At 54.6% G+C, this 58,465-nt stretch overlaps 2 protein-coding genes, 1 long non-coding RNA gene and 5 other non-coding genes across 10 annotated transcripts; 2 read left to right on the top strand and 6 right to left on the bottom strand.

Annotated features, from left to right (window-relative positions):
- Positions 1 to 11,284: 11,284 nt before the first annotated feature.
- Positions 11,285 to 14,983, bottom strand: UBC (ubiquitin C). 3 transcript variants are annotated; one of them, XM_042961535.1, is made up of 2 exons: positions 14,871 to 14,983; positions 11,285 to 13,868 (listed from the first exon to the last, which is right to left on the bottom strand). In XM_042961535.1, the coding sequence occupies exon 2, from the start codon at positions 13,863 to 13,865 to the stop codon at positions 11,352 to 11,354; it is 2,514 nt and encodes an 837-aa protein (XP_042817469.1). In that variant the 5' UTR covers positions 13,866 to 13,868; positions 14,871 to 14,983; the 3' UTR covers positions 11,285 to 11,351. The 3 variants fall into 3 exon arrangements, with proteins under 3 accessions (XP_042817469.1, XP_042817468.1, XP_042817470.1); XM_042961534.1 differs by lacking the exon at positions 14,871 to 14,983 and adding an exon at positions 14,372 to 14,473; XM_042961536.1 differs by lacking the exon at positions 14,871 to 14,983 and adding an exon at positions 14,296 to 14,314.
- Positions 14,984 to 21,303: 6,320 nt separating this feature from the next.
- TRNAA-UGC lies at positions 21,304 to 21,375 on the bottom strand. Its single transcript has one exon. It is a non-coding gene; the product is annotated as a tRNA-Ala (tRNA).
- A 1,951-nt stretch (positions 21,376 to 23,326) lies between these two features.
- LOC107181036 lies at positions 23,327 to 25,436 on the top strand. The gene is made up of 3 exons (XR_001511828.2): positions 23,327 to 23,898; positions 24,588 to 24,661; positions 24,896 to 25,436. It is a non-coding gene; the product is annotated as an uncharacterized LOC107181036 (long non-coding RNA).
- Positions 23,804 to 23,875, bottom strand: TRNAD-GUC. The gene has a single exon. It is a non-coding gene; the product is annotated as a tRNA-Asp (tRNA).
- TRNAF-GAA lies at positions 24,365 to 24,437 on the bottom strand. The gene has a single exon. It is a non-coding gene; the product is annotated as a tRNA-Phe (tRNA).
- Positions 25,437 to 26,184: 748 nt separating the features above from the next.
- TRNAD-GUC lies at positions 26,185 to 26,256 on the bottom strand. Its single transcript has one exon. It is a non-coding gene; the product is annotated as a tRNA-Asp (tRNA).
- Positions 26,257 to 26,509: 253 nt separating this feature from the next.
- Positions 26,510 to 26,581, top strand: TRNAA-UGC. The gene has a single exon. It is a non-coding gene; the product is annotated as a tRNA-Ala (tRNA).
- Positions 26,582 to 27,808: 1,227 nt separating this feature from the next.
- DHX37 (DEAH-box helicase 37) lies at positions 27,809 to 56,713 on the bottom strand. Its single transcript, XM_042962440.1, has 27 exons — positions 56,525 to 56,713; positions 52,900 to 53,069; positions 49,471 to 49,583; positions 47,689 to 48,019; positions 45,443 to 45,591; positions 44,286 to 44,378; positions 42,567 to 42,663; positions 41,582 to 41,695; positions 41,300 to 41,401; positions 40,940 to 41,054; positions 39,639 to 39,734; positions 39,373 to 39,455; positions 38,518 to 38,668; positions 37,838 to 37,914; positions 37,270 to 37,502; positions 35,917 to 36,028; positions 34,607 to 34,713; positions 34,324 to 34,512; positions 33,216 to 33,340; positions 32,677 to 32,793; positions 31,282 to 31,454; positions 30,491 to 30,605; positions 30,205 to 30,342; positions 29,917 to 30,011; positions 29,755 to 29,828; positions 28,430 to 28,527; positions 27,809 to 28,273 (listed from the first exon to the last, which is right to left on the bottom strand). Exons 1-27 carry the CDS (start codon positions 56,628 to 56,630, stop codon positions 28,188 to 28,190), a joined length of 3,459 nt encoding a protein of 1,152 aa, XP_042818374.1. The 5' UTR covers positions 56,631 to 56,713; the 3' UTR covers positions 27,809 to 28,187.
- Positions 56,714 to 58,465: the final 1,752 nt, after the last annotated feature.

Below are 58,465 nucleotides of genomic sequence, written 5' to 3'. Positions count from 1 at the left end.
AAAAAAAAAAAAGAAAGAAAGAAAGCCCAGGCTGGTGCTGCCAGGAGCCGGGGGAGAGACAGCAGAGGTGACCCCTTGGCGGGTACGAAGTTTCCTTTCCGAGTGACGAAATGTTCCGGAGCCAGAGAGAGGCGATGGTTGCACAATGTCGTGAACGGATGAAACCCCGCTGGGTTGTGCGCTCCACCGCGGTTGAAACGGCGCTTTGTGTGTTCCGTGAATGTCACCCCAAGGTTAAGAAGGGGGGGATACCACTCTGCTGGGGGACGCGAATAGCGGCGAGGCTGTCGGGGGCAGCGTGTATGGAAACGCCCTGTACCTCCCGTCAAACTTTGCTGTGAGCCTGAGACCGCTCTAAAAAATAAGGGCTATTAACCAAAAACAAAAACAAAAAGCAGGAGGAAATGGAATGAGGAAGGGAGGAAGGGAGACGGGCCTTGCTCACCCCCTTTCTGGGGTGTTCGGCCGCCTCCTTGCGCCCCCTTGTGGCTCAGGTCGCGATCTTGCGGTTGGTGAGTTCGAGCCCCGCTTAGGGCTCTCAGCGCACAGCCTGCTTCAGACCCTGTGTCCCCTTCTCTCTCTGCCCCTCCCCAGCTTGCGCCCTTTCAAACATAAATAAAACATTAAAATAATAGTAACAATAAATAAATAAAAATCTGGGGCGCCTGGGTGGCTCAGTGAGTTAGGCGTCCAACTTGGGCTCAGGTCACGAACTCACGGCTGGTGAGTTTGAGCCACAGGTCGGGGTCCCTGCTGTCAGCGTGGAGCCCGCTTCGGCTCCTCTATCCCCCCTCTCTCTCTGCCTCTCCCCTGTTTGATCGCTCTCTCCCTCTCTCTCTCAAAAAGAAATAAACGCCTTAAAAGGTAAAATACAAATAAAAATCTTCCCACATGAAAGGCTCTGTGACCGCTCTCAGGTTCTCCATCTATCACCTAAACTCTGTTCCACGTCCTGCCTCCGCACGTATATTTTTCCCCCCACTTGGAGCATTTTTAAGCGTACGGTTCACGGCACGAAGTACATGCCCGCTGTTGTGCGGCCGTCACCTCCGTGCGTCTCCAGAGTTCTTTCATCTTCCCGAACTCAGACTCTGTCCCCATGAAACACTGACTCCCCAGTCCCCCCCACCCCGCCCCCCGCCAGCCCCTAGTGCCCACCATCCTGCTTTCCGTCCCTGTGAATGTGAATCCTCTGGGGACCTCATGTACGTGGAATCAGCCAGTAGCTGCCCTTTGTCACTGGCATATTTCACCTAGCGTGATGCCCTCCGGATTCGTCCATGCTGTAGCAGGTGCTGGAGTCCCCTTCCCCTTGGTGGCTGTTTCCTATTCCGTCGCATGGGTAGATGAGGCTTTGCTGCTCTGTTCATCCCTTGATAGAAGTCTGGGCTGTTGCCACCTTTTGGCTGCTGGAACAGTGCTGGTGTAAACACGGGCGTACCATAATTATCTTTAAGTGTTACACAGTTTAGCTGAAGTCAAGGGTCCTGCGTAGCCACGGCTGCAGAAATCTTGGGTCCCCAGAGCAGATCAGTCGAGCAGTCGCTGAGGATGAGGGCCAGGTGACAGCCCTCGACTGCGTCAGGCAAATGAACAGGCTGTACCTGAAAACTAAGTCTCACTGAGAAACATCACACGTTTTCTTTGAAAGTGACACCCGGGTACCCTTATAGTTGGTCAATAGCTTCGAGCACTCCATATCCGATCTTGCCTCTGCTTCTCCATCCACCGTAGCTAATAATTAGCACACAGTTCAACACCTAATGACAGGTGAGGCAATCAACATAAACATCCAACGCCCTCCTGAAGGCCAAAGTCCCCAACTGATCCACAAAGGGCTTCGAGAAACGTTTTTCGCCTCGAGAGTGGATTTTGTCGCGGGAAATCGTGAATGAGGTCCTTCTTACGTTGGGGGAAACTTAAAATAGTGTCTGAATTAAAGCTGTTCTAAGATCCCATCATTCACCAAGCCAAGATCAAAGTTCGAGAAGCCCCGTGCTGGCTCACATGTGGGGAACCAGGCGCTCTTGGCAATCGGTGACAGGAGTGCACATTTCTGTCACCTCTTTGCAGGGGGATTCGGCAAAGCCTGTGTAAATTTAAAACGTATATGCCCTTTGACCCAGCAAGTTGCCTTGAGAAGTTGGTTTTTCAGATATACATGCACAGGTGGGCAGAGATCTGTACTAACAACAGTCTTTGTCGCAGTGTGGATAGAACCAAAGAATCGGAAACAACATGAACGTCCAACAATAGGGGATTGCTTAACTAAATTACGGCTCGTCTACACTGGCACCCATCCAGCAGAACTTTCTGTGATCATGGACTCGTCTCTGTCTGCGCTGTCCAGTAGATTAGCCCAAATCCAACCTTTCTACTGGACACTTGAAATGTGGCTGGTGCAACTGAGGAACTCATTTTGTTAAATTTTAACTAATCTAAAGGTAAACAGGGGCGCCCGGGTGGCTCCGTCGGTTGAGCGGCCGACTTCGGCTCAGGTCATGATCTCGTGGCCCGTGGGTTCGAGCCCTGCGTCGGGCTCTGTGCTGACAGCTCGGTCTGGAGCCTGCTTCGGATTCTGTGTCTCCCTCTCTGTCTTCCCCTCCCCTGCTTGTGCTCTCTCTCTCAAAAATAAATAAATAAACATTAAAAAAAATCAGAAAGAAAGAAAGAAAGCAAGCAAGCAAGCAAAAGGAGCACCTGGGTGGCTCAGTCAGTTAAGCATCCATCTTTGACTTGGGCCATGATCTCATGGTTTGTGGGTTTGAGCCCCATGTCGGGCTCTGCGCTGACAGCATGGAACCTGCTTCGGATCCTCTGTCTCCCTCTCTCTCTGCCCCTCCCCTGCGCTCGCGCTCTTTCTCTCTCTCTCAAAAATAAATAAACATTTTTTAAATTTTTTAAAAATATTTTTTATTTTGTATTTTTAAAAGCATCCTTATTACTCATCAAAGGCCTTTGATCATAAAACCCCATCACTTTACTAATTGTTCAGATCCATGCAGACTTGTCTCAAGGCAGAAAATAATATTTGGCTCTCTCTGCTGGTTCTACACCTAACACAAGAACCCGGTCCTTAATCTTGTTTTCTTTTCAAGCGAATAAGAAGACCCAGTTGGGGTCATTTAAGCATTTCTAGAGCTGTCATATTTAGGGGAAGTACAAAATGAGGAGTGCATGAGAAACTACATCTCACACCTAATAAATACGGCAGCGTCCTGGGCAGACGCACGAAGTGATCTCCCCAGAACTTTTCTTCCCTTCAGCCTCGACTTGGCATGTGGGTGCCGTAAATCATTTATTCCCAAACTTTCAGGATTCTCTTGTGGCCAGGAAATCCTTGGGGCAAAAATGTCTAATCTGTTGTCAAGTATTGTTTTTTAATGAAAGAAAAACAAGACGGGGCGGGGGGGGGGGGGTGGGGGCTAGCCATTTTTACTTCGGATGCCACAACCAAATACTAAATATTCCATATTGGATCTTACATTAAAATGTACCCACCTTTGGGGTGCGGGGCTGGCTTAGTGTGTAGAGCATAGAGATTACTTAAAAATAAAATCTTAAAATAAATAAATAAACATTTTAGCAGCTACACAAGGTGACACAAAGTGATGCTCACCTCAAGTCTGAAGTAGGGAATTGTATCTAATGTGGGTAACTTTTACTGTTTTGCTTTGTTTAATTTTTATTTATTTATTTATTTGTTTATTTATTTATTTATTTATTTACTTATTTATTTATTTTAGGATTTTATTTTTAAGTAATCTGTACACCCACCATGGGGTTCGAACCCACAACCCTGAGATCAAGAGTCACACACACATTCCACTGACTGAGCCAGTGAGGAGGCCCCCCCTCCTCAATCCTAAAATTCTCAAAGTCAAGTTTTCATATATTGGATACAGTGTACTTTTTTAGACTCTCAAGCAATGTAGCAGGCCTTAAAAACCCCAGCCACTGGGTCTATCGAATCTCATTGACAATATGACCCTGGAAAGAAAGAAAAATGAATTCCGATGACGTCCTACGTGAAATACATAACGTAAAAATCATTAGGTATCAAACCAGGTTTTCTTTATTTTATTTTATTTTTTTAATTTTTTTTTCAACGTTTTTTATTTATTTTTGGGACGAGAGAGACAGAGCATGAACGGGGGAGGGGCAGAGAGAGAGGGAGACACAGAATCGGAAACAGGCTCCAGGCTCCGAGCCATCAGCCCAGAGCCTGACGCGGGGCTCGAACTCACGGACTGCGAGATCGTGACCTGGCTGAAGTCGGACGCTTAACCGACTGCGCCACCCAGGCGCCCCATAAACCAGGTTTTCTTTAAACAGAAGCAATGATCGTTGGGAATTTGTAACATCTCTTCGAAAGAAAATACTGAAGACCAAGGCAATATGAAATCGATTTCATTGATTTTGAACAAGGCCAGATAATAATCGATCAGGGACTCAATACGGGGATGGCGTCTACCTCCAAGATGATTCCAGTGGCCCCCAGCTCCTGGTATTTATACCCTGTGCTGTCCCCTTCCACAGTGGGCAGGGCTGACCTGTGTAACCAATAGGATATTGTAGAAATGTAGGTGTGTGACTTCCAAGGCTAGATCATAAAAGACAGCGCCTCCTCCACTATTTGCTTGAATGACTCACTCTGGGGGAGGCCAGCAGCCACGTTGGCTTACCAAGCCTTCATGCAAGACCTGCAACATCATCAGAGACCCAAACCAGATCCACTGGTCTGACTCTCGAATTCGGCTCAGGTCATGATCTCACGGTTCGTGGGATCACGTCCCGAGTCGGGTTCCATGCTGGCAGCGCAGAGCCTGCTTGGAATTCCCTCTCTCCCTCTCTCTCTCCTCTCCCCCACTCATGGCTTTCTCTAAACAAACAAACAAACAAACAAACAAAGAAACAAACAAACATTTTTTTAAAAAGCAACTTAGGAAGGTCTTCCTCAAGGCAGTCATACACAATGCAGCACAGACTATTGTCATATGGGCTTAAAGGAAATACTGACCCTTCCACATTGGTTCACCCAGACTCTGGGGTCCACCTCCCTGCTCCCTCCTGCCTACATCTGAATTGGCCACTCCCCTGCCATAGTCCATCTGGATAGGTTCCACTCTTCATTCCATAGAGCTGGGTTTTCAACACATTTTAAGATTCATTTGATGGTTTGTAAAGATGTCCTGTTTATTTTTTTTAAGATTTTAATTTTTTTAATGTTTATTTATTTGGGGGAGGGTGGAGAGAATGAGCAGGAGAGGGGCGGAGAGAGAGGGAGAGAGAGAATCCCAAGCAGGCTCCACATTGTCAGCGTGGAGTCCCACACGGGACTCGATCTCACAAATAGTGACATCATCACCTGAGCCAAAATCAAGAGTCAGACGCTGAAACAACTAAGCCACCCAAGCACCCCAAGATTTTATTTTTAAAGTAATCTCTGCACCCAACATGGGGCTCGAACTTCCAACCCTGAGATCAAGAGCATCACGCTCCACCAACTGAGCCAGCCAGGTGCCCCAATATGTCCTGTTTACTATAACCATCTCTGAGAGATAAATGTGTCCTAATCATTGTTTATATTCCAACCACAAGAAGAAGAAACACAATAAGAACAACTAAAAATCTTAAAAATAGATTCTACAGTTTCAACAACAATAAAATGAATGAACAGATAGTCCTATTCTGGGCAATGAAGGCACGTCTGCCATGGGGACATCCAGGAAAGATTTGTTTTGTTTTGTTTCTAATAAGAGTCACAGGAACGAGATGTGTCACTTTTTCTTCCTGTGGACATTGTCTGATCTGTATGTGATGTCCGGAACCGCTCAGCCATCTTGCTGACCACCCGAGAAAAAAAGGCAACACAGAGGAGGCCAGAGTCCTGGCTCTGAGTGTCTTGTTATAAAGATAATGTATTTCCCTAAGGTTTAGACCAGCCGGTTGAGTTTTCTATTATAGGAAACATTCTGATACAGTAGGGGCTCAAAAAAGTTTTAATTGAGTAGATACCAACAGTTGCTAAAAATAGGATTCCCAATAGTAACTGGTAGAGGGGGAACCTTGAGTGGCTCAGTGGGTTGAGCCTCCAACTCTTGGTTTTGGACCAGGTCATGATCTCAGGGTTCATGGGTTCAAGCCCCACATCAGGCTCTGTGCTGACAGTGCAGAACCTGCTTGGTATTTTCTCTCCCCCCCCCCATGCCCCTCCCCCACTCACTCTTTCTCTCTCAAAGTAAATAAACTTAAGAAAATAAAATAATAGGGGTGCCTGGGTGGCTCAGTCGGTTAAGCACCAGACTTCAGCTCAGGTCATGATCTCGCATTTCGTGGGTTCAAGCCCCACATCGGACTCTGTGCTGACAGCTCAGAGCCTGCAGCCTGCTTCAGATTCTGTGTCTCCCTCTCTTTCTCTGCCCCTCTCCCGCTTGCACTCTGTCTCTCTCTCTCAAAAATAAATAAACCTTAAACAATTTTTTTCATAAAATAATTTAAAAAATGTTTTAAATACATTTGAACTTCCTTAATACAATTCTTTGGTACCAGTTTGATTAAAAGGTATTCCACCCATTAAATGATAGCAACAGTTTACAACAGTGGTTCCCAACCCTGGTTTCACTTTTAGATCCACTAGGAGAGGGTTGTTTGTTTTGTTTTGTTTTGTTTTGTTTTTTTAAAGCTGATGCCTGGTACCCCTTCCAGACCAAGAATTTAGTGTATCTGTTGAAAGCCCTCCGGCCCCATCTCTCCACTCGCTTATTGCACTCCAGCCATGCTGGTCTCTCTGTTCCTCAGATATGCCAAACCCTGCCAATACCGGGGCTCCTGAACTACCTTGTGCTGCCCCGCCTTCTGCAAAGCTGCCTCCACTCATCTTTCAGGTCTCACTTAAGGAGTCTCCTCCCGGAAAGCCTCTCCTAACCATCAGATCATAAGTAGGATCCCAAACTTCTCCCATTCAATCCGATCATCTCTGCTGCTGTGTGTAATTATTTATTCTCAAATAAAGGAACAATTTATCTTATTTAAATTTAAATTTATCTTATTTAAAGATAAATAAAGTGCTTTATCTCGTTTGAATAAAGAACTTCAATACAAAACTAGAAAGAGCTACATTTCAGGGACTTCAGATGATGTCCAGTCAGGACAGTCAAGGAAGGCTTTGTGCAACCAACCTTTGAAGCAGGCCTGGACGGATACGATTTGATTTGTTGAGGTCGGGGTTGGTGGTATTTTAGAAACAAGGAGCAGCTTGAGTGGAGAAAGGCGGAAAATGACAGGAAGCATATGGAGAAAAGAAAGTGGCCAGCAGATAAGGGAAGCAGGAAAGAGAGCACTTTGAGGGATTATATCTGATGAGATCGAGTCAGAAATAGAGGGCCCGCATTGAATAATGGCTACATTAGATGTTGCGGAGTAATTCCAACTGGGATGGAAAAGGAAGCGGCTGTAGGACTGGAAGAAAAAGGAGAACGTATAAGGCATTGGGGCGGGGGTGGGTGGGTGAAGGGGGTGGGGGGACGGAAAGGGTGAGACAGTTAAAAGCCTCACCAGGGAGAAAGGCAAAAACATAAATTGCTTGGTCAACCACAACCGCTTGGAGGCGCTGCGGACCTCACGACTAAACCGAAGCCTGTCCTAGGGTTCCCTCTTCCGGCAGAAATAAGCACTGCACACCAAGATGGGGGATCATTGAAAGGCACTTGCCAGTCTCTAAACAGCATACCTCTGTCAGGGTCATATTTATAACTTGGCGAGGATTTTGTTGTGCTCTCAGACAAAACATGAAAAGGAACACTACCTTAAAATAAATGGGAGCCAGGGCGCCTGGGTGGCTCAGTGGGTGGAGCGTCCGACTTCAGCTCAGGTCATGATCTCACAGTCTGAGTTTGAGCCCCGCCTCTGCCTCTGTGCTGACAGCTCGGAGCCTGGGGCCTGCCTCGGATTCCGTCTCCCTCTCTCTCTGCCCGTCCCCCGCTCATGCTGTTTCTGTCTCAAAAATCAAAACATTAAAAAAAAAAAATAAATGAGATCCATGTGCTTCTCTTCTAGTTTATTCAAGACTTGCAACTGTATCTATGTAGGTGAATCCTTCCATAGCATTAATTCATGTGTGAAAGCAAAATTCGGGGTGCTTTGACCTATTACATCACTCGGTGAAACTGAACAAGTCTATTATCCCTGTTCTTTAACTCGACTCAGGACGCCTAAATGGCAGAAACACATCTTATTCATCACTGTGTCACTGCAGTTCTGGATTGGTTGGGAAGGGCCTGTAAATGTTCCACTAGGGATTGTGCTGGCTAGGTGGTTTTATTCCTGAGAAAATGAAATAAAAGGCATTTTTCCTTCATACAAAATGAAAAGATATTAGAACTCTGTCAAAACTATAAAAGATGTAAAGTGTAAACGCAAGGTGCAGGAGACTGCAAACCAGTATGCTAGTTTTTGTGGCAGGGGATATTAAAAATTGGTGGTTGCCTGTATGTGTATAGAGAAACTCTAAAAGTTCGTGGGGGGCGGGGGGAAGATGGGGGGTGGAGAACTGGGTGGAGACTTGTTATACACAGTTTTAAACGTTTTATGTATCTGGAACACATGAAAGGTATTACCTACTCAAAAAATTAAAATAGAAAAGTATCATGGGACAACAAATAGTTATAAAAGTTAAGCTCTAAGGCCAATTTTTAATTACCCTGGAGAAACTTATTACATAGAAATCTCATTATTTATGCTATACTTTCAAAATATTAGTATAAAAAAGAGATGTGTATAAGATGACTTTGCTACAGCACTGTAACAGCAAAAACTGGAAACAAATGTTGGTGGAAAGGTTAAAGAAATTATAGGGCATCCATATAAATGGAATAGCAAGAGTGTTAAAAAGAACAACGTAGGTCTAGATACGGTGGCATGAAAAAATGTCCCTAACTACACTTTAAAAAAAGCTGAGAAACACTGCATTGCAAATGGTCCTATTTGTATGTGTACATACATGTGTATACATATGTATGTATATAAGTAACTATGGTGTATTTATTTTACAGTCCCCAAAAAGGACCAAACCTTAGAAGTAGCTATCACCGGGAAATAATCAGGAACTCAGGTGGACTATCTTGGACTTTATGATACACACAATGTATGTATACCTTGTAATTAAAATGAGCAGCAAACCTATTCTAAACTCCTTTCTAAGAGTAGGCTTATATGGAACTCTCACTTTACACATCATTGATTTTAATGTGCTTCACCTTTTTAAATTTAATGTTTATTTTGAGAGAGAGAGCACGAGTGGGGAGGGACAGAGAAAAAGGGAGACAATTCCAAGCAGAGCCTGACCTGGGGCTCAAACCACAAACCGTAAGATCATGATCTGAGTGGAAACCAAGAGCCACCTAGGCACCCCTGTGCTTGTAATTGTTCTTCAAAACTTTTCTAGTACTTACTCTTGTTAATTAGCAATTCCTTTCATTAAACTTGGCAGGCAGCACTTTAGTTCAAGGAACCAGGTATTACTGAGCATCCCCACCAGGGGCTAGTTTTATTAGGTTGGTGCTCTGATGCTCTTACGCTCCAATGCCAAGACCCCTCTAGCTCTGCACAAGGCACTAAGGGTCTCTGTCTTAAGGGACATTGGGCTGTAACAATATGATCCAGCCCCATGTTCTCAAGAACTATTGTTAGCCCCTGAACCTCTTAGTTACAAGACCTTAAATATTGAAGTAATCCCTACACAATTTGGAAGCTCAAACTCACGACCCTGAGATCAAGAGTTGCACATTCCAATGAGCCATACAGATGCCCCTGGAAAATTTTTTAAAGCCACTCATGGGGTGCCTAGGCAGCTCAGTCCATTAAGCGTCCAAGTTCAGCTCAGGTCCCCATCTCATGGTGAGTGGAGTGCTGCATCGGCTATATGTCAGCGCAGGGCCCGTTTCAGATCCTCTGCCCTCTTATTCTCTACCCCTCCCCCCCCCACCCCACCATTTGTGGGCGCTCAAAAATATTAAAAAAAAAAAAAACTCATCAGGGGTGCTTGAGTGGCTGCCGGGTAAGCACCTCTTGATCTCAGTTCAGGTCTCAATATCAGGGTCTTGAGTTCAAGCCCTGCACTAGGCCAAGAGCCTATTTCAAAATTAACTCTCACGGTTATTTATGAACCATGTGCTGCCTGTCCTGCAGACTGGTGATTTTCAAGACGCTTTTGGGGTTTTCCTATAACGTTTGGAATGAGCACCTAATTTACACCACAGTGGTGCTAGTGGAGTTCCTGGGTCTTTCTTGTTTCTTGATATACGTCAACTTATATGAATGAGTCACGGGACACTTAACTACATTTTGTGTACTTGTATCAACAAAGTGAAAAACTGCAACTAATGTAATTACCTAAGACTTAATAGGTTTCTCAAAAGGCATTTTCCAATGCCTAAAGCGAAGACTGGTGACTTTTGGTAGACAACACAAAAGTCTCCTGTACACCCAAGATTATATACGGATACTCTAAAACACCAGGGAAGTGGAAGGCAGTAGTGCTTTGGAGAATAGGCCCTTCTTTAAAGTTCTAATAGTTCTGGTTTCTGGGGCACCTACCACCCGATGTCAATTCCGTTCATTAAACAAGCTTCCCTGGACTTCCACCTTTGTTTGCAGTTGACACAAAGATCTGATTGGGTAAAAACTGACACAAACTTTCCTAAGTGAAGACCAAGAGAATGTGGCCTCTTCTAACACTCTTCTAGAAAAGCTTCTATAGTCACATGAATTTGAGGATCACTTTCACAACTCACCTCAGCAACTGTTAACATTTCAATCAGTAATTTTCATGATCTAAAGAACCACGAATTCCTCAACTTTTGAGCATGATGCCATACTTTTTATTACACATTACTTGCCATTCTTTAAAAATATCTAGTCAAACGACTTTGTGTGTAACTCAATGTGAAACAGAGCTATGTATTAAAGCTGGCTCTTCTATAGATTCCACCTACAGGCTCTGCCATGACCACCTTCTTTTTAATATCACCTGATTGCTGGTAGCCCAGAACTTTCCCATTCTCAGATATCTCACAAACCAAGCCCAAATTCTGTATTTTTAAAACAAGTAGTTTATAAATATAGCTATAGACGTTCCACATGGAGAATTCTAAGTGCAACCTTCCATTTTTACTGACCTTTCTTACCTCCTGGTTACCAGAATCATTTGATAGATTAAATTTCTTGATCCCTCAAACCCCATTCAAAATAAAAAGAACCCCTCACTGGCCAAAAACTCACACCATTTGGGAATGCAACAACTTTATTGAAAGAAAAGTGCAATGCATTTTGTCAAAGCTTACAGCAGGAACTTAGACACCCCCCCTCAAGCGCAGGACCAGGTGGAGAGTGGACTCCTTCTGGATGTTGTAGTCAGACAGGGTGCGCCCATCTTCCAGCTGTTTCCCGGCAAAGATCAACCTCTGCTGGTCAGGGGGGATGCCCTCCTTGTCCTGGATCTTCGCCTTGACATTCTCGATGGTGTCACTGGGCTCCACCTCCAGGGTGATGGTCTTGCCCGTCAAGGTCTTCACGAAGATCTGCATGCCTCCTCTGAGGCGGAGGACCAGGTGCAGAGTGGACTCCTTCTGGATGTTGTAGTCAGACAGGGTGCGCCCATCTTCCAGCTGTTTCCCGGCAAAGATCAACCTCTGCTGGTCAGGGGGGATGCCCTCCTTGTCCTGGATCTTCGCCTTGACGTTCTCGATGGTGTCACTGGGCTCCACCTCCAGGGTGATGGTCTTGCCCGTCAGGGTCTTCACGAAGATCTGCATGCCCCCCCTGAGGCGGAGGACCAGGTGCAGAGTGGACTCCTTCTGGATGTTGTAGTCAGACAGGGTGCGCCCATCTTCCAGCTGTTTGCCGGCAAAGATCAACCTCTGCTGGTCAGGGGGGATGCCCTCCTTGTCCTGGATCTTCGCCTTGACGTTCTCGATGGTGTCACTGGGCTCCACCTCCAGGGTGATGGTCTTGCCCGTCAGGGTCTTCACGAAGATCTGCATGCCCCCCCTGAGGCGGAGGACCAGGTGCAGAGTGGACTCCTTCTGGATGTTGTAGTCAGACAGGGTGCGCCCATCTTCCAGCTGTTTGCCGGCAAAGATCAACCTCTGCTGGTCAGGGGGGATGCCCTCCTTGTCCTGGATCTTCGCCTTGACATTCTCGATGGTGTCACTGGGCTCCACCTCCAGGGTGATGGTCTTGCCCGTCAGGGTCTTCACGAAGATCTGCATGCCTCCTCTGAGGCGGAGGACCAGGTGCAGAGTGGACTCCTTCTGGATGTTGTAGTCAGACAGGGTGCGCCCATCTTCCAGCTGTTTCCCGGCAAAGATCAACCTCTGCTGGTCAGGGGGGATGCCCTCCTTGTCCTGGATCTTCGCCTTGACATTCTCGATGGTGTCACTGGGCTCCACCTCCAGGGTGATGGTCTTGCCCGTCAGGGTCTTCACGAAGATCTGCATGCCCCCCCTGAGGCGGAGGACCAGGTGCAGAGTGGACTCCTTCTGGATGTTGTAGTCAGACAGGGTGCGCCCATCTTCCAGCTGTTTCCCGGCAAAGATCAACCTCTGCTGGTCAGGGGGGATGCCCTCCTTGTCCTGGATCTTCGCCTTGACGTTCTCGATGGTGTCACTGGGCTCCACCTCCAGGGTGATGGTCTTGCCCGTCAGGGTCTTCACGAAGATCTGCATGCCCCCCCTGAGGCGGAGGACCAGGTGCAGAGTGGACTCCTTCTGGATGTTGTAGTCAGACAGGGTGCGCCCATCTTCCAGCTGTTTGCCGGCAAAGATCAACCTCTGCTGGTCAGGGGGGATGCCCTCCTTGTCCTGGATCTTCGCCTTGACGTTCTCGATGGTGTCACTGGGCTCCACCTCCAGGGTGATGGTCTTGCCCGTCAGGGTCTTCACGAAGATCTGCATGCCCCCCCTGAGGCGGAGGACCAGGTGCAGAGTGGACTCCTTCTGGATGTTGTAGTCAGACAGGGTGCGCCCATCTTCCAGCTGTTTGCCGGCAAAGATCAACCTCTGCTGGTCAGGGGGGATGCCCTCCTTGTCCTGGATCTTCGCCTTGACGTTCTCGATGGTGTCACTGGGCTCCACCTCCAGGGTGATGGTCTTGCCCGTCAGGGTCTTCACGAAGATCTGCATGCCCCCCCTGAGGCGGAGGACCAGGTGCAGAGTGGACTCCTTCTGGATGTTGTAGTCAGACAGGGTGCGCCCATCTTCCAGCTGTTTGCCGGCAAAGATCAACCTCTGCTGGTCAGGGGGGATGCCCTCCTTGTCCTGGATCTTCGCCTTGACATTCTCGATGGTGTCACTGGGCTCCACCTCCAGGGTGATGGTCTTGCCCGTCAGGGTCTTCACGAAGATCTGCATGCCTCCTCTGAGGCGGAGGACCAGGTGCAGAGTGGACTCCTTCTGGATGTTGTAGTCAGACAGGGTGCGCCCATCTTCCAGCTGTTTCCCGGCAAAGATCAACCTCTGCTGGTCAGGGGGGATGCCCTCCTTGTCCTGGATCTTCGCCTTGACATTCTCGATGGTGTCACTGGGCTCCACCTCCAGGGTGATGGTCTTGCCCGTCAGGGTCTTCACGAAGATCTGCATGCCCCCCCTGAGGCGGAGGACCAGGTGCAGAGTGGACTCCTTCTGGATGTTGTAGTCAGACAGGGTGCGCCCATCTTCCAGCTGTTTGCCGGCAAAGATCAACCTCTGCTGGTCAGGGGGGATGCCCTCTTTTTCCTGGATCTTCCCTTTGACATTCTCAATGGTGTCACTGGGCTCCACCTCCAGGGTGATGGTCTTGCCCGTCAAGGTCTTCACGAAGATCTGCATGGTCTGTCACCAAAAACAAAACAAAACAAAACAAAACGAATACAAAAAACCCAAGATTGTAATAAACAACTCACATGTGAACACATCTCTAGCGTTAAAAGTTATAGGTCATCTTATGAGGGCCCAGTGACTAAAATAAACCTTGCCGGAGAAAAGAAACCCAACCAGGGGGATGTGGGTGACTCAAACCCTTAAGCACCGCCTCTTGGTTTCAGCTCAAGTCATGAACTCAGGGTTTCATGAGATTGAGCCCCAGCACTGAGCCAGCTTGGGATGCTCTCGCTCTCCCTCTCTCGGTCCCTCCCCACATGCTCTGGCTCCAGATAGACAAATAACCACAAAAACAAACGAAACGGAACGAAAAAAGCTCAACAGCCCCGTTTCAGGCCCTGAGAGAGAGGATCCCAGCCAAGTGAAGGTGCTGTCTCACTTCTCTTCCTCTCCCCCTTCCCCCCGACCGATGTCTGTCCCCTGACGATTCTGCAGGGTCTCCCCCAGGCCCAAACCTTGTGTCCCGTGAGTGACAAAAGCGAGCCACACAAACGGCAGTGGGCGGCCCCACCCTGGATTGTGAGCCCACGCGGGGGTGACATCACGTGACCGACGGAGCGGGCGCGGGGCCGCGCAGGGTGGCCCCGTCCCCGTAGCTTCCCCTCACTGCGACCAGAAACCCAGTCTCGTGCCAGCGCGGCCGCCAGACATTAGACGCCCCCCCCCCCAACCGCCCCCCGCCGCGCACGGAGCCCCAGCAAAGAGCCGTTAAAGCCTCACGGGCCCGTCGCGCTCTCTTCCGCTCCCAACCCCCTCCCCGCGTCTTCTCCCTCCAACCTCACAGCCCCGCTTATCCCACCCAGGCAGCGGGCACGGCCGCCATTTTGCTTCGTCCCTGCCCCTCAGAACCGCCCTGCTCGCCGGCCGCGTCGACTAAGACGCGGCTGCCGCTCCGCCGCCGGCGCGCCGCACGACTACAAGCCCCCCGGGCCGGCGTAGCGGCCCGCTCCTCACCAAGGGGCTGTGGCGGCGACTCACACCGAAGAGCAGCAACGGAACGCCCGGCCTCCACGGAACTGCCTACGCCACACCCGGCACCTCCTTATATAGCACTCGGTGGCACAGCTCCGCTGGATCCCTCCGCAGAAACGCCGAGAACGGACTACTTTTCTCCGCTCTTCCTACCCCGCCCCGGACAGAAAAAGCAGTACCCCAGAGCATCGAAGGGCCCCCTCCTGTAGTGGTTTCCCGTGGAGACCGGGCGGCAGGGGAGGATCTGAGAAGGAGGGGGCCGCTGTGCTCGGCGCCCTCGCGGAGGGATCAGCGCGACTGTTGAGTGCGGCGTCCGCGGACGTGGCCGGCGCTCGACCTACGGGGCGGGGCGGGGCCGCGGGAGGTGTGAAAACCCGGCGCGGATTCTCCCGGGCGCCCGGAGCGGGCTCGGCCCCGACGCCCCCGTCCCCGTCCCCTCAGCCCCAACGGCCCCCGCCGCTGCCGAGACCCGCCCTGACGCAGGGGGCTCAGGCCTCACGCGCCCCTCCCCCTCCGCGGACAGAGGGGTTTTCGTGAGGGGCCACGTTGAGGATCGCGGCGTGTTCGCGTGTCACCAGAACCCCCGTGCCCCTCCCCCACCCACCCCACCCCCGCCGGGGCAGCCGCCCATCCCCCGCGCGGGCGCGTTGACAGGACGGATGACTCGACAGATCGGGCGCGGGGGGCACCTACGCGGGCGGAGGCGGGGCCGCCCTTGCTTCCCCTCCCCCCCCCCTCCCCGCCTGGGGTCGTCGGGGAAGCGCCGCTGGCCCCTCACGCTTTGTGAACCTACGTGAGGTGCCTCCGGACACCAAAAGAACTTTCTAGATTGTTCTTGAGCCGTCCTGTTGAATGGGCACGGCCTTGGATTTGAGAAGATTGTACTTAGATACCGACAGGAAGGCCTCAGGTTTTCATGCTTGTTGATGATACTCAGTGGAGCAGGAAGTGGAACCTACTGAAGCCTGAAGTTTCAAAAACACCGACCGAGTTTCTGTATGGGGGGGGGGGGGCAATTTGATATCCCAAACATGAAATTTCATTGTACGCTAAATTCCATTTGGATAAAAGAGAACAAGATTACCAGCCAGATATTTTTATTTTTACTATCCTCCATTTTGTGATTTCTGTGAGTCCTTTCTTAGCATATTATTTTATTTTATTTTATTTTATTTTATTTTATTTTATTTTATTTTATTTTGAGAGTGCTCGCTCACTTGAGGGGGAGAAGGGCAGAGAGGCTGCCGGCTCAGCACAGAGCCAGACACGGGGCTCAATCCCAGGACTCTGGGACCATGACCTGCGCCAAAGTCAAGAGTCCTCAACGCTTAACAGACTGAGCCCACCCAGGTGCCCCCAACATATTTTTTAAAGCGTTTGTAAAATGCGCGAACATGTTGAAAAAAGAGATTTTCAGAAGTTTACGGTGAAAAGTCTCCCTCAGAAACACTCAGTTCCCCAGTCACTGTCCCTTCTGGACTCTTCCAGAAGTATTTCCACCATGTGGAGGGGGAGAGGGTGTTTTAATGTCTAACCTCAAAGCCTTAAAAAAAAAAAAAAAAAAAAAAAAAAAAAAGGAAAAGATTCCTAAAAAACGTTCTGCCATTAAGAAAAGACTCACTCTTGTTTTAAATTATGATCATTGTATTGTTTTAAGCCACTTAGAATGAGAAAACGAAACTGCTCTGTATTTTCTTTGATAACCCGTGTAGGTAGGTGTTTATGAAAAAGGTCTGATGAGAGTTCAGAATTGACTTTGTAATTTTCAACATTTTTCAGAGAGAATGAATTTATGACTGGGAAGTTAAAATGAGTATTAAGAGCAAAATGTCATGTCTCCGGTTAGGAGACGCCAGTAACTTCCTAATCCGGATGTTTGTGAAGGTTATTCGTGCAAAGAGGTTTCACAGGAACAAAACACGGAGGCCCTTTGTAGGGTTGTTTCTCCCCAATTTTCGGGGAACCAAAAAGCTGAGGTTCTTTCCGAGGGGATCAGGCTTAGCTTCAAACCACACCCGGTTCACCGTTGGCCGTGGCTTTTGCTGGAAGCCTCGTGATTCGTGTTGTTTAAGGGCTGAGTCACGAGCTTTGTGACATAGCTTTTTCCAGAGTCCAAAAGGTACAGAGAAAAACAGGCCTGGTTTCAGGGGCAGGGAAGGGAGAGGAGGACGAAGAGGAGGACAGGAGGAAGAGGAGAAGCTGGGAGGGGGGGAATGGGCTCCAGGGTTATCTCCAAAGAGAAAACAACATTCTTGGGAGCTGACAACACTGATGTCTCGAGCAGAAAAACAATTCTCTGCAACACCCCTGCTGCATTCCTTCAGTCCAGCAGAGGGTATAGAAGTAAACGTCCAAGGGCACGGAGGTGACAGGGAGAGGGAGAGAAAAGGAGAGGGGATGGCTGGTGTTTCCCCAGAGCGGGGATTCTCAAGCACCAGTGATCTGACCCCTCCGAGGACACGTGGCAACGTCTGGAGGCAATTTTTGGCTGTCACAACTGTGGTGTGAGCGGGGAGGAAGAGTTCCTGCTACTGGCGTGTGGTCATCGAGGTCGGGGACGCTGCGGCACATCCCCCCCACTCCCCCCCCCCCCACGCGATTACCCAGCCCCGAAGGTCAGCGACACCAAGGAGGTTGAGAAACCCTGCCCTACGGAGGACTGTTGTCCTCTTTACAACTGGCTGTTCTATTTGCTGAGACAGCCTCCCCAAACCTAAATGTCCCACTTGGACTCAGGCTTCGGGTATCAAGTCACGTTCCTGAAACCCCAAATCCCCTGACCTAGAATGTAATGTGCTGGAAGGTGCGAGATGCAGGGTGAGTCACCGGATCCATTTTCAGTTCCTTCCGCCCACAGATCCGTCCTTTGCAAACGCCCCAGAAGAGATGGCTTCGGAGGTGGAACCAATGGAAGAGTGACAGAGGCCCAGCAACACGGCGGGATTGGCGCGCGGACGCGAGCACGTGACGGGCTCAGCTCACAAAGGGCCTGGGGTGTGGGGCTGCTGGGGGCGGGGTGGGCGGTGCTGGTGGGACTGGTGCCCGTCTGTCTGCCTGCCTTTCCTCCTTTCCCCAAAGGATTTGGTTCCCCTGAAGGTCATAACCGTGTTTGGGACTTGATTCAGCATCATGAGAAAATCCAAGAGCACAGCGATCAGCAAACATTTCCCCCAAGAGAGAGGATGAGATCAAGGGCTGGCTGGGAACCGTTTCCCTTGCTTTGTCATTGTCATGTCATAGGTAACCATAAAAGGTAATAATCAAAGGCGTCTGCAGTTGGGGGGGGCGGGGGGAGAAGCCCAAGGGACTCTTCATTTTCCTGTTTACTTGCGTGCATTTGCCTCGTGTGGCCTCGTGTGGCAGAACTCAGACCGCCCCGGTTTAAAAATAACCAGTTTCATGCCCTACCTCTGGGACAATCAGACTTTAAAAAGTTCCAGTCCTCAAATATGCCTGCTTTAGGAAGGTTAAGAAGTTAGTTAGCCTGTTGAAGATTTGGTTTGTTTTTAATTCGTGGCAGTTGTGGCGACATACACACGTAACGAAATGTACCAGCTTAAACCATTTTATTTTATTTTTTAACGTTTATTTATTTTTGAGACAGAGAGAGATGTAGCATGAACAGGGGAGGGGCAGAGAGAGAGGGGGACACAGAATCTGAAACAGGCTCCAGGCTCTGAGCAGTCAGCACAGAGCCCGACGCGGGGCTTGAACTCACGGGCCGTGAGATCATGACCTGAGCCGAAGTTGGATGCCTAACCGACCTAGCCACCCAGGCGCCCCGTATCTTAAACCATTTTAAAGTGTACCCTTCAGTAGCGTTCACGGATGCGGGAAACAAAGGCAAAGGAAAAAATTAAATTTCCTGACAACTTACCAGCCTATTGAAAAGCCCTTGAAACAGCGGGACCTTCCTCTAGGAGCTCAGCTCCCTTCTTTGCTAAGGGCAAAAGGCAATCTTAATCCTGAAAATCTAGTTTAACATATAAAAATGCCTTTGGGGGCGCCTGGGTGGCTCCGTGGGTTAAGTGTCTGACTCTCGGTTTTGGCTCAGGTCGTGATCTCACCGTTCCAGGAGTTTCGAGCCCTGCGTTGGGCTCTTCACTGGCAGCACAGAGCTTGCTTGGGATTCTCTCTCTCTCTCCTTCTCTCTCTGCCCCTCCTTTACTCACACTGTCTCTCTCCCTCTCATAAATAAATTTTAAAACTTAATAACATAAAACTGTTTACAAATTCCTTCGGAAACTTCCTTTGTGTCTATCCCACCCCCAAAGATCTATGTTAGCAATGACTCCAAACTCACAGCCCACAGATGTACATCTGAAGGGGCTCATGACTGAGGTTTTACTAGACGGTAGTAAGGTAGTACATGACCTTTTCCTAACCGTGGGAAATCTTGTTTCCAAAATACCTTGGAGGCTTGTGCTGTCCCTAACCCCCTCCCGACTTGAAAGTATATCATCGGCCCCCCTTTAAGACCCTAACACGTCCTGTCCCTGTGCTTTAATAAAACCACCTTTTTGCACCAAAGACGTCTCAAGAATTCTTTCTTGGCCGTTGGCTCCAAAGGCCAACATTTTCTACATCGTGAGGTACACGGGGCGGGGGGGGGGGGGGGGGGAATATAATTTTCCCTTTACCCTCCTGAGGTCTTAGCTGAGACCTCTGTGATGAAAGACATTAACCAGAGAGAAAAGTCCCCAGCAGTTTATTAACATGTAGGTCACACATATGCACGGGAGATCCCCCAGGACAACATGAATTACGAAGTCAGAGGTGGTTTTAGAATTTAGGCCTAAACACCATCTGAAGAGGGAAAGAGGAGGGGGGTATAGGCCCCTCGGGGGGCCATTCAATGGTTTTTAGGAAGGACCATAGAGTAGATGGGAGGTAGGACAGTGTGTGACCGTGTGCCAGTCTGCCCCGGTTGGTGAACCTCCGGAGGGGGGATCTTGGACCAGTGGGCCCCTTGGGAAGGTCTGATTTAGGCACATAAGGGGGGGTTCAGAGACAGCCTCTCCCGGCCTATGCTGATCTTCAAGTGCCTTCAGCTCAAAATAATCTCAGATGGCATGTTCTGGTGCTCGTCAACGTTCACACTGCCATGCAGCCGTCCCCACCAGAATTCTTCCATCTCGCAAAACGGGTCCTCTGCCCCCATTTACAGAACTCCCATATCCGCCTTCCGCCGGCGCCTGGTACCCACCATTCCGCTTTCTGCCTCTCTGAACTTGACTGCTCCAGCCATGTCCTACGATGGGCTTTGTCGTTTTAAGTGCACGGTAAAATGCACAACCGCTTTTCTAGGAAGCTACATTCCCCAGCAAGCCTGATGGTATGTTTCGCCTTGTCAGTGTGCTATCGGAAATGGTTAATGATAAGATAGAAAGTACACCAGAAGCATATAATTAGCTTCGTGTTAGGCCTGATGCCTTTAGAAATCACCTCGACATTCTGTTCCCTTAACGCCTGGTTGACATTTGAGGAGAAATCACCTTCACAGCGGCTCATTTAGACACAGGAGCTGTCACCAAAACTCCACCGCCCAACCGGTGAGTCACTTCACAGATTTCAATGTCATCTCAAAAGTGAAGGCTTTGCAAAGAGTCACGTCCCTCCAGATCTGAGATGAGATGCTTTTATGATTTAATAGATGAGGTCAAGTCACGCGAGAGACAGGATTTGCCGGGTGAGGAATTCATTATTACTGCAGAGAAAGAATTGAAAGCACAGAAGGCAATAAATACAATCCCTTCTTTCTATAAAATGCATCTTTGATCTTTAATGATAAAATACAGATCGTGTATAAATATAAACATGAACCGTATGTGCATCAGTGTCATTCATTCATTCATTCATTCATTCGTTTGTTCGTTTGTTCGTGACCTGTTGCTGATGAAGCAGGAGGCAAAATCCTGCCTGCCAGGAATGCTCGTTTCCCTTCGGGTCACTCCCAAACTGGTTGGTTACTGACAGCACAAATAAAGGGCAAGGGCCAGCAGTCAGACCTTTGAATGGCTTCCACACTTGCCCTCTGATGGCGGGGCATCAGTCGCCAGTCCTTGGGGACTTCTGCTGCAGTCACGGTGCCACGAAAAGGACCGTGGCCTCCCCCGTTGCTCCTTCTTGGGCTGTTTCAGTCATCGGGTGATGTTTTTGCCTTTACGTTTTTCTGCCAGCAGCTGCCCTCAGCCTCTTGCAACAAAAGCGCATCGGGAGTGTTACAGGTTTCGGGGGGGGGGGGGTCCTGCCTCTTGTGAAAATCCCACCTGCAAGTAGTGACCAGAGGAGTCGTAATCACATACATGGCACTTTAATGATGAAGAAGGGGGAGACTGGGAAGAAAAACAGTGGAGATGCCAGGGATCGAACCCGGGGCCTCGTGGAGATGCCGGGGATCGAACCCGGGGCCTCGTGGAGATGCCGGGGATCGAACCCGGGGCCTCGTACATGCAAAGCACGCGCTCTACCACTGAGCTACATCCCCCTCCCTCTTCACCTGGCTTCCCGAAATTCTCTGCTGTATGCTATTCTTGAGGTTGCTATTTTTCTAATTTACAGTTTTGTCTCATTAAATGTGTGTTGGGGGTTGGCATAAACAAACCAAAAATAAATCTCCCCAAACAGGCCCGTTCTACGTAGCCTTGCGATTGAAGTGCTCGCTGATATCGGAACCCAGGAACCAAGGGAAAGAGATCTAGTTTTGAATGTTGCTCATCACAGGGGGAAAAAAAAAAAAAGGAAGGAAAATGAGTTTATTTCCAATAAATAAGGGCATTGCCTTGATTGAACCTCTACCCAGCAATGTCTGGTTCTCTGTCCTTTAAAACCATTCCAGGGTAAAAAAATAAATAAATAAATAAAATAAATAAATAAAAAAAAAATAAAACCATTCCAGGGTAAAACAGGCGATGGGAATTAAGAGTACACTTATCATAACGAGCACTGAGTAACGCAAAGAATTGTTGAATCACTATATTGTACACCTGAAACTAAGATAACACTGTATGTTAGCTCTACTGGCATTAAAATTAAAGACGTAATACAAAAATATTCCAACCTTCAGGAACTGAGGTTTGCAGACCTTCCCCGCCCCCCCCACACCCCCACATTCCCAGAGCACTCTTCTGAATATAAAAAGAAGCAAATTAAAAAGAAATAGGTCCAGCTCCAGAATCAGGGCTCTGAGGGAGGAATCACTTTGCAAAAGCCCACCGAAAAGAACCATTTCTCACCGTCGGCACCCGTCTCTTCCAGAGTGCAGAGTGCTTATGAAGCTGCCCCAGGGAGGCAATACGAGATGTCTTCCAGCCATCAAGGGGTCGCTCTGCGGTGGAGGAATGGTTGAGGGCAGGGAGAGGGCAGAAAGTTGACTCTTTACCTCTTTCCACCAGCGCTTGAGATTTCCTGGCAGGAAACAGGCACTTACTCTGATGGGGAGAACACACCCCCAGTTGTCCTGCCTTCCAGTCAGCTCCCTTCCAACCCTCCTGAAACCTTCACAGGTAAAGGGCTACCTGAGCTGGTGCCCAGGACACCTGCCGGGCAGTTGTGATTCATATCCCCACCTGTCTGGAGCTCATTCATAAAATGGAGATCTGAGTACTACCTCCTCCCCAGGGCGGGTGTGGCCATTGAGCGATTAGAACAGCGCCTGGTACAAGGGCCGGCCGAGCCTGGGTTCTCAGGATGGCAAATGCAGTTATTATTATATGAGCTCTGGCAAAGACAGACAGACCTTGGCCCAGCATGGACGGATGGCACTGTTCGCGGTGTTATTTTGCACGACGTTTGGGAATGAGCTGGGTTCGGTTTAGCAGGCGCCCCTGCTTGCCCTCTTGCCAGACTGCTCTGCTCGAAACAAGCCCGATTATGTTGCCTCTCTGCACAAAACCCTAGAATGGAATCCAACCTCCTTAGGTTCGCCTGTGACCTTATCCCTTCCTCCTCTCCCCCTCCTACATGCACACTTGCCTCCTTGCTGTTCTGCAGGCACGCTGCTCTCCTTTGCACCTCAGGGCCTTTGCACCTGCCCTTCCCTCTGCCTGCAAGGGTGCTCCCCAGATCTTCTGGTGAGTGGCTCCTTCTCCTTGTCCAGGTCCTCGGAGGGGCCTTCCTGGCTGCCTCACTACTGGGGCCTGTGAATCCCACACACTCCCTGGCGTGCCCTCCACCCCCCCCCCCCCCCCCACACACACACACTTTTTTTTCCGCTTCTTTCACAGCATTTACTCTCTGGGAGACTTTTTTTTTTTTTTTTTTAATACTATTTGTTTATCACCGGTGTCATAAGCTCAGTAGGGCAGGGGCCAGGGCCTCGTGGTTCCTGCTATAGCCCCAGTGCCTAGAACAGTGCCTGGCCCCTAATACGTACTCAGTGTATATTTGCAGAATGAATGTGACAAAAAAAACGAATGGAAGAAGAGGAGCCTGGGAAGGCTGATAGCCACCCAGGAAGGAGTCTGCAAGTTAAGACAAGAAAGCGTTTCACGGTAGCGTCCCCACACTTCCTGTCTCAAATCCATAAACATTTTCCCCAGGGCCAGCCTGGTCCGGAGCAAGCCACAGAGATTGGAATATTTGCAGCAGAAGGAGCATTTCCTGGCCTTGGAGGTTGACCCTCTCGTCCCGCGACAGCATGGCGCAAACCCAGCACTTTTGTGCAGCGCTGTGAGCATGATTGGGGAAATGAAGCCTGGGTGGGAGACCTTGGGCTTTTTCTTTCCTGTAACTGTGGAACACTGGGGACCCGGGGCATGATTTTGACCAGGCAGTCGATAGAATCTACAACGAATCTCGCACGCCGGTCAGGTTTAGTCGTTCGTAGAAAAGAGTTTCCGTGAAAGTGGGAGAATCTGATTTATTTGGAAGAGAAATGAAAACAGTAACAGAGGATTACGCAAAAACCTGCGCGCCTCCCCGTCGGGGAATCGAACCCCGGTCTCCCGCGTGACAGGCGGGGATACTCACCACTATACTAACGAGGACCAGCTCTGATCAGGGCTTTCAGGTACTCCTTTTAAGCATTTTCAAGTTCCCCTGTGTATCACTATATATCAAAGGGTTCAATCTTTTCTTTTATTCTTTCCGTTCAAAACCTAAGAACAAAAGTCCTACTTGACTTAACTCCATCTTAGGGAAGCTGTCCCCTGCTCGGTCCTTGATTTAGTTGCGCGGGTTTCGGGGAACAGAAATTCATACGCAGAAAGCCCAAATTAACGAGCAGACATCAACAAACACGTGACAGACATTAATAAACGTTTCCGAGAGGCGAGAAATGGAGGCAGGGGAAACAGCCGTGTTAGAATTCTCCACATTGCGCGGAAGTTTCCCTCCGCTCCCATTTCCCGTGGATACCGCTCGGAGCCGGGTTTAAAGAAAGCGAAACTCTTTATTAATCGCGGAGAATTAGCCTCCCTGTTCCGGTTTTTTCCAACCGCCTTTCGCGGCGGGGGGGAAAAAAAAAAAAAAGCGACTGCCGAAACCCGGGATCGAACCAGGGACCTTTAGATCTTCAGTCTAACGCTCTCCCAACTGAGCTATTTCGGCTGCTGGTAAGGCGCCGCTTCGCTCAGATCCTCCTGGTCGTGGTGCCGGCCCTGGGTCCTCCGCCCTGGACATCCGATGCGGAAAGTCCAGAACCAGCTGGAACCCACGTCGACCAGGCTCGCCGGCATCTACTCCTTCTTGTCCTTCAAGGTCACCGCCTCCGAGAAGCCCTCCCGGATCACGCCTCCCAACCTGACCCCAGCCCCTTACCGTTTACTGTTAGGGTAGGTATTGTTTTTCCTTGTCCATTCTCTGTCTCCCCAGCGCTAATGACAGACCCCTGAGGGCAGGGAAGTCACGTGCCTTGGTCACCTCCGTATCCTTCAAGGTCTAGAACAGTGCCTGGCACCTAATAGGTGCTTGATAAATATCTGTAGAATTAATGAACAAGTGAATGGATGAATGAATCGTACCTGGCTCAGAACTCCACTTTCTCAAGCCCCCTTCTTTGTACATAGGAACAAGGTCATGTCTCGGGTGCAACTCCCCAAGCAGCCTAAGGTGTGGCAGAGATGCTGACCACGTCAAGGCGTGTGGAGGACGCAACAGGCAGATTGTGACTTTCCTTCGGGCAGCGAGTGACTCAGATCCGGCCTCCACGCATGGCCACCGTTCCGGTGGCACCTGCTCAGCTTCAAGGCGTGAAGAGGTCAACAGGTTGGCGTCCAAGTTCGGCTCTACTTCCCTCCTTTTGGGAAATGGGTGGGAGTGGGGAGGTCCTTCATGACGTGAGGTCATCTCACAAGTGTTTGCTAAGCACCTAATGACCGTCTGGTCCAGTCACAAACGCACTAACCAGGTATTCAGCATAATAGCAATGCTCCTAAGCAAAAAAGACCAAAGTTATTTGTATTTTGCATTTAAAGTTTGTCTCCCTAATGGCAAAATTCCATGCATGGGATTATCAAGTTAGATGGTGGAATACACGGGTTTCCAGGCGCTTTCTGAATAGGCTGAAGCTATTTACACTCCCATCCGCCCATCCCATTCCTTCCTTCCCCAAACAAGTCTTGATCTGTTGTTACAATTAATTTTTTTTTGTTACAATCAATTTTTTAAAAATTCAGGTGAGATTCGCGTAACATAAAAGTAACCATTTCAAAGCGAACCGTTTAGTGGCATTTAGTATATTCACAAGATGGTGCAACAATCACCTATAGTCCTTTAAACACCATTCTTTGGAAATCATTGAAGTGTATCATTTTGATAAAAATTGAATAAGGAAGGAAAGAAGGGAAGAAAGGGAGGGAGGGAGGGAGGGAGGGAGGGAGAAAAATAAAATTCAAACGGTGCAGACGGGTGCAGAATGGAAGGTGAGAGTCACTCCCACCCTACTGCAGTCCTTCCCCCCAGAGGTAACCGGTGTCTCCAGCAGACTGTGATTGACGTCACCTTGGGCAGGTTACAGAGCTGCTTCCCCACCCGCCTGGGTGACCAGATAGCCCCAGGCAGCCTCGGAAGGAGCGCACACCCGTAAATATTGCCCCCGACGTGGTGAGAGCTATAAAATCATTGGCTCTTGTTACTGTGATGCCCATGAGAAGTAGAAATAATAACACACTGACAGTCTGTGTATATTTCATGTAGGTAACAGGGCACACATGGGGTAGCGTGCTTCTCCCGCGCAGTTGACTCCAAGGACTTGGCTCCTCTTTGCGAGGACCCTAAGGGGCGCGTTACTAGGCCCAGTGCGCAGGGTGTCTTCGTCCAAGGAAAGCCTCTGCTGCTTTTAAAACGGTTTGCCAGCCTCCCCGTCGGGGAATCGAACCCCGGTCTCCCGCGTGACAGGCGGGGATACTCACCACTATACTAACGAGGACACGCTATGGCAACCTCTTTCTGGGTCGGTCCATATAGATACAGCGCCGACCTGCTACCGCGCGCATCCATCCCCAGCCGGGATTGTCACAGACGCAGCGCCGGGCGCGCCTGGCCAGTGGGCCTCCCGAGGCGCGGAGGGACCTCTCGGAAACGATGGGATACTAAGCATCCGTGAAGGAGAAAAACGTGGGCACGAGACGAAGATGTGGCTTCCGATATCCCTATTCCTCGAAAAAAAGGGCTCACGGGTAGGGGATGTAGCTCAGTGGTAGAGCGCATGCTTTGCATGTATGAGGCCCCGGGTTCAATCCCCGGCATCTCCACTTGTTTTCCTTTTTTTTTTTTTTTTTTTTTTTGTCCGAAAGCCGTCGCACCACCAGAAGGCAAAGCAGGGAAGGTGACCCAGATGCCCCGCATTAGTGGGTCTGGGAAACAAGCCCCCATGGACAAGGCAGCGCTAGGAAACGTCCCCGGCCCGGTCCCAAACGCGGTTACCCAGGGAACCCCCCTCCCCCGCGGAGATTCAGATTGAATAGGTGGGCGGTGGACCCAGGAATCTGCGTTTCTACACTCCTATTCTAGTCACCGGCTTGTGATTTCTAAGGAGGGTTTTGCAAGTGGCCGTTTAGTCAGTGGCTCCTGAGCGCCTAATGCCGGTGATGCGCATGCATGGAGCTCCTACTGTGTGCCCAGGTACAGTGTTAGTTGAGTATTCCTTGGAGAAGAGAAGCAAGGTTTGAGTTCTAGAGACTAGCATTCATCCGGTATAGGTTAAGTTTTAGGAAGACAGTAATACTGATAAGATGGAGACTGGAGGGGGAGGGTGTGGAAGCTGGTATGCAACAGCCGTCAGGAGGCCTGGCTAGGCAGGGGAAATGACAGGTGCTAAGGCTCCAGGTTGGGAGGGGGAGGAGAGCTCTGTCTGAAGACACTGAAAGCAAGCCCTGTGCATGGAGTTTGGTGAATGAGGGTTATATAAGGGTCTTGAATTTTATCGAAGATTCTAGAAGGCCTGATGTGGCATGGCATGTTCAGATTTAGCTGTAAAAAGGCTCCCTCTGGCTGCCAGGTGGAGAATACGCCCTGAGCCAGCAGGTGGAGGCTGGGAGAGCAGGCAGGAGCTGGTGGGGGCTTGTTAGGGATTCAGGGACTGGGGGCGTGTATGTGGGCGGGCAGGAGTGGAGCTGGGGAGCACGAGGGGTTTCTGGACAAACTCTGGGGGTAGAGCCCACCCAACCTGCAGCTGGCTGGAATGTGGGGAAGAGTAGGGGGGACCTCCTGGTTTGGGGGTACACTGGGATTAGCGGCCAAGCTATGGAGAGAGTAATTCTGGAATATTAAATGTGTATCTCTGTTATTTTATTTACATATCTACGTTTTAGAATTTATGCATTTGTACTACAGCATTAGCACAAACTGGTTTAGGACGAATATTCGGCTGAAGGAAGGAATCAACACCCCCTACAGGCATAGTGAACACCTGGGTGAGCCCCCACCCAGACTAGTTTCCGACCACCCCCGCATTCAGAGACTCACTCGACTCGCTCGCAGTTGTTCTCACGGCTGAGATTTATTACAGCACCAAACCCGGCAAGGGAGCGCCCAGCCCGCTGGGAAGGGCCCGCACGCACCCTCCCGCTCCCCGCCGCTCCGCCCTCCAGGCTGCCGCCCCACAAGGGACTAACGTAGTCCACAGAGCAGCGTGTGAGAAGACACCATTACCCCCTACGGAATAAACAGTTCTAAGAAGCCGCCCACGTCAGACTGCCCAGGACAGCAGCGAGCTGTGTCCAGACGTCCCGTGTCCGAGAGGAGAGAGGGTTCCTGGGGGCTCGGCCCGCCTCCTGGGAGCAGCCCGCATATCAGGGTGGCCACTGCCAGCCTCCTGGGTCTCCAGACAAGTGCTTGGCCTTGCAGCCAGGCCTCAGGTCAGTGGTCGCAGGCAGGGGGCCAGGCCTTCTCGACGTCGGCGTGCATGGCCTGCGGGAGCCACTGGCAGTATTCGGTCAGCAGGTCTGCGGGAAGCAGGAGGGAGGTCGGCGTCAGGGTGGCTCTGGACCCGGCTGCCTGCTGGGGCAGATCCGCCCACCGACCCCGGCTTGCCTCGGTGGGTCCCCTCCTGTCCGCTCCCAACCCCCTGGCCACGGGTCGCTCGCCCCGGGGGAACTCACATTTGGGGTTTTTCTTCCAAGCGGCGAGCAAGGCGTCTCGGCAGCTGGCGCGCTCGGCAGCGAGGGCTCTCAGGAGGCTCTCTGTCCTGGGCTGCAGCCTGCAGGTGGGGGACGCACGCTGTGGCTTCACTCCGCCGGAAGCTGTGCGAAGGGGCAGGCGCTCCCGCCAGGCCAGCCTGACCGAGGCCGGTGAAGGGTCTCCCTCCGTCGTGCTGGCGGTGTTGGCCGGAGAGGAGGGTCTAGACCCTGGCGCCCCACCGACCGCCTCTCCTCTCACACCCTCATCCGGCACCCTGGCTCTCCTCACTCCCACGCGGGCTGTTCCTCCTGCCTGGAACCTTCCTCCGCATCCCTGCTCCCAGCATCACCTCCTCCCCATCTGCTCAGCCAGGCTCCCCCCGACCAACCCCAGCCCCGCAGACGCTCATCCCCAACGTGCTGCTCTGTCCCTCTGTCGCCCGGTCCCCACACGCCATCTGCACTAGTCACGGTGGGGCTCGGTGTTGGCCTCCCCGCACTGCGACATCCCCACAGGGGGCGGGGTTGTGCCCGTGCCCCAGCACGCGAACGTGCCTGGCACACAGCTGGTGCTCACAACTGTCTGCCGGGGGTGTGACTTGGCTGGCAGAGGGGTAGGGGGCACCCGGCCCCCTGCCCCTACCCAGAGTCCCCGGGAATGCCGGGGCGTGTGCACGCCTGCCTGCTTCGTACGTGTCTGGCCCCCTGCGCCGTCTGGGACGCCAGTCTTAGGAAGGCGGTGGGGGCCACGAGCAGGAAGAGAGCAGAAGGGAGGAGGAGGCTGATGGGAGGGAGGCGGGTCTGTGCTCAGCGGGCAGGCAGCCCCCAGGATGCTCCCTGCTGATACCTGGAGCCTCACGATGGGCTGACCAGGGTCTCCCCCAAACCGCAGACCGTGACCTTATTTGAAGAGAACCTTTGAGGGTACAATTACTTAAGGGGAGGTCGTGCTGACTGGGGGCGGGCCCTAGATCCGACGACTGGTGTCCTTATGAGAAGAGAAGACACAGAGGCCGAGAGGGCCAGCCACGTGAAAACAGAGGCAGACACGGGGGCGATGTGGTCACAGGCCAAGGGACGCCTGGACGCACCAGGAGCTGGAAGAGACAGGAAGGACCCCGCCAGAGCCTTCAAAGGGAGCACAGCCCTGCGGACACCTTGACTTCCAACCTCTGGCCTCCACGGCCACGAGAAACACACTTCCGTCGTTTTAAGCCTCTCGGTTGGTGGGCGGTGATCTGTCCCGGCTGTCCCAGGGTGCTAGTCCCGCTCCCCTTGCCACCCGACGCTCCCGGGCAAGCCCGTACCTGGCCCACGTCTTTAGCATCGTGCCAGGACTGGACAGCAAACAGCCCCGGTGTGAGGCCAGCTGAGGGAAGACCTGAGGAGACAGCACAGGACAGGGTGAGGGGTCCGGCTCCCCTTCTGCCCACGACACCAGGGGCCGAGGGAGCCGCCGGGCCGCCTACCTGCCCTTCCAGCAGAAACCGGGCGAAGTGCTTGTAGCAGTCAATGCCCTCCGGAAAATCCACCTGGACCGCGGGGAGCGGCCAGCCGACACGGTCTGGAGGGCAGGGGCCCGTGAGCGAGAGATTGGGATGGGTTCCCACAGGCCCCTCGTCCTGGCCCCGAGCCCTTGGGCCCACCCACCAAAGAGGAAGAAGGCTGGAGGCCACACTGCCCGCGCCACACGCTTCCAGGGCACGTGGTGTGTGGCCACGTGTCCACCAGGGCGGTGGCAGGTCGCCCCAACTCACAGAACACGCTGGCCCGGTGACACTGGACCCGCCCCTTCTCGGGGCAGTAGGCAGGGGGCGGTGTCTCCAGGGGCTTGTCGAACTGGCAGTAGGAAGGCAGCAGGGCTGGGATCCACTGGACCTCCACGGCCGAGACGCCTGCGGGCCAGGAAGAGAAGGGCCGGGGGTCGCAGCGGGCACCTCCGCACGGGAGGGCCTCCCGGGTTCTCCCCCGACAGGGTCCCGGTGACACAGCTCAGCAGAGCCGCGGTGGGCCAGGCGAGGGGCCGGCCACCGGCCTGGCTACCTTTCATGTACATCTTGGTCGTCTCCACGATTTCCTGGTAGACCACAAATTCAGGGAGTTCTCTGAAAAGGACGGAACTGGGGTGGATGAAGACGGGGTCATCGAGGAGAGGCGTCTGCGGAGACACGGCGAGCGGGCGTGAGACCAGGAGACGCGCGCACAGCAGCTGAGACTGACCCGTGCGAACCGGATCCCACGCTCAGCCCAGAGAACAGGAGAGCGTTCCGCCAGCCGCCGGCGTGGCTCTCCGTGCGTCTGTCCACGCAGACGTGCGCGTGGCGAATCCGCCCCGCGGATGCTGCACCGACCCGTGCCAGCACCCGGATGAACCTGAACGATGAGATGCCAAGCGAGAGAAGGCACAGAGCGCCTCGTGCCGGTCGCCTCCGCCAGCACCAAGAGTCCGGCACAGACACAGAGCGGGTTAGGGGTGGGGAGATCAGGAGAAAACGAGGGGCCACTGCTAGCGGGCATGTGCATCTTTTGGGGACGCCGCACGTGTCCGGGAATCAGCTGTGGGGACGGTTGCATCGCTGGGCGAACACACTAAACACCTCCAGACTGCACACCTCGAGATGGTGAATTGTACCGTGTGTGACTTCTCTCTCAATTCAGCTGCTACAAAAATGCAGCTGGGGCAGAGCCAAGGCCCAAAGGGAGGTGGGAGCCCGCCGTGACCCCACCCCGATCCTTGGCGGGGGCTTTCCCAGAGGGGGACGGGTGGGGGTGGGGAGGGCAGGGCGGAGGGCAGCCTGGCGCAGCGACCCGCCCGCACGCTTCCCGAGGCTGACCTTGTAGGCGTTCTTCCACTTGTCGTCCGGCAGGTCCTCGCTCTGGACCCTGCGGGCCAGGTGGTCGCCCAGGCCGGCCACCACGATCTGCCGCAGGTAGGTCACCTGGCTCTCGGAAGGTGGCTGCATCTTGGGGTCCACGAAGAGCCCGGCCTCGGGGCACACGGTATTGACTGCAGGGAGAGCCGGGTGTGAGGACGGCAGTGGTGGGGACGGCGAGGCCCGGGGCTGCCTCCGCCCTGACCTTCTGGAAGGGCTCAGGCCCCTCGGCGTGAAGCTCCCGACTCAGTCACCTGCTCGCCAGGGCTCTTCTCCACCGAGGTTGCCGGGGTGTCCTCAGCAGGACACAACCAGCTGCCTGCCCCAAACCCACGGCCTCCTCCCCTTAGGACAAGACCCCAGTGCCTTAGTGGGCATCTGAGTGAGGCACCAAGGGAGACCCTGCTCGGCCTGCACGTGACTTCCCCGATGGGCTCTGTGAACGGGTCACCCCCCCAAGCGTGCATGGTAGGGCGAGATCATCTCCTCTCGAGCTCCTGCAGGGGGTGCTGCTGAGGCAGGCCTGACACGAGGAGAGGCCTCACGCTTCCGCACCAGAGGAGGGGGGTCTGAAGCTGTGGGGGTACCTTGCAGGGGGAGAGAGGGGATGGGGGGTTCGGGCCCTGCACCTCGGAGGGGGACGCGGCAGGGTGGAGAACCAGGGGATGAGGGCCAGGAAGGAAGGTGGGCGCAGACTGGACTGTTTCTGCTCTGAGATTTGCCCCGTAAACCTGTTTCTCTACAAGACCTTCGGCAAAACGGATGTCGTTGGAGGTGAAGAAAAGAGAAAAAAGGGGAAAAATAGGAAACGAACAGGCCCCAAGGACAGAACACAGAAGCCCGGAAGCCTCTGTGCCTGGAGCCCCCGCCTCCCGACGCGGCCTCACACAGGTCTGGTCTCTGCCGGCTCAGCCCAGGGGCAGAAAGTGGGGGGCTGCTCCCCGACTCGCAAAAAGGGGCTCTCCACTTGGCCATGGAGCAAGCAGTGGGGAGCCCCAGAGTGAAACTGTGGGGGGGTACAGGGGCCGCTGAGAAGGGGGTATGGGGAGCAGTGGGGGGCAGAGGGTGACAAGAGGAATGTCACTAAGGAAAAGAGGAGATCGAGGGACAGACAGCCTGATGGGAACCAGTGTGCACGTTACCCCCCCGCTGGCGCGCACGCCCGGGAAGCACCCCGTACTGGTTTGGGTTAAAGTCTCGGGAAGCAGGTGGGTTTGCAAACGTGGAATCCGTGGGTAACGGGGATTGACTGTACGTGGCTGGTGTCGCCCAAAACAACTTGAAACCTCAAAATAGTCAAGTTCTCTGCTGCATGCTGCCTGAGACTGGGAGGCTGGCGTGGGGGGCGGATGGTACCTGCGGTGGTCAGCTGGCCCCGCAGGCGCCGGATCTCCATCATGGCCTTGTACCGAAGCCCGTTGGCCTCGCAGAACTGGGGCGAGCAGCCGGAGTACTCACAGGCTCCCACGGCACCTAAGGACGAGGAGGGAGCTCGCTTGCTGCCCCGCCCAGGCCCGCCTGCCCCCAACCCCAGGCCTGCCTAGCCCCCCCCCCCGCCAGGCCCGCCTGCCCCCCCTCCCAGGCCCACCTAACCCCCACCCCACCCCCAGGCCCGCCTGCCCCCCACCCCAGGCCCGCCTAGCCCCTGCCCCCCGGAACCCCGCCCAGGCCCGCCTTCCCCCCACCCCAGGCCCGCCTAGCCCCTCCCCCCCGGAACCCCGCCCAGGCCCGCCTGCCCCCCCGCCTCCCGCCCAGGCCCGCCTGTCCCCTCCTCCCCCCAACCCGCCCAGGCCAGCCTAACCACCCCCCCCAGGCCCACCTGTCCCCTCCCTCCCCCTGGAACCCCGTCCAGGCCCACCTGCCCCCCACCCCTCCACGCCACACCGGGCACGCACCCAGCAGCACCATGACGTCCCCGAGCTGGAGAGAGGCGCCCTGCCCGGCCCAGATCCTTTTCATCTGGGCCACCCGGGCCCGCTTGCCCTTCAGCCTGGCGAGCTCCTCGTCACTGGTGGCCGGTCTGCCAACATAAGTACCACCTGGGTTACTGGCCCGGCCGCCCTCTGGGCCACAGGGGCAGGGAACGCATTAGTTAATCAGGGCAGGCTGGGAGGCTCAGGGGCAGAGAAAATGCCTGGTGGGGCCGCCGCCGAACACAACTGAGGTCCCAGAATCAAAATTCACTGCCAGCAGCCCACCAGATGATACACACGCCTGATTCCTAACCCGACCAGTCCGCGTCTAGGGACCGATACAAAGAAAGGATCCAACAAACGAGTGACGTCGCATGTTGCCGAGCTGCTCACAAGCGACAAGAGCCTGAACCCTGCTGTGACCACCACCGAGTGTGGCCTGGATGAATTACCCTCCTGGCTCCCCGGCCTGAAGAGCGGACACGCAGGTTAAGGCACCTGTCAGGCCCGGTTTGGAGCACTTTGCTCGCGTCCGCTACTTTATTTTTATTTTTTTAAATGTTTTTATTTATTTTGAGACAGAGAACAACAAAGCATGAGCAGGGGAGGGGCAGAGAGAGAGGGAGACACAGAATCCGAAGCAGGCTCCAGGCTCCGAGCCGTCAGCCCAGAGCCCGACGCGGGGCTCGAACTCACAAACCACAACATCATGACCTGAGCTGAAGTCAGACGCTTAACAGACTGAGCCACCCAGGTGCCCCTCGCGTCTGCTACTTTAACCCTGACGACAGCTCAACTGTTATTAAGGCCTCATCCCCACTTTCCCCCTCTCTTCACAGAGAGGTGAAGTCGTCTCCCCAAGGCCACACAGCCCGGAAGTGGCAGAGGGAGAGCTGAACCCCGGCGGGCTGGCCGTCATACAACCAACCCTTGACGTCTGCGCTGCCCCGGAAGTTCTGCAAAGGCAGAGCTCTGCCGGGATGGAACCGGGACGGAGCGCTGCCGGCTCAGGGAGGCCCCGAGTTAGCAGGAGGCCACCCCACACGCCAGTCACCCCCCCGCCCCCGGAGGGCAGCCCCCGCAGGCCCACCTGTCCAGCTCCTCGAACAGCTCCCGGACCGTCATGGCAGCCACGAGGGTGATGGCGTAGGGCAGGCAGCCGTGTTGTCTGCTCAGCGCCAGCATCTTGGCGTAGCGGGGCGCCACGGGGAACGTGGCCATGGTCCTGCCCAGCGCGGTGATGGGGCAGCTCAGCCGGGACCTCTGCAGCTGCTTCACCCTGGAGGACGGAGGCGTGCGGTGGGCGGGGGGCGGGGGGGCACAGCTAAGCGGCCCCGGGGCCCGCTGCTCCCCCCACCCCCAGCCCCGCCTACCTTTCTGTCTTCTGGGGCGCCTGCAGGGCACCCAGCGCCACCAGCAGCTCCTCGGCGGCGACGAGGGCCTCCGCGGAGGGAGAGGTTGGAAAGGGGAAGTTGATGACCTGGGCACAGGAGACACGGCAGGGGCAGCGGTGAGACGTGGAGAAGCAGGCAGGGTGGCCACAAGGGGCAGCAGGGCCTGGCCTGGCAGGGGACGGCGCCTCCCGCACCAGTCCGGACACCGCGCACAGCCCCGGGCGCTCAGGAAGTAGCCCCGGGCACACTCCAGCGCGGTGTGCCAGAGGGACCCCTTCGTTCACACGACCCACGGACTCAAAAGCACAGACCGAGCACCTCACGGGTGCGTCCACTGAGCACCTCGTGCGTCCTAGGGGCTGTTCTTGGCAACAGAGACGGAGAAAGCACCAGATAAGGGCTCCGCCTCCACGGGGCCCCTTCAACCAGAGCAAACGCATTAAGTGAACGGGAGCAGACGTCCTCACGCAACAAAAGGGTGAGGGAGGGGACAGACAGACCGGGATCGGGGATGGGGGCACCTGAGAAAGCGTGACCAACTCAAAACAAGTGTCCTAACAAATCCGCACACGGCCGCGTTCACAGCGGCTCTGTGCGTAGCAGCCAGAGGTGGAGACGCCCCAGGTGCCCGACGACAGCGAGACAGACAGGACGCGGCCTGGCCCTATGACGGAGCGATACTCAGCCGTACAGAGGAACAAAGTACTGACACGTGCCCCCACGTGGGTGACCCCCGAGGACGTTTATGCGAATGATCCCTTTCATACGAAACGTCCAAAACGGACAAAGCCACGGGGACAGAAAGCTGGTGCACGGTTGCCCTGGGGGTCAGGGTGGAAGGAACGGGAAAGGACTAATGGTCCAGGGTCTCCCTCTCTTTCTCTCTCTCTCTCTGCACAACCCCTTGTGGAGCAGCAGAAAGGCAGGTGACCCCCAGACAGGTGCCACGTGAGGACCGTGTCAACAGAACGTTCTGTGAGCCCCAAGGACAGCGACAGGTCTCTGTGCAGTGGGCAGGCCTTCCCTGTGTGGCTTCCGTCCCAGGCACTCGTCCCCCAGGTGCTCCAGGGGTGCAGCCCCGGGGGAAGCGGTGCCTCGAGAGGTGGGAGGGCCCAGCGGCACGTGTGGACACAGCATCCCACGAGAGCGCTCCGGGTGGCTGGGCCGGCACCACGGGGCTCCGCTCCTGGGTCCCCTGCATCTCAGGAGCTGGCCCACGCGGGGGCTGGGGGCTCAGCGGGGGCTGGGGGCTCGGCGGGGTGCTGGCAGGGCCGGGGGCCGCCACTGACCTTTTCAATGTTGAGTGCTTTCATCTGAAGGATCAAGTCTTCAACCGGCCTCCGGGTGATTTCAGGAGGAGGAAACGGCTCAAAGTCACCGAAAACCGCAGATGAATAGAGCCTGGGGGGGAGGAGAAGCACCAGAGAGAACACCATCATTTTATAAATAAATAGAAGGGCAGCTCCACCAAGCTACCGGGCACTGGATTTCAACCAGGACGCTTACGAGGGCCGGCACTGACCCTCCTCGTGCCTCTTTCCCTCTCCTGCGGGACAGGCCAAGCCAGCAGGGGACTCACCGGGGCTGGGGCACAGATGTCCGAAGCCACACATGCAGGGAGACCGGTGCCTGGCACACAGTCCCCGAGACTACTGTCGCTCCTTACTAGCTTTCTCTACACAGGTTCCCAATTTCCTTTTCTCGTGATTTAAAACAATGTCAAACACACCCCAAAAAACCCAGCTATAAAGTGATCGAATAACCATAACAAAACACAGACGGGAAAGATATTCGCCAATGACGCCTCTGAGGCAGAGCTAATACGCAGATTAGGTAAAGAACTCTTAGGACTCAACAATAAAGGAAAAAGAACCCCGTTAAAGAAATAAGCAAAAGAAACGAAAAAACAGTCCTCCCAAGAACACAGACAAATAGCCAATAGCACACGAAAAGACGCTCAAGGTCGTCGGGGGGGGAAACGCAAAGCAAGTGCACAGCGAGCGACCACGCACACTTGCAGGTCTAAAAAAACGGAAAGAACAAACGTTGGCGAGAATGTGGGGAGATGGGAACCTGCGAGCACGGCTGCTGGGAACGTCAGAGTGGGGCAGCCGCTGCGGAAGACGCTTGATGGGCCCCAGAAGGCGCAAGAGTGACTATGTGACCCAGCAACCCCCCCAACCCCCCACCCCAGGGAGAGACCCAGGGGAAGCAGAAACACCAGTCCGAGCAAGGGGACGGGAAGGGGAGGAAAGCGCCTAGCGGATGGGGGCTTCTTTTGGGGTGACGACATCTGGGACAGACTGGGGGACAGCTGCACGGTTCTGAGAACACCCAATACCAGAGAAGTGCACGCTTCAAAACTGTCAAAGTTCCGGTACGTTAACAGTACCTCCGGAAAGCCGTTAACAAGATAAAACGAAAACAAAACAGCTAAAAATAAGTATCGCTTAAGGGTCAGAATAAAGAAAGCACGTGGAGTGCTTGAGAGCCAACAAGGGCTTGCACGGCACCCCAAGGACCGTCCCCAGGGGGACACGGCACTCGCTGCAGACTGGGGCGGGGGCCCCCTTCCTTGCTCCTCAGTGGTGGCTGCCGCAGAGGGACCCCCAACGTCACTGGAGAGGCCAGGGGAGTCCCACCTGTAGCAGTGGCCTGGCTCTGTCCGGCCCGCTCGGCCCGCCCGCTGGTCGGCTGAGGCCTGTGACACCCAGGTGACTCGGAAGGAGGACACGCCAGTGACGCGGTCATAGTGACGCCTCTTCACTTTCCCACAGTCCACCACGTACTTGATGCCCGGGATGGTGAGGGACGTCTCGGCCACGTTGGTGGCCACGACGCACAGCCGTGTCCCTTCCGGGGGAGGCTGGAAGACCTGGGGTTGTCAGGGAGCAGAGGCCGCAAAACACCAGAATCAGGAAAGAGCTGGTGGCACAGACACGTGGGGCTCTTGACCCCAGAGAAATCGGCCAGGCTGGGGGGGCCCACGGGTGGCGAGGTGGACAAGCCCTCCCCTGGCCTCTGGCCGCGACATTCCTCAGCGCAAACGCAGGGATGCGTTCCTGTTCTCTAAGGGATCCCAACACCCTCTCCTATCTGGGGGCGCTGACCTAACCGCTGAGGAGGACGACAGCCCCGGGCCTGACCTGCCCCTATCTCAGTGCCCCTAGGAGGCGTCCCCAAGAGGCCAGGAGGAGCCCACACAGTTACCTGCGCCTGCTTCTCCGGGGCCAGCAGGGAGTAGAGCGGGAGCACGTGGAGGGGCAGCGACGCATCCGGCTGTGCACCTGCAGGGAAAGCAGGGCCGGCTGGTACTCCCCGCCCCCCGCGGGAGCCCACCTCAGGCTGCCCCGCGTCCCCCTACCTGTTGCACCCGCTACCAGGCGCCGCCCCCCGCCCCCAGACCAGCACAGGGTGGGCTGAGTCTGAGAGGCTCCTGGAGGCTCTTCAGGCCCCACGACCCTCCTCCAAGGGGGGGGACGCCCGCCCCGCTGGAGAGTCTGTTGGGAAGAATCTGGCCACGAGCCTACTGCCGGTTGGGTGCCCCCGGGGCTCCCACAAGGCCGTGGGCCCATCTCCGTACAGGGGGCCCTGGGACCGGGCAGCCCCCCCGAGCCAGCCCTGAGGCCTGCCTTTACCCAGCAAAGCTGAGCCCGGGGGTGGCATGCCCATCACAGTCAACACTACGGACATCGGAGGGTCTGTCTGCAGGCAGCTACAGGAAGTCAGCAAACAGCAGGCGCAAGGCGGCCACAAAGCCCGGCCCTCTTGAGCTCCAGACCAACAAGTCTGGGCCTAACCACCGGGCCTGGCACACCGCGGGCGCCCTGCAGACCCCTGCCGAGTGAATGACCCAGGGAGCGCGAGCAGGGGCCCTGCCCAGGGCACACCTCCGTCTGCCCCGTCGTCCCCCAAGTCCAGGTCAAGGTCGGAGCCCAGGGCCTCCTCCTCCTCCTCCTCGTCCATTTCCGCCTCCCTGTCCTCGTCGCCTTCGCCTGCAGGCAACACCGAGTAGCTGTCCAGACTGATCTGCGGCAACGTCTAGACAAAGAAGACAGCAGAACCCCAGCTGCGGGAGACAATGGTCACAGGCAGGAAAGACGAGCATGTCCAAGAACGAGGCCCAGCACTGCCCGTGAGCCCTCACAACCATTCTGCCCGCTTCCTCGCCTCAACACCGGCACGACCACAGAGCTTGTCTCAACGGGCTGCCGTGAGGACCAGTCGACACTTGGACTTACGACGCCGCCCGGCAGGTCCAAAACGCAGCGGGCGGGGGCAAGTGACCCCCCAGTAAGGACGCCGTCGCCCCCGGAACCACAACGACATTGTGTGGGACTCCGCACCCTTGCTCTGCCTGCCCTCCCAGACATCCTCACAGGCCCTGCTCAGGACCTCACGGCCAGCCTTCCAGAAGCTTCTTCCTGGCCTCAGGGCTGGCCTTCCAGAAACTTCTTCCTGGCCCACAGCACAGGGAACCTTCAAATCACAGCCCACCCTGAGGCCTCTAGGGCAGCACCACCCAACAGAACTCTCTTCCACGGTAGGAATGTTCTGGACCCAGCACGGTCGCCAGCAGCCCCAGGTGGCTACTGAGCACCTGAAATGCGTCTGATAGAATTCGATTAAAACTGAACCTTATTTTTATTTCGTTTTAATTACATTGGCACCTACATGCCATGGGGCCACTGGCCACCAGAGAAGGTAGCTTCAGAGTCCCCAGGCGCCCACGAGCCTCTACATACCGCTGCCCGGGCCTTCCTCGCTCTTGTCCTCGACTTCTTAAACTTCCGCACTTCCTCTACTGAATCTTCCTGATCTTCCTTTTCTGTAAGAAGGAGCAGATTCAGCAGGGAGATGTCTCGAGGCCACACGCGGGTTACCGGGGCCTGTTCTTCACCGTCCAGAGTAAGGCCACCGCGCTGCTGGCCATTTACTGGGGAACGGCAGGGCGGGCGGGGCGCCGGCTCTCACACAGGGAGGCTCTCGGGGCCAAGTGCCGCCGGGGTACCTGGAGGCCTGCGTCTGGCGTGCGGGAAGGCTCTCCTCAGCCTGCGGCACAGCGCGTGCACCTCTGCCTGCCCCGTCAGGAACACCAGGATGCCCCCTGCGAAAAGAACCAGATCCCTCGGCTACCCGGTCATTCGTGGAGCAAACACCTACTTAGCAACTACCACCTGCCAGGAGCTGGGCATAAGGAAGAGCCAGTCACGGCAGGACTCAGCCACAGAGACGCGCAGCGGCAGCCGCCTCCCACACAGAGGACGTGTGACAGGGAGCTGGACAGAGCCCCTGCACGACCTGGCTGTTCCACTCGTGGGCATTAGCCCAGGAGACCGGGAAAGAGGGACGCAACCCAAGACCTGTCCCCAGATACCCACGGCAGCTCCATTCACAACAGCCGAGAGGTGGAACAATCCAAGCGTCCGTCGGCTGGTGGATGGACCCCAGAGTGTGGTCCGTCCACACGGCAGAAAACACACAGACGAACCCCAAAAAAGCAAGACTACGTGAAAGAAGCCAGGCACAAAAGCCCACACACCGAACGAGTCCGTCTGTACAGAATGTCCGAATAGACGAATGCGTCGGGACAGAAAGCAGAACGGGGGGAGGGGCCAGGACAGGGGGATGGAGAGTTAGTGTTTAATGGGGACGGAGTTTCTCTTGTGGATGGTGGGGACGGCCGCACAGCACGGGCACACCTCAGAGATGCCGCGGGTCTGGTCCCAGACCACCGAGAAGCGAGCGTCACAATGAGTGACACAAGCGAGCGTCACAGCTGTTGCTGGGTTGCCCCGTGCACACGGAAGTTACGCTTACGCTATGCTGGAACCTACTGAGCGCGCGATGGCGTCACTGTCTAAAAAGACACCGCGGATGCCTCGATTTAAAATATCGCTAAAAACTGCTAACCGTCACCGGAGCTCTCAGGAGTGGTGACCGCTGCTCACAGATCACTGGAAACGTACAGGGGGAGAGTCTGAAATACCGTGGAGATCGCCAGCGCGTGACACGGACGCTGAAGGGAGCAAGTGCTGTCGGAAAAGGGGCCCGATCGGCTGGCTTGACGCAGGATCGCCACGAACCCTAACTCGTCAAGAGTGCAGGAGCCGCAAAGTACGATCAAGCAAAGCGAGCAAGCGAGGGGAGCCTGCACTTGGCAAGGCGCTAAACGCCTCCGGATTATACACTTAAAAACGGCTCAAATGGTCCAACTCGTGTTCGTTCCACCAGCAGGAAAGAGCCAGCGCGGGGAGGTGGGGCCTGGGGTCCGGAGGGGGGACCCGGCCTCGCCCGCCGCCGGGGCCTCACCTGGCGGCAGCATGCGGTGGATTTTGCAGACCTTCCGGAAGCACTCGCCACTGTAGTCTTCCAGCGGCGTCCGCTTGTTGAAATGCACCGTCACTGGGAACTGCCTGGACTCCACCTGGGACACACGCCCACAGGGGCACCGGGGGCGGTGGGCTGAGCTCGGTGCCTCCCCCCTCCCTGGCCCCTGCGACCCCGGAGCTCTCCGCTCGGCGCGAGCAGCTCCCCAAGGCCTCCCGGCCTCGGCCTCCACCAGCAGAGCGGGGCCTTACGGGAGCGGCCTCGACACCAGGCGTCCCGCTGCGGGAGCTGACGGGCCCCGCTCCCCCCCTCGCCGGCCCGAGACGCCGACCCAGGCGCTACCTTGATGACCGGGGGCGGCCGGGCGAAGAGCCGCTGGTTCTGCGTGAAGTCCTCCACCCGCAGCGTGGCCGACATGATGACCAGCTTCAGCGGCAGGTACCTCTGCGGGAGGGCAGACGGGGTGACGGACGGAAGGGTAACACGGCCGGATCCAGGATTCCAAGGGGGACGAATCACAAGGGGGCCGCTCACACCGAGAGTCACAGCCCCGCCCCTGGGCCCGGGGGACCCCGTGCTCAGGAGACCCTGTCTCACCTGACCCCCGCCACCCCGCCGCCCTACCTTCGCCCGGAGAGACACGATGCGGGACAGGAGGCCGATGAGGATGTCCGTGTACACGCTCCTCTCGTGGGCTTCGTCAATGAGCACCACCTTGTACCTCCGCAGCAGGAAGTCCTGGGGAGGGGAGCGTGGTGAGGCCCGCCAGCCTGGGCCCGAGCCACTCCGGCATCACTCACACCCCATATTCCCGCTCCAGGAGCCCCCTTCACAGCTGGCACGGATCCGGGAGCACTGGCCCGGGGGGTCCTGGTTTGTGACCTCAGGTAAGTTATTTCACTTCCCCGTGTCTGTTTGCCATCTGTAAAACGGGGCAACAGGACCCACTTCACGGGGTCACAGGGAGGTTTCCGTGACAAACACCATCCATAAAGTACGCAGCCTGGGGGCTGGTGCCTGGCAGAGAAATTGCTGGAAAACGGGCAGCTACCATTTATTAGAGGCGAGCTACCAAATCCAGACGCCTGTAGAGCAGAGAGGACACGCAGGACAAGGGAACGAGGGGGTGGCGGGTAGGACCGAGGACACTGGGACAGCGTCTCCCACACAGAGAGGAGCCGTAGTCAACCACACCGGAGCCACATTCACAGCCACCTCCCCGGGTGACCCTGGCCGGCCTCAGGGCAGAGGGGGCAGGCGTCACCTCTGCCGTCCCCAGAGACCTCTGCCCAGGTGGACGCCACACAGCCAGCAAGGAGCAACACGCGTGTGGCCGAGGCATAAAGTCTGTGAACCAAATCCTAACGACACGAGCGTAACGAGCACCTACAAGGCACTACGCTGAGGCGCGTTCACGCGTCGTACAACTTCTGCTTCAAAACAACCACATGAGGAAGTACCGGCTTGCAGATCAAGAAGACGAGGCTCAGAGAGGGGAAGGAACTTGCCCAAGGTGACACAGGGCTGCCGTGCCAGCGGGTGGCAAGACGAGCACTCGAACTGCCCGCCCCATGCTCGCTGGCCTTGCGTCCGGAGACGAGCAACCAACCTTCTGGATCTCCTTGAGCAACACGCCATCTGTCATGAACTTGATCTTGGTCTCTTCGGTCACGTTTCCCTCGTATCGGATCTGATAGGAGACAACCCTGCAGGGACAGACTCCGGCTCAGGGCAGGTAAGGTCCCGACCGGTTGCAGCCACGTGGCCACGCGGAGGCGGACGGCGGAGGCCCGTCACCGCCCTCTGAAAAACGGGTCGACTGAACGCGGACCTCGGTCAGAGCGCAATTTGAACGACCAACGGTGAACAACTGTTCAGAAGAGAGACAACGGGGGCCGGAGGGCCCTCCAGCGTGTCACAGGGTTTCGGTCACGGTGAGGGCGCTGAAATTGTTCTAGCGTCTTCTCGCACAGAAATGAAATACAGCCTTGATCTTTCAGCCCAACAGACAAACCCCGAGGAAGCAATTCTCCAAGAGCAGCTCTGCACCCCTGGGGTGCAGGGCACGGAGTCAGAAGCAAGTTGGCCACCAGCTGACCATCACCGAACTGGGTTTCGGGTCCACGGGGGCTCGTTCACTACGCTTTCTACTTTCGTGTGTGCTCAAAAGCTTCCACAAAAAGTTAAAGAGGGAGCACCTGGGTGGCTCAGTCAGTTAAGTGTCCGACTCTTGATTTCGGCTCAGGTCACGATGTCGCGGTTCGTGTGATCGCGCCCCGCATCGGGCTCTGCGCTGACAGCGTGGGGCCTGCCTAGGATTCTCTCTCTCCCTCTCTCTGCCCCTCTCCTGCTCTCCCTCTCTCTCTCAAAATAAACATTCCCTTAAAAAAGTTAAAAATGGTGACAAAGAAGGGGAGCTTTGTATGTATTATTTTCAACACATACCATCAAATACAACGGGAAAGATTCAGAAGGGATGAACAATATGAATCGTTTACGTACAAGTCGAAGAGGAGAAATACAGAGATGCCCACGGTTGCTTGTCTGTGCCTGTGACTGTTTGGAACAATTCACAGGAAACACGCTGGGGGCACCCTGCCCCCACAACACGCGCACGCAACAAGCCTCCCTGACCCGCACGCCAGTCCCAGGAGGGCGGGCCGTTCTGTCTCGCTCACCGTGTCCTGAGACCCGGGGCCGGGCCGGCCCACAGCAGGTGCCGCTCAGTAAATATTCAGAGAGAGGGCAGATGAAGGAGACTTTCTCAATTTTAGGCCCAGTACACATGCTACCCCCTCAAACCTGGATGCCCCGGTACGGGCCGAGGCCCAGGCGCGTGCGGTATAAACGCGGCCCCAGCCACCCTCAAGCGGGCGCTCTGCCTGCTTTGTTCGGTTTTCCACATCAAGTCCTAAAGCCTCGCCGCCCGCAGGGGACCCAAACTCGGGAGCCCTGCCTAGACAGAACTACTGGACCATGGCAAGCAGTGATCACCGCCTGCCTGCGTCTGGCCACCTGCCACTCTGCTCCGCCCTCGAGCCCCAGAAAGGGCCACGGTCTTCTCGGGGCACTGGGCACGGAGTGAGCCCGACGGCCTGGCGGGCTCGTCCTTGCCCTGTGGCCCCTCCCCAGGAAGCTCCTGCCGTCCAGAGGGCGGAAAGCCCTCTTGCGGGAGGAGACCCTCCGCTCGGACGCAGAAGCAACGCTCCCACCCAGCACCCTCGAGACGGACAGCGCCCACGAGGCTGCTCTGCTCCTCCTGGACAGCGCGCCCGGGGCCAAGCCGGGGGACCACCCCCTTCCCTCCTCCAGGACGCAGAGCCCTCACCGCTGTGACAGATTCATCTCCTTGGCCACCCGCTGGGACATGGCCACAGCAGCCACGCGGCGGGGCTCTGTGATGCCGATGATGCTGTCGTCGCTGCGGGAGGGAGAGAAGACACATCAGCAGTGCTCGGCCCCACCTGTCAGTCCCACGGTCACACACCGTTCCCCGTCAGGACTCCACGTACGGAGTGGCCCTCCCTAGAGGTGACGAGGCACCGCCTGACAGCAAAAGGGGACAGCCTGGCGGTCCGCACAGACGCCGTGGGAGTCACAGTGGAAGGGAAAGCAGCCAGCTGCGGACGGGAGGCTGGGCTGGAGCTGGCCCGGAGCAAGTGCTCTGCGAGTCACAGGACCTGCCAAGGGGACGGCGGACGACAGGCAGCACAGAAGCCCGCGGCCGGTCCCCCTAGAGAGGTCTGCTTACTGGGTCGGGGGTGGCTGCTGTCTGGGATCCGAATTTCGGGAGGGTTCCCGATCCTGATAAGGGCGGGGGGGGTCTCCGTGCCTGGACTGTTTGTACCAACAATGTAGTTCATCCTGACCACCGGCTTTCCTTCTGGGCGCCTGGGACTTGGGTAGGTGCCAGGGAGAGGGCGTCCGACCCCAACAAACACCCTGGGCGCTCAGTTTCTACTCGGCTCGTCTGGTGACAGCTCTTTACACGGACTGCTTCCGTGTGACTCTCCTGGGAAAGGGCTCGGAAAGCCTGTGCCCGGTTCTCCCACACTCCACCCCGTGCACCTCTTCCCTCTGCCGATCGTGTCTTGTGTTCTTTTGCTCTAAGAAATCACACTCACGTGTACAACTACACGCTGGGTCCCGTGAGCCTTCCTCGCAAATCAACGAACCCGGGGTGGTCTTGGGGACCTGTGACACACCCGGGTCAAAAGTGCCAACAGGAGGCGACATCCATAAACACATCGCCCCACGTGACAGGGGCTGATCTAAGCATTTTACACAAAGTCTCTCATTTCGTGCACACGACACCCGTGTGAAGTAGGTGCAACGACGGTGGGAGGACACCAAGGCCCAGAGAAGTTAAGCAGCTTGCCCAAAGCCACACAGCATACCAACGGCGGAGCCTGGATTAGGGCCCTGGGAGCTCCCACTCGTAGTAACTTTTGGGGGTCACCCGAGGGGCCAGCCCCCAGCCCCCACCTGGTGTAGCCTGCTTCGTAGAGAAACTGTGGCACCTGCGTGGTCTTCCCGCTGCCGGTCTCACCACACACGATGACGATGGGGTGCTCGGCCACCGCCTCCATGATCACTTGCTCTTCAGCAAGAATTGGGAGCTTTAGCCGTTCTTCCTGGCGAAGAGAGGAAGTCAGTGCTCAGGGAATCGGGGGGGGGGGGGGGGGAGGGCTGCCCCGCAGCAGAATGGCAGAGGGGATCGGCGAGCCTGCGAAGGGTGACGTGGTTTCTATAAAGGTGGCCGTGGGCATGTGGATGCCGTGAGCCTTCCTAGCAAAGCCAGTGAGGCCCTGCTACAGGGGACAGAGACGGCAGTGGGATCCTCCCGTGCCAGAGCGGGTGTCCTCGGGGACAGCCCAGCACGCAAAGCCGACCCCTGAACAACTGCGGGGGTCTGCTTCCTCACGCACGGATTGTCTTCAGTACAGTACGGGACTAGGGGCGCCTGGCTGGCTCAGTCAGTAGAGCATGATCTCGCGGTCGTGAGTTCAAGACACATGGAGGCTGCAGAGATTACTTAAAAAAAAAGTACAAGGCTATAAATGTTTTCTCTTCCTTATGATTTCCTCAGTAACATCTTCTTTCCCTAGCTTACTTTTATTTTAAGAATACGGAAAACATATGACACACATAACATACAAACCACGTATGAATCAACTGTTTTGTGTTCTGAGCCTTCCGGTCAACAGTACGCTATTAGTCGTCAAGTCTGGGGGGAGTCAAAAGCTGCACGTGGATTTCTGACCGCGAGGGGGGTTGGAGCCCCTAACCCCCGTTGTTCAAGGATCTGGTGTTATTATATACGCAGAAGTTTCACGAACCACGGCTCACACCTTCATTACGTGAAGCATGCTAAGTGCGGATTTAAAACATTCTGTTCCGTTTCTATTCTACTCCGTTTTGTTTCAAAACCAAGTGCTGGTCATCTCGTGACCCGGTCATGGCTGTGACCTACAGTTTGCCAACACTGCCCGAGAGGAAGTTCTGTGCATGTGAAGAATTCTCGCGGGGCGCCTGGGTGGCTCAGTCGGTTAAGCGGCCAACTTCAGCTCAGGTCATGATCTCACGGTCCGTGAGTTCGAGCCCCGCGTCGGGCTCTGTGCTGACAGCTCGGAGCCTGGAGCCTGTTTTAGATTCTGTGTCTCCCTCTCTCTCTGACCCTCCCCCGTTCATGCTCTGTCTCTCTCTCTGTCTCAAACATAAATAAACGTTAAAAAAAAAAAAAAGAATTCTCGCAAGAATACGTGCCCTGTGTTCTAGTCACACGCCGGAATACTCGAGAGCAGCGGGGGAAACCACCCAGAATAAGGGGGACTTCGGTTACAGCACCGACACGGACGAATAAATCTCAGAAACGTGAAACTGACTTGACCAAGAAATCGAAGTGCAGGGAGACGAGTGATATGATGTCACTTATCAAAACAGGTGGTCGACCTGTCGTAACGGCTTAGAAACACGTATGGAGAAAAGCCACGGAGAAAGGGGCTGAAGCTGGGGCGGGGGCAGCCCGGGGCCCGCAGGGACCGAGTGAAGAGATTCCCGCACCAGCAGCAGCCATGTGACGGCACCTACGAGCAAATCTTTGTAGCATGAACCCCGGGGCACACCGGGTGGTTCCTCAGAGCCGTCAGCTTGCCCCATTTATACCCGAGCACACGAACTGAAATCCCGGTTTCAATAAACAGCTCTGATGCTTACTTACAACGCTGTGCTGATATTTTCTGTTCTTTTTTTTTTTTTCCATTAAAAGAAAGGAGCTGGTCGCATCCCTCCGGTTTCCACAACACAGCGTGCGGTCTGCCACAGCCCCGCTAGGACCCAGGAGGCCTCCTGCCTGCTGTTCTCAGTGTGGGACAGCCCCCTCTCCTCCGCTCCTGCTGGTCTCCCAGCTCCTGCCCCACATGCCTCCCCAGGCCCTCCTGCTCTCCCCCTTCCAGGCACCCAGCCTCCTCCGTTCACAACAGCGGGGGCGCTGTCTGCTGCCCTCCCCCCCCACCCCGTGCCGGGCCTGCAGCTGGCACGTCCACACGCGCACGCGCCCACATCTCCACGCCGACCCTACAGGAGGGCACAGTTGCTCCCGTTCTGGGCGAGGACACCGGCACATGGGAGGGATCCCACCCGCTTGAAGCACAGGACGCCCCCCCGCTCCCGCACCCCCAACCCCCCCCCACGCTAGCCTCAGAGCCCGTCGCAGACACAGAGCAGCAAACCTGAACTTCGGGGGAGCGGTTCACAGGGATGAAGACGGCGGGCTTCGCTGGGGGCCTGGCCACGGTGGGGGCTGCTGCGGGAGGTACCGACGACGTCGCGGCCAGAGAGGGCTGGCCGCTGGAGCCGGGGCCCCCGGCCCCCGCCCCCGGTGGAGCTGGCGGCGGCCCCGCACCAGCCTCCTCCACGGGCTCGGCGGCAGGGGCCTCATCAGGCTCAGACTCCACCGAGGACTCGGATGACTCATCTTCTGCCTCCTCGCGGGGGCGCTTCCGATGGGCCCCGCTGAGGCTGCTGATCTTCTGCCCCTGGGCTTCGATCTCGTCAGACCTCCTGCCAGCAGGGCCAGAAGTCAGGCACGAAAGCCCTAGGACGGGCCGGTCGACCTGAGGCAGCTCTGTGTTGCGACACACCCCTCAGAAGCCGGGATTCAAAGGACACCCCCCCTCCCACCTCAGGGCCTTTGCACATGCTGTTCCCGCTCCCTATGCAGAAGTACTCCCTCACTTCACTCAAATGTCACCCATCAGGGAGACTGTCCCATCTCCCTCCATCCTCTTTCCCTGCATTACTTTGTGCCTCGTGCTTCCCAGCACTAGATACGTATGCATTCGTTTGATTATTGCCCATCTCCCCATGAGGACAACGCAGGCTTCTTAAGGGAAGCTTCCTTCTTATTTTACTTGTGTGCACTCTCCATCCCCGGGGCCTAGAGGAGAGCCTGGGACAGTTTGCACTCAGAGCAGCCATAAATGCACAAGGTCTACAGGGAGCAGGCTGACAGTAAGACAGCCGTGTCCCGTGGGTCTGGGGGGGGGGGGGGGGGTGGGGAGGCACATGGGCTCCATCTAAGGGTCAGCTGCCCTGTGAGAGGGCCATCTGGTGTGGCACAAGACCAGGCGGGAACCTGGATTTTAATATGAGACCAACTTTTCTTTTTTAATGCTTATTTATTGGAGAGGGAGAAGGAGAGGGACAGGGAGAGAGGGAGGGAGGAGGAGGGGGAGAGGGACGATCTTAAGCAGGCTTCAAGCTCAGAGCAGAGCCTAATGCAGGGCTCGATCCCAAAGCCCAAATCAAGAGTCAGATGCTCAGTGCACCCAGGTGCACCCCGACTCCTGCAGTCTGAATCTTGGAATGTGGGTGGTATTGGGTTGAACAGTGTCTCCCTAGAATTCACATCCGGGGACTCAGAATGTGACCTTCTTGGAAACAGGGTCTTCGCAAAGGTAATTCAGGTAAAATGAGGGCATCCTGGATCAGGGCGGGCCCCAATTCCAATGCCTGGCATCCTTAAAAGACGCGGACACAGAGGAAGGCCACGGAAGACAGAGAGACACGCCGGGAGACACAGCGGAGACGGGGACCGCGGTGTCACATCTACAAGGAGGGAACGAACCCCCGGGACGGCTGGCAGCTACCCGAAGCCGGGGGAGAGGGGAGGAACAGCTTCTCCAGCTTCCAGAAGGGACCAAGCCTGTGACATCCGGAAGGCCACACTTCTGCGCTCAGAAATAAGCTGAACCGAATCCCTGATCACCTGAAGGCAACGTCTAGCCTAATCGTCTGGGCCAGAGCTGGAAGAACCGGTCGCGCAGGACCCCGCATGAGTGAGAAGGTCCGCGCGTGTGGGCGGGAATCAGCAGCACCCAGGCCCCCACGCAGCAGAGGCGTGTTAGCACGGGGGCCACTGCAGGCGTCTTTCCTCCTAACGCTCAACCCGGAAGGCTCGGTGACCTGTGAGGCCGCCCCCGGGGCCCCGGCAGGAGGGGCACCCGACTCACTCTTTGGCGTGGTACATGCGGTTCCCAGTGCCCAGCTTGGACGTGGTGTAAAAGAGTCTCAGCTCGGCTTCTGAGACCTGGACTTCACTCAATTTCTGTAGCATCTCCGCTCGCTGGGGAAGGAAATGACAGTGTCAGACATGTGGCAGGGCGACCCTCTCTTCAGAAGGGAAGGGAGACCTGGGGAGTGCCCGGGGGGCTTGGTGAAGCATCTGACCGTTGATTTGGGCTCAGGTCGTGATCTTGCGGTTCGTGAGTTCGAACCCCACATCGGGCTCTGTGCTGACGGCAGGGAGCCTGCTTGGGATTCTCTCTCTCTGCCCCTCCCCTGCTCACACTCTCTCAAAGATAAACTTTAAAAAAAATTTAAAAATTATAAAAAGAGATCACTTAAAACATTAAATTAAAAAAAAAAAAAGAGGAAGGGAGACCGTACATCAGATTTCTGCTACGCTAACATCTAGGCTTTTTAAACCAAACGTCCAATTATTTTTTTTTATTATTTTTTTTAACGTTTATTTATTTTTGAGACAGAGAGAGACAGAGCATGAATGGGGGAGGGGCAGAGAGAGAGGGAGACACAGAATCGGAAGCAGGATCCAGGCTCTGAGCCATCAGCCCAGAGCCCAACGTGGGGCTCGAACTCGCGGACCGTGAGATCGTGACCTGAGCTGAAGTCAGACGCTTAACCGACTGAGCCACCCAGGCGCCCCCCAAACGTCCAATTATAAGTGCATCACAGGCCGGGTGCCTTACATTCACGTGAGCTGGGGTGGCTGTCTACCCCTGGAGTCTGGCGCTGGACCAAGGCTCTCTCTGCATCACTGTGTGTCATAAGCAATTCTCCACCATCCAGATGCCCATCCGCGGGAGACCGTATAATAAAGGAGGGTTTATGTGTACAAAGCGGGGCTCCCCCGCTGTGTCAAAGGGAGGGGAGGCTCTTGTGTGATATGGCAAGCGGTCCCTGTGCCACCTTCTAGAAAGCAGCATGCGGAGGCGGGGACAGTTGGCCTCTTTCCGCTGAGGAACCATTCAGGAGTTTTTCTTCCTCTTGAAATTATAAACGTGCATTTTATATGTGCTCCCATCTACGTATTTTGCAATTAACGAGAGGAAAAAGCACGTACAGAACAGTGAGAAAAAACACCGCACAGGATTTTAAAAGGACACACTCGCGGACCGTGAGCCTCCCTGCAGAAAGGGCTCCGGGGGCCGAGTGTCGGGGCTGTGAGCAGGGGACCCTGTGTGGTGATCCTGGTGGAAGGTCAAATGTGAACCCCAGGAAGTCTCCAGATTGGGGTTTCTCGGTCTCTGCACTGCAGGCAGTGCGGGCCAGAGAACGTTTTGTCCCAGCTGAGGATCCCTGCCTCAGATCCAAATAGCATTTCCAGGACATTCGGAGGCAGAGGGGTGTGTTTAACTGCACCACAGAGATGAAGGTTTAAAATCGCAGACTGTGGGAAACCACAGACAAGCAACCTGATTTCCCTCAACAAATAAATGACAAGGGGGGGGGGGTGGAGGAGAGGAGAGAAAGAAAAATAAATAGGTGGGCTAGGGGAGCATTTATGAAACAATTGGAAATTCGGCCATTTAGGGAAAGTTGATATTTTTAAAAAATTTAGGTGGGCTAATGGCCTTGCGGGTTATTTAAAAAAAAAGTTGTTTTTTTTTTTTTTTTTTTAAGTTTATTTATTTTTGAGACAGAGAGAGACAGAGCATGAACGGGGGAGGGTCAGAGAGAGAGGGAGACACAGAATCGGAAGCAGGCTCCAGGCTCCGAGCCATCAGCCCAGAGCCCGACGCGGGGCTCGAACTCACGGACTGCAAGATCGTGACCTGAGCTGAAGTCGGACGCTCAACCGACTGAGCCACCCAGGTGCCCCTGTTTTTTTTTTTTTTTACATTTATTCATTTTTGAGAGACACAGAGAGAGCACGAGCAGGGGAGGGGCAGAGAGAAAGAGGGAGACACAGACTCCGAAGCAGGCTCCAGGTTCCAAGCTGTCAGCACAGAGCCCGACGCAGGCTCGAACTCACTGGCCTGAACTCACTGGCCGTGAGATCATGACCTGAGCCGAAGTCGGATGCTCAACCGACTGAGCCCCGCGCCCCTCTTGCCGTTATTCTAATTTTTTTTTTTTTTAACGTTTATTTATTTTTGAGACAGAGAGAGACACAGCATGAACGGGGAGGGGCAGAGAGAGAGGGAGACACAGAATCAGAAGCAAGCTCGAGGCTCTGAGCCATCAGCCCAGAGCCGACGCGGGGCTCGAACTCACGGACCGCAAGATCGTGACCTGAGCTGAAGTCGGACGCTTAACCGACTGAGCCACCCAGGCGCCCCGACTTGCCTTGCCGTTATTCTAAATGGCCCTTATTTTAGAGATACAATTGAAACTGTTTGTGTATAAACACAACGGTGTCCTGCCCTCTCAAAGGATAACTCTTGTCCCAGAATGCAACCTTATTTGGAGAAAGGGTCTCTTCAGATGTAATTAAGTTAAAGATCTCGGGATGAGATTTGGATTATCCAGGTGGGTCCTAAATCCCAAGGCAAGTGTCCTTACAAGACACACACAGAGAACAGCCACGTGAAGACAGGGGCCAAGACTGGACAGATGAGGCCACAGGCCAAGAAGGCTGGGGGCCACCCAAAGCGGGGGGACCCTCCCCTAGAGGCTTCAGAAGCAGCAAGGCCCTGCCGACACCTTGATTTCAGACTCCGGCCTCCAGAACCACAACAGAATACAACTCTACCCTAAGCTGCTCAGTTTGCCGTCCTGTTTCAGCAGCCCCGGACACCAATACAGACTTACGCTTCCCCGGCTTTGACCCCGGAGGTGGGAAAGTGGCCAGCAGGAGGGATGACGGGGGACTCTGGGCTGGCAGCCGCTGGCACTGGCGACCAGGACGCATGAGTCCATTACACTAGGTTCTCTGCTTCGGTAGAGGCTTGAATTTCCCAACACAAAATTTGTTCTGCAAAGAAGTACGAAGGGAGGGGCACCTGGGTGGCTCAGTTGGTTAAGGGTCCAACTCTTGATTTCGACTCAGGCCGTGATCTCAAGTTTGTGGGTCTGAGCCCCACATCCGGCTCTGCGCTGACAGCTGGCCTCAACAAACCCAGGCCCGTCAGTCTGTCCCAGACAGACTGAGACTGCTGGAGCGGTGTCAGTCAAGGGCCAGCCACGGGGAGGCCATTCAAATTTAAATTAATTAAATCACATAAAGAATTCAATTCCTCAGCCTTGCTAGCCACACACGCCTAGCGACTACCCTATGGGATTGCGCAGACACAAAGCACGGCCCGCATTCCGGAAAGTTCTACGGGACAGTCCCAAGGAAGAGATCAAGTTGGGGGACACAGACCCCATCCCTCCGCAGTCTGGGGGGCCGGGCGCAGACCCTGCCACAACAGGGATACCTGGCTCTTTTTCTCCTTCTGATCTAAGATCTTCTGCAGCATTTTCCGCTCTTTCTTGGTCAGAGGCTTCTTCTCCTTCTTCGCCAGGGGAGGGGCCTTGGGCTTCTTTTTCTTCTTTCCCGGCAAAACCAGCGCATTGCTTGCGTCAACTCCTTTCAGCGTGCCCTGATCTGGAAAGACACACATGCCTGAACCCCGGCCCAGGGACCGGAGACTCCGGAGGCCAAGTAACGGTCAACATTCACGCCACCGGCTCGGAGCGGGGCGGCTCCATGTGGCCTCCCCACCCCTGTGTGAGCCCCCTGAGCGTCCCCACGGGACCGGGGGTGCGGGCCCACCACCCGCCACGCGGGTCAGGGCACCTCCACCCTAGCGGTCAAGGCAGAGGAGAGCGGGCGCCAGGAGGGAGGGTACACGGGACAGCAGTGCTCTGCTCAGAAAGTGGCCTGCTTTCGGCAGACCTGTGAGGTCAAAACTATTTTCAGAGCACTGGTACAACGCCCTCCTCAGACACGCAGGGGACTAAGTACTGAGTTTGTACCATATCTATTTTCATTTTTATATTTTTTAAATTGTTTGTTTATTTATTTTGGGGGGGTGGGCAGAGCGCAAGCTGGGGAGGGCAGAGAAACAGAATCCGAAGCAGGCTCCAGGCTCTGAGCGGTCAGCACAGAACGCGACGTGGGGCTGGAACCCACGAACCGTGCGATCAGGACCTGAGCCGAAGTCAGACCCTTAACCAACTGAGCCACCCAGGTGCCCCATGTACCATACCTACTTTTAAATGTCACAGTCTGGGGGCGCCTGGGTGGCTCAGTTGGTTGGGCGTCTGACTTCGGCTCAGGTCATGACCTCGCGGTCCCTGAGTTCGAGCCCCGCATCGGGCTCTGGGCTGACAGCTCAGAGCCTGGAACCTGTTTCGGATTCTGTGTCTCCCTCTCTCTCTGACCCTCCTCTGCTCATGCTCTGTCTCTCTCTGTCTCAAAAATAAATAAATGTTAAAAAAAAATAAAAATAAAAAATAAATGTCACAGTCTGAAAGTATACAATCTAGACCCAAATTCGGCTACCACATTACTCTTCAACCCAACCTGCTGTGGCCCCCCTCTCCCGTGTTCCGTGGGGGCCCTGACTTTCAGTAGTTCCTCTGGCTTCGTCCATCTTGCCTTGTGTCACAAAACGTAGGAGAGAACGAGACAATTTTAAGCAATGCAAGTGATCCATTGTGCAATTCTCGCATAAAACAGAATTAAAAGCGAGAAAGGAAAAAAAAAAAAAAAAAGAGCGTACAGCAAGCATTTTCCAGAGGCTCCAAATCGTGTGACGCGTAGCTGCTCTCACAGCTGAAAAAGCGTGTGCTCGTATGTACAGGTTTCAAAATTTCTTGGTGTTGATGGACAGAAGCCACACCAACAAAAGCACTTTGGGACCCTCAGTTTTTAAGAACGTGAAAGGGTCCTCGGTCCAAAAATTTGAGAACCACAGTACTATAGAAAAAAAAAATAATAAGGGAAGTGATAAAAACAGAAATCAGGCAGCGGGTGGCGATGTTAGGTCAGTGGTCGGGGAAGGCTCTTTGAAGAAGGCAGGCGATGTGATGGATGTTTTTATAAGCCTCCTCTTGGCCCCTCAGGAAGGCGGGGATTAATTGGAGATGTCCTGAGGTGGGAGAGAACCTTCCCCGATCTTTGGGTCCAAGAGACCTCAGGCCCCCCTGCTCCAATCACCTCCTCCAAAACTCCGACGGGGGTAGGACTACTCCTCCTGGATCCTTTTTACAGATGAGAAAACTGAGGTATGGAGATGTGAGGCGGTTTGGTCAGCCCCCAGCCTATCCGTGCGACTTCTCAGGAGGGAATTCAGGCTCCAGGTTCCCACCCTAAAATTCTGTCTGGTAACCTCACTGTCTTTCAGGCCCAACGAGAGTGCAGAACAGAAGGCCAGGCCGTGGGTCGAGGGACACAGGCCTTTCCAGCGGCCCTGCTCTCCCTCTGTGCATCTCCAGAGCCTAGGCCCGCTGTTTCCTGATGTTTAACTCGGCTGGACCTCAGGGAGCACGTGCACTCAGCTGGGTGAGTCCGACCTGGGACCGCATCCTTTTCGGGAGCCTGCGAGACAACTCTGAACGGACTCAGTCACTTCATCTCACCTCTCCTGCACAAGTGGCCCCATCCAGGTCATGGACAGCTTCCCCGGTTACATCCAGAGGTCCCTCTCTCCCTCCCTGGCCCCTTGGGAACATCTGATGCGGATGGTGGGACCCCCTCCACGGCACCCAGACCACACGCCCCAGAGCTCTCCTCCCCATATCCTTCTCCAGGGCAGGACTCACCCCCTCAGTGAGCTAATCCAGCCTGGACTTGAAATGAACAAACCCCAGCCACTCACAGATGACTCCAAACTGCCATCTCCCCCAGGAACGGCCTCTCTCAAGCACCTGCCTGCCTACCCTGGTCGCCTGGGTTATGGAACAGGACCCCCAGACCACTCATATCCCAAACATGGCTCTGGGTCTCCCAAGCTGCCCACCCTGCCTTTTCTCCACCGGCTGGGCCCAGCGCCTGGGAGTCCTTTTCGACATCAGTGTTCTTGTGCACGCTCAGCCAGCAAATCCTGTGAGCTCCTCGTAGCCTGACCACCACCAGCTCACCTGCTCCCTGCGTGAACGAATGAACAAGCTCCTAACCGACCACCCTGGTCCTACCTAACCTTCTACTGCTTCTCTCCGCAGCAGCCACAGAGATGCTGTCACCACATAAGCCTATGTCCCCCTGGCGCTCTAAACCCTGCCCCAGCCACAGTCCTCACCACGACCCCACCCCGCGGACCCTACATGATCCTGCCCCATTTTTTTCTTTCACCTCCACTCAGCCATTCTGGCTGCCTTCAGGCCTTGACTCAACGCCTCCTCAGTGAGGCCTTCCCTGCCCACCCGATGGGACACTGCAACCCACCCAAACACCCACTCTGCTCTATCTCCTTAGTATTTATACCCACGCAACATCCTGTATATTTTACCTGTCTGCTTTTGCCTGTTTCCTCCCACAAGCATCTAATAGGCTCAGCAGGGCAGATTCTTTTTTTTTTTTTCCCCCTTAAATCTCCTCTTCCCTTATGTCTCCTAAAGTCCTGGCAGCTCCTACTAAAAAGGAGTCTGAGCAGAAACGTCAAGCAGCCTGGAGCTGAGCAGACAGGTCTGGGCTAAACATACTTACTTATTCGGGCGTCGCTGGCAAGGAGATTATAAAACAGCCAGAGGAATAGAGGGAATTACCTTATTTTCTTGCCCACATTCCCCCATACTACTAAACTAGGGGTGGGGGCACCTGGCCGGCTCAGTCTGAAGAGCACCCGGCTCTTGATCTCAGCTAAGGTCCTCAGTTCGAGTCCACCGCTGGGTGCAGAGATTACTTAAATAAAACTTGAGAAAGTAATAAACTAGGGCCGGACTCCCATAGAGGAGCAAGCCCCGGGACTGTCCCAAATTCACCGTTAAAACCATAGTGTCACTGTCTCCCCTTCCCCGGATCATCTGAGAGGAGGTTCCTCCCAGTGCCCCCCGCCCCAGAGTCGCGGAGCCCTTCGGCCCCTCCCCGAAACCCAGCCCCCGTCCCGGACGCCTTACCCTCTAGTTCCAGCAGGACGGGGGGCGGTTCCGGGGGGCCCTTCGAGGGGCCGGGGGTCGCCTGCTGGCGCCCCTTGACGTTGTAGCGCCGGCGCAGCTTCCCCATGGCGCTGGGTCCGGCAGGGCTTACGGCTGGCTGCGGGAGCCGCGCACCCCAAAACCCAGCCCACGTGGGTTCCCTCCCAGGCCCCAGGCTCGGGCCGCGAGACTTCCGGGCTGCACTCTCGCGAGAGCTGGGAAACAACAGGGGGCTGGGGGCGGGGCCTGAGGGGAGGCGGGGCGGGGCCAAGTTAGAGGCGGGAACGAGACCTGAGGTCTCCTGGGAGGCCTGAATTTAAACTGGGGATAGTTCGCACGTGGTGTAGGAGAGTCCCTAAATCGGAGTTACCTGCTAATACTTATTTGGCTACCTGGGAGTGGGGCTGTGTTGTCACCTTTCCAACTATAACCCCGTCCCCGTTGCAAACTGCTTCTCTTTTTTTTTGCTCATTTGCATTTTCTGTTACTCCGATAAGAAACATAATTAATTGTATAGTAAAAAGGCAAGAAATATTTCCATTACAGGGACAGAAGAACGAAAAGAAGAAAGTATCTATTAGGCGGCTTTAAACTCTCATTACCATATCACATTGTCTGTAGCGCATTCGGAAATAATGTATTTTGTGAGTCCTGTAATTATGTTGCGTGTAGAACAGTTACATCGTGCAGCATTTTTTCTGTTAAAAGCATGAGTTCATTAAGGGCAGACATTTAAATAACATAACAAAAACCAGGTGAAGGCATTAGGATTTATTTTAGAATTGTATTTATTTTAATGTTTATTTATTTGAGAGAGAGTGCGCTCAAGCAGAAGGGCAGAGAGAGAGAGAGAGAGAGAGAGAGAGAGAGAGAATGCCAAGCAGGCTCCTTGCTGTCAGTGCAGAATCCAGCATCCAGCGCGGGCCAAACTCACCAACTGTGAGTCCAAATTCAGGAACTGTGGGATCATGAGTCGGAGGCTTAACCGACTGAGCCACCCAGGCGCCCCTAGAATTTTAGAAAGGAACCTAGAACAAGATCTGCTGCAGAGTAGGTAAGCAATAAGGAGTTACTGAATGTAATAATCACTGAATGAATAAATGAAGAGCATGATTGCATAGACTTTCTCCTTCCCCCCCCCAAATTCAAAAGCAAAAACATCCCTATAAACACACAGGTGGTGCATGAGAGGACTTAGATAATGTATGTATAAACATGTTTATAAAGTTATATACTGATTTAAACGAATTTTGGGGAGGAGAGAGAATAATTAGCATATCAAACCTCTGGTTTCAGGGGTCTTATTGCTTAGAATGATAGTGATCTGCAGTTTTTCCTTTAAATATGTTTAAGTAAATAAAAGGTGTGTCCATGTTAAAATTAAGGGGGTAATAGTAACTTCTCCTATAGTTTCCTTATATACCAAAGTATTATCTCCAGAAAATACAATGTTGTGTAAAACAAGAAGGAAAAGACATAGGGGTGCCTGGGTGGCTCAGTCTGTTGAGCATCTGACTCTTGACTTCAGCTCAGGTCATGATCTTGCGGTTTGTGGGTTTGAGCCCTGCATCTGGCTCTGTGCTGACAGTGCAGAGCCTGCTTAGGATTCTGTCTCTCTTCTGTCTGCCTCTCTCTCTCTCTCTCTCTCTCTCTCTCAAAATAAATACACTGGAAACAAACAAAAAAGACAAGACGTATATACAACAACATGGCTCTCATAACTATGTTGAAAAACCAATCGCAAAAGAGCAGACTGTCTGATCCCATACACATAAAGTTCAAACACAGGCAAAATTAAGTCCCTAAATTTTGGAGGGAAAATAGTGAGTTTCCCCAGGAAGCTGGTAACGTTCCATTTCTCCACGTGGGTGCTGGTTACCTCATGTGTTGTTGAAATGCATTTAGAAGCACCTTATGATTTGG

Source organism: Panthera tigris, chromosome D3 (genome assembly GCF_018350195.1).
Source record: "Panthera tigris isolate Pti1 chromosome D3, P.tigris_Pti1_mat1.1, whole genome shotgun sequence".
NCBI lineage: Eukaryota > Metazoa > Chordata > Mammalia > Carnivora > Felidae > Panthera > Panthera tigris.
The sequence above is the reverse complement of the archived record's forward strand: the minus strand, read 5'-3'. Positions and strand labels throughout refer to the sequence as shown.

Bases quoted from the DNA above. Each gene is read 5' to 3' on its own strand.
- UBC (XM_042961534.1), bottom strand. From the start codon at position 14,458: ATGTCACCCCCGCGTGGGCTCACAATCCAGGGTGGGGCCGCCCACTGC. The intron at 13,869-14,371 runs GTTTGGGCCTGG...TTTTGGTGACAG, and splicing joins TGTCACTCACGGGACACAAG to ACCATGCAGATCTTCGTGAA.
- DHX37 (XM_042962440.1), bottom strand. From the start codon at position 56,630: ATGGGGAAGCTGCGCCGGCGCTACAACGTCAAGGGGCGCCAGCAGGCG. The intron at 53,070-56,524 runs GTAAGGCGTCCG...GTGTCTTTCCAG, and splicing joins CGTCCTGCTGGAACTAGAGG to ATCAGGGCACGCTGAAAGGA. The intron at 42,664-44,285 runs GTGAGGGCTCTG...CTGTCCCTGCAG, and splicing joins GAGATGAATCTGTCACAGCG to GGTTGTCTCCTATCAGATCC.